The sequence below is a fragment of the Juglans regia genome, unplaced genomic scaffold (assembly GCF_001411555.2).
Source record: "Juglans regia cultivar Chandler unplaced genomic scaffold, Walnut 2.0 Scaffold_661, whole genome shotgun sequence".
NCBI lineage: Eukaryota > Viridiplantae > Streptophyta > Magnoliopsida > Fagales > Juglandaceae > Juglans > Juglans regia.
In genome coordinates, this window is record NW_023361469.1 from 83,393 (window position 1) to 155,481 (window position 72,089).

General features: G+C 37.6%; 1 pseudogene; it reads left to right on the top strand.

Annotated features, from left to right (window-relative positions):
• Window positions 1–32,542: 32,542 nt before the first annotated feature.
• On the top strand, window positions 32,543–54,963 carry LOC118346087 (annotated as a pseudogene).
• The last annotated feature ends 17,126 nt before the right edge of the window (window positions 54,964–72,089 follow it).

A 72,089-nucleotide genomic window follows, 5' to 3' on the forward strand; every position in this document is an offset into this window, starting at 1 on the left:
TAACTCTTAATACCTCAAATCAACTTAACTAGTACAACTATAAAATCCAGAAAATCCAATAAAATATTAATCAATTTAAGCAATCCAAAAATCTAAGTTCCTCCATGGGGACAATAAAGAAAATCGCAATAACATAAATTAAAAACTTTCCAAAACTTGAAATTATCCTTAACTCATCAAATCAAAATACCCGAAACATAAATTCAGTTTACTATCTACGACTCTCAAATAAGCATGTGTACCCTCAGGCACTTATTCCACTACGATCATCACACCTTGCTAAATTTTCTACTCTTGTTCTCCAGCTGAACCATCAAAATTATCTGAAAAATATATGGAGATAAGGGGTGAATTATCAACAACTCAGTAAGCAGAGGACATATATTAGTGTGTAAACATGAGCATTTATAGAGTTCAGAATGCGAAACAAAATTATTTTCTTTCAGAATGCAGAATCAGAATAATTTTTTCAAAATGCAGCGTCAGAACATGTTATCAAAAATATTAGAGCGAGAGTTCGAAAAATATTCATAATCAAAATCCCTTTGGCATAGCATAAACTGAAACATCACATCTTATCTTATCATATCAGAACAAATACCATGTTTAACCCCCGTGGTAGGGTTGTGCAAAACCCGGTAGCTAACCGAGCAGAAACAGAATGTGAATCTTTCCCTTATTCATTCTCGGAGTCCCGAGTGTGCACATAGGAAAGACCATGCAGAAAATCACTTTGTTTCCAATGTGGGTGCACCAGAAACAGAAAAGTTAGTACCAACCCGAAGAGAGGCCACAGTTTTACACCCGTGGTGAGGTCAGAATGGAACAGAAACAGAAACAGAAACATAATGTTATGCCAGAGGTTTTCAGAAATCACATAAGATCATATCGAAGTACAGAAAATCTTCAGAACAGAACAAAATCATAACACAACATAATTTATGCACAAAATTTCATATTCGCTCTATTTTTCAAAGTTTAGAAACAGAATGCCAAAATTGCTCATGTCTACACCAGTCATACCAGAAAATACTTTATTCTTAAATAAAATCTCATGAGTAATGCATAACAAATAACTGAGGTAGTTCAAATTTCTTTTCATAACAAAACTTGCATACTTTTAAAAATCAACCTCAGTCCATTTTATTTTTTTGCAAAGTCTAGTATAAGAATTCCGCTTACCTGGACTTCTTATCTCACAACCCCGCCCCAACTTGGGATGAGGCCATGACCCTTTACCTGTTCTTTCCCATTATATTTGTATATAATTGTATAACTTATTATTATTATTATCATTTTTTTTCTACGAAGGTAATATGGGATGACGGTGAGCATATCACGCATGTACTCTTAACTTCTACTTAAATAAAAGAGGAACACTTGATAGACATTCAATTCAACATTTCCATAATTGACTCTTAGAGTCTATCATTCATTCATCAAAACATAACTAGTTCTAAATAAGAGGGGACTCAGTCCCTACAATAATACAAAAATGTGTTAAGCCATTGTATGAGGGGTTACCATCACCCCACCATAGAAGTTACACCGTTACCATCGCCCCACCATAGAAATTACATTATACCCAAAAGATATATTGTCTTAAAGTTAATTCAACTACATCCCAACATGGGACCCTTCCTAAAAGATAAAACCATAAACCATCATTAGTGTGGCGCCCCCGACTCCCATGTAAGGAAACACAGGAATCGAGACGCCAGGATGATGACAACACGGTCACACATCCCAACGATAGTGCCAAGTGTGTGTACATGCAACGGTGTACAAAACAACGCAACGGATTAGTCAACTAAGTACCAGAATTTAAATACAATCTAAACATCAATAAGGTTTAAAAAGTAGTTATACAGTCATCCAAAATTAAAATACAATACAGTAAAATAAAATATCTAAGCAAGTGATCCTAGATCACTCCTCGGGCGAAGCCGTATCCTCAGGCTCACCCTCCTCTTCATCTGCATCAAAATCTGCGTTACCACAAACGGTACCGCAGGTAAGTATAACCCAAATAACCACGTAATGAAAATGCATTAATGCAACCAACATGCATGCATATGATGAAATGTGTATTTTCTTCAAAACATTATTTTTCTAGAAAAATTATTATTTTCCAACACACGCCAAAATCCCATTTGGCCCAAAATATCCGTAAAACATTTTCCCGGAAAATGATTTACACAAAATCCAACACACTATTTTCCCAGAAAATAGCCAATTAATCCATTATTACCATATGCACCATGATCTCCCCTAGGGACCATCCGCACGTCGTGGCTTCGTAGCGATGCCCAGTTCCACGCCCAGCGCGTTCATGGCCAGACATCCTCTAGTCCCCGCCAGCAGAAGGACCATGGAGTCGACACGAGACCATCTCGTTCGATCCCATTGTCGCCCAGCGACAATCCAGGGGACGTCACTCAGTATATTCCACTCCAGAGTGACCAGAGGAGCTCCACCGAGATAATACCCCATCTCGGCTTGGGGTCGTGATACACACACACCCAAAAATCATTTCAATTGAAAATCCAATTTTCAATACACATGAACATGAATGCAGTACATGAAAACCCAGTTTTCCTTACAAACATGATCATGCGTGCAATTATGCAATGTACATGTACCACACAAATCCCAACCAACAATTCAACACAGCCCAAATACACAATCAAACTTCCTCCACTAATCCATCCGACCCCCGTACTCCTCGGACTCAGTCTGGTGATACCAACCATATCACAATGAAATGAGTTAGTGCAAAAATACATTTAAATCACGAAAGTTTTTTGGAGAAATACTTACAGTGCTATTTTATAATTTCTAAAGGATCACGGAGTTGCAAGAAGCAGCATCACAACAACAGAACAATGCCAAATGCACTGTGGCCGTGGGTCTCAAAAACCCACTTTTAAACAGGAACAAACGAAGACCCGAGATTGATAGGGTAGGGCCTAGGGATGTCGGTGAAGCTAATGGTGGTGGTGGTTGGCCGTGGGTGGCGGCGCAATAGGCGGTTGAAATGCAAAAACACCCAAAACGGAAATAGAGTTGGAAGTGCTTCACTGGTGATGGATCAGAGCTGGAGTTGGGTCCAATGGGTTGCTAAGAGGTCAAGGATGAGGTGGTGAGAAGATGGTGGCCGGAGGTGGCGCGACGGCGGTGCTAGAGCAAATGGTGGCTGCGGCTTGGAGAGGCTTGTGGTGGCTAACGGCGGCGCGAGAGGAGCTGAGGTTGGTGGGGTGAGGTCGCCGGTGGCTGGGGAGGCTAATGGGCTGGGCGGTGTCGGTCACTGCCGTCTCACGGCGGCGCTGGGTGGAGAAGAAGCAAACGAACGGAAGAGAGGGAGAGAGAGTGCATCGCACAGGAGGGAACCGAAGGAGAAAAATGAGGAAAAAGAAAGAAAGAAGAAAAGAAAAGGAGAGGGAAGAAAAAATGGAGGGAAAGAAATAAGGTCCAATCCTCATATCTTGGGTCACAAAAATGATCCAACGGAAATAATTTCAAAACCATAAGTTAAATAAAATAATTTTAACGTAATGGTAAAGTGAAATTAAAATAATTAAATCCCATAGTAATTAATTTAGAAGAAAGAGATTTTAAACGTATAACAATAATTAATAATAAGAAAGCACTTCAAAATATAATTTTCACAAAATTAAAAAAATCATAAAATAAACCCACTAAAAATCCAACAATTTTAAAATAAGAGAATAAATTTTTGAATAAATAAAAATAATCCTTCAGTAAAAATATACTAAAATACGGGGTGTTACAATTAGTCGATCAACCAGCCAATACTAAGCATCCGCCTCTCCCTCCTTGGTAGTGCCTTGCTCCACAACCTCTCCATCAATACCTGGACGTTTAAAACATAAACGCAAAGTGAGTCTACTACTCAATAAGCAGTACACCATGCTGTTAACTTATTAATCACATAATCTTTTCTTTTGAAAACATGCATACATAATCATTTGCCCATTTTTTTACAATGCTTTATGCATAAACAGTTTAAGGAATAAGTCATACTTTCATGCATAAACATTTTAAGAAATAAGCAATACTTTCATGCCTAAACATTTTAAGAAATAATTATGCTTTTATGTTTCACTTTCCTTTGGCCGATACACACTATTACACCCCGTGTGTTGGGGTTAGCAGTCTTTTAGACCTGGACTTCGCCCGTGGCCACAGGTTGGAAATCCCTTTCAGTAAGGGGCAGTACTGGGTGCACTACTAGTACCACTTACCCGAAATTACAATCAACCCAATCCTTTGGTACCCTTTTCGTTCATATGGCCGTTACGTATTTTCAAACCTTAACCTACATTTCATTTCCTTCCTTCCTTTGCAGTCAAACGTTTTCATTATCTTTCCATAGTCCGATGCATATGCATTTCTTTGAAAAGAGTATTTCATCTGATGCTACGTATAGGTAAGGTGTTAGTTATTTAAAAGAGAGCATGTATGAAATTCTCATGATGCATTACCTTATACACATACACACAATTATAATCAATAGGGTGCTTAACAGGGGCTATCAAGAAAGGCTTGTACATAATATATACATTTACTCTTTCTTTAGAAGAACATTTGAAGAGAGAGAGAGAGAGAGAGAGAGAGACATTCTTGCATAAGATAACTTTTGTAAGGAGCATGATGATAGCTGCTTACATGCGAGCTTTACTAGTGGGTTCCTTTGATCTTGAAAATAAACTCATATTCAATGAAATGGAATAAACATATTAATATCCCTCTCACTTTAAGCTTTACTAACCAACACCCTTACATGTTCCTTTAATTCAAACCTAGAATTAACGTGTTTTCCTTAATCTATTTAGCTATCCACTATACATGGCACTAGGCCAAAACATTAAAATCCTCATTCCAAACATTTTAAAGAAACTCATGAAAGTATATTCTTGTTGTCCCTTTTAAAGGCCATTGATTTCTACATGAAGGATAGATGGAAATCATAGGTTAGAAATGTATAGATGGTAGGAATTTATTTAAGAAAAGAAAGGAACAAAGAATTGCTACAAGTATGAAATTTTCATCAAAGAGGGCATTTGATAACTTTGTAATATTGTATGGAAGGTAAATCCAACAAAAGGGCCAATGCTCACAAGAGGGTTGATTTTGTCACTTGTTTTTCAATGGTTTTTCATACTAAAATTTAACTTTAGTTGAACAAAATGTGAAACTGAACAAGAAGAATGTAATGGGATGGTTTAAGCCCCAAAACAGAATGCATAGTAGAAAAATTCTGCAACACCTAGTAGCCTTAGTACATTCATGCTCTTAAACGTCCCTGACTTAATCAAAATCTCAACTACATAATTAAACAATAATGCAGTTGTAGAAAACTTAAGAAAATCATCACATTTTTATGAAAACGTAGCATAAATAATGGATGCTACACTCGACAACTTAGAATTCCCAAAGCAAGCTTACTAGTTTAATTAAAATTCTTAGTGGCTTACTTAGACCATAAACCTTGAGGAAAGTATGTCTAAAATTATTAACCTCAACTCCATCAATTTAACACATAAAGACAAGATTTAATATAATTAAAAGATGGCTTAAACTTGAGAAAATACAAGGAAGGACTACAACAAAATGCCTTGCAAAAACACAAGGCTGGAAACAAAAAAACAGAGCATAACACATAAAAGCTATAATTCCTTTACTCGGTTACCACCCAATTGAAACAAAAATTGGAGGATCCAAATGAGAAACTAGTCTAGAAACTACCACACAACAATCGGCCAACACTGAAATTTGAAAACCCCAAATACATGGCACGAGTTTGCGTAGCACAATTTCAATCAGCAAGAAATCTTGAGGATAAGAGCATTACCTGTCTTGGCTTTCCCTTTCAAGATATGGAAACCAGCATCAAACGATAAATGGAATAGGAAATCTGAAGATTCACAGCTGCAAAATCGTTCTCCTTGAAGAAACTTCGGTTGGACCTTAAGCTTGGGAAAGGGAAGAAATCGGCTTGAAGAAGAAAGAGGAGTCACGCGGGCTAGAGGAAGCTGAGGGGGTAGTTTCTTGTGAATGAGGGGGGTTTCACTTAGATAGGGCTTTGAGAAGTTTTCTCTCTATGCTTGCCTTAGAAGCCGACGGTTCAAAAGGATAAAAAGGGACTTGTTCCTTGCCTTAGAAGCCGACAAATTCAAGGAGAGAAAGGGACTTATTTGCTTTTAGTCAAAACTTATCCTATAAGCTAGGGAGATGGACAGTGGGGATTTGAGTGTGGGAAGATATTTCCCTTACCTACCCATCCTATGGTGGATAAAGCTTGGGTCATTTCTTGAATAGATAAAAATTATAGGGCTTAAGGGAAAAAAAATATTGTAAGGTCTTAAAATCATGCTCTTGAGTTATTTTAACAACCCACATAAAAATAAAAGCGCACTCATCTTAAAATAAAATAATAAAAAATTTTATCTAAAAATACTTAACTTAAAAAAAATAATAAAATGACATAAGGACCTACGTAGTAGCCTAGTACGACTCAGGTATTACATCTTAACTTTCAAAAATTCTCCACAGCAATACTAAACGAAAATCAATCGTCACCTGTAAAATAGTCACGTACTCCCATTAATTTCCAATTAAATAGATACTTCGTCACTAAAACCCGAGATACTAAGAAAAATATTTATTCCCCTAAAGTCTAAAATCCTCAAACCCTAAAATATCATCACTTCCCAAATATTTTGATTTTCACATAAATTCTCCAAACAGTTACTCAATTAAAACCCTAAGATCATATTTTAATGATATCTACTAGTGGCCCGAAAACTTGTTCAGCCCATAATCCAAAACAAAGTATCATACTAATTTAAATAATTAATTAAACCCAACCCTGCCTAAGAAATCAAGTTCCTCATAAAAAATTTGGCTCATCACAAACTCCCCCCCAAAATAAAACCTAGAACACGTTAAATTCCAAACCCATCAAACCATAATACACATAAATGGCCTTAATGTAATTACACATGAGGGAGCTACTCATCTAAAAGCCAACGCACAAGAGAAAAATAATTATGCAGCAGATGCTAATTGAGCGGAAACCAGGCACCAAACAAAGGGTATCCCATGGCTAGCAGAGAAGAACTCACTACGGCATCCTCCGTGGCACGTGGTCGAGTTCCTAGAGAGAGAGAGAGAGAGAGGGAGAGAATGAAAGAGAGAGAGAAAGTGTAGCACCCAGGCCCATTAAACCCAAGGCCGGTCCATTGGATTCTCTTGTTTTTTTTTTCTTTCTCTTGTTTTCAAGCAGCTGAGTAACCTCCCCTACCGCACGATGTCATTTGCGGTGAGCTTCCTCTTGCCGCTTGCATTTTATCTTCTCGACCGTTTTTCAATTTTAGTTTCTGCACTTCCAAAGATTCCTCCACCCAATCTCTATTATCTCCATGCCTAGGCAGTTTGAAGTTTGAACTCCCTTCCCCTTTTTGAGTTCTCTCCTTTATTTTGTTTCCGTCCCTCACTTGAGTCTCTCTCTCTCTATTTATCTATCTTCTCCGCACCAAGTCGCTAGGCACCTGGAAACTCCACCATCCAACCATCACGGGTTTGCCCCCACGGCCCAGCACCTCTGTGTCCTTAACGGGAACCTGTCCCAAGCACTCGTTAGCCTTCGCTGAACCAGTCAAGATTGCGCCAAAAAGGAATCAGCGCAGTTGCACGTCTATCCCTCCTCCACAAACCAGTTGCTGCCGACATGAACCCGAGATACCAACCAACCTTCTCAATGGAAGCCACCAGTACAGCCACGAAGCCTAGCTATGTTCAAGCACCATCAACCACTCACCACTGAACCACCCCACGCTGTGACACCGTGAGCCTCCTTGACGCCTCCTCTCTCTCTTCGTTTCTTCCCCACAACCCAAGGGCCAGCAAGACCACCACAGAAGCTTTCGCTTAGCCTCGGTGCAACAAAGAACTCCTCCACGGCGCTGCCCCTACACCAAGCCATCGTTCAAGCCACTGCTGTCCGTTGTTTTTGACCCCCGAAACAAAGCAATAAAACCACTTTCCCTCGCCTCCATTCTGCAGCACCATGTTGTCTCTAAAATCTAAAGAAGTGCGATATTGAGAATCTGAAAAATTGTGCATTGATTTAGAAAGATGCTCCGACTTTTGTTTTCAGCATGTGAGAATGGTCCGATTATGTTTTGGTACTCTGTTTTATTTTGATATGGCATCTAAAAACCTTTGGCATGGTATACTGAGTTTGTATCTGACTTTGTCTCTACTCTGCTTTGTTATGCTCTGCTCTGTCTGGGTTGGTACCAACTTCTCTGTCTATGAGTGCACCCACTTTGAAAATAAAGTGGTTTAATTGTGGTCTTTCCTGTGTGGACACTCGGGACTCTGAGAGTAATAATGGAAAGATTTCACCTTTGTCTCTACCCGGTTTGGCCACCGGGGTTAGCATAACCCTATCACTGGGGTAAAACATGGTCTCTGTTTTGTGAGATGCTCTGTTTTGATGTGATGATGATGCTCAGGTTATGTTATGCCAAAGTATTTTGGGTTTTATATGTCTTAAAACCATCGCTCTGTTACGTTTTAAAACATGTTTTGTTCTACATACTGTGCTTTGTAAATGCTCATGTTTGCATGCTAGTATATGTTCTCTGCTTACTGAGTTGTTGGTAACTCACCCCTTATCTCCACAACATTTTTCAGATATTTTGGATACTTCAACGGAGGTTCAAGAATAGGAAGCATGGGTAAGGCTTGGTGAGCATAGTATAGTAAATACAAAGAGGGTACTCATTATTGGAGAATTTTTATTGAATAGTTTCATTTTGCTCTGTTGACTAGTACTTTGGGAAGTTGGCATGTATTTTGAGATTTCCTCGTATTCTTTGTTCTTTATTTTGGAGTAAATGGTTTAAAGCAATGAGCTCTATGAGTAATTGAGGAATTTGAGTTTATATTTGTACAATGAGATATGATTTTAAGTGTTAAGAGGTAACTCTTCGACCCATCCGGGACCGGGGCGTTACAGTTGGTATCAGAGACAGGTTTGAGATTCTGCATGATGACATTTAAGATTTTAGAATTTTGTAGGCACTAGGATATGATTTTGAAGATACTTGGTTTGAGCTTTTGCAGACTCATGGTGGGTGGCCTATGAAATATGTGGTTTTGAATATCTGTGGGCTAGGAAGTTGATTCAGATTGGAGCATGGAAATTTGTGGACTATAAGAGACGATTTTATTTGTATTTAAAGTTCTAGAATTTGGCAACCTTTTGGAATATATTCTAGGACGTTTGAGGTATTAGATTTTGTGGATTTTAAGAATTAATCTTCAAGACAAAAAAAAAAAAAAAAAAAAAAAAAAAAAAAAAAAAAAAAAGAAGAAGATGATTTTGAAGAGATCTAAGACTTTAGATTTTTCAGATTTTAAGAAATGGCTTTCTTTACACTTGGGGTTTTAGATCAGGTAGGCTTACTTTGTTGACTATAGGTAAGGATCTTTTGTAAGATGTAAGGTTTAGATTTTTTGAAGGTGCTCATAAGTTCAATTGTAAGACAAGTTTGAGGTTTTACAGACTATGACATATGAGGTTTGGGATATCTATTAGTTTATAAAGTAATTTCATAATTGATATATAGAAATTTGAGAACTAAGAGATGATCATGGGGATATTTCAGGTTTGAGGTTCTGCAGATTATAATATATGAGGTTTTGGGTTTTTGGGGACTTTAGGAAATAATTTTTAGACTTGATGTTTAGAATTGTGCAGACTACAAGGACTAATCTTGTTGGTATTTAAGGTTTTAGAATCTACAAGTTTTAGGCATGATGTCTTATGAAATTTTAGGTATTGGATTTTGCAAATTTTATGAGTTAATTTCTTGAGGGTTGAGGTTTTAAATTTTGTAGACTCATTTTGTAGACCTTACATAATGATTTTGATAAGGTTGAAGGTTTAGATTTTAGAGATATTTTTGTTATTAGGTTGCGTGTACAACTATTTGCATATGTTTATATGAATTCTATATTTTGAAACTTTTATTAAAAATCAAGGTCTCAGGATGCCACTTCGTCTTTGATTACGAAACATTTTTTGGATTTGAATGAGATAATAATGAAAGAGAAGCAAATTCGAGTACTACTGAAGTACTTCAAGCAGCGGCGCAACAGTTAATAGAGGATATTTTGAGATTTGCTAAAGTACTTTGAGATTCTACTGAATTTATGGATTGAGTTGAAATCTAAGGTTTTAGATATTGTATATATATATATATATATATATATATATTTTAAGGAAACAATTTTTATGATATTTGAGATTTAAGTTCCAGTAGGCCTATTTTGTGGACTGTAGGAAAATTCTGACATGATTTTTGGTTAGGAACTTGAGGCCTAGACTTGTGATATTGATGTTTTATAGGCTATAAATATGATGTTAGAATTTGTGAATTTTGACTCTGGTGAGTTAAAACTGCATGGACTGGTTAAATGTGGGGTTTAGTTATTTTTAGATTTAAGGTTATAGACTGTGCAGATGTTTGGACAATTGATTTTATCGAATTTTAGGTTACTATATTATGTGAAGATTTTCGAATTATTATTAGGCTTGTAATTTCGTTGCTGAGGTTAATATTTTAGGCTTGATCTGGATCCCGAGATGTATGAAGATTGATACAAGGTGCGTGAAAGTGTATGCCAAGCGGATTAAGAGATATTTAAGGCATTAGGCCAAATATTTGGATAAAGGGTTTAAATTATTAAGGTTTGACAAGAGTAATCAAGGATTAAAATAGACGTGCATTGGTTGTGACGGTCAAGTGTGTATGTTTCGCTTGGGAAACTAGCAAATTTAGAGGACGAAATTTTTTATAAGGAAGAGGAGGATGTAGCACCTGGGCCCATTAACCCAAGGCCGGACCATTGGATTCTCTTTTTTTTTTTCTCTCTTGTTTTCACACAGCTGAGTAACCTCCCCTACCCCACGACATCGTTTGCGGTGAGCTTCATCTTGCCGCTTGCATTTTATCTTCTTGACCGTTTTTCAATTTCAATTTCTACACTTCCAAAGATTCCTCCACCCAATCTCCATTATCTCCACGCCTAGGCAGTTTGAAGTTTGAACTCCCTTCCCCTTTTTGAGTTCTCTCCTTTATCTCGTTTCCGTCCATCACTCGAGTCTCTCTCTCTCTATTTATCTATCTTCTCCGCACCAAGTTGCTAGGCACCTGGAAACTCCACCATCCAACCAGCACGAGTCTGCCCCCATGGCCCAGTACCTCTGTGTCCTCAACGGGAACCTGTCCCAAGCACTCGTTAGCCTCCGCTGAACTAGTCAAGATCACGCCAAAAAGGAATCAGTGTTGTTGCACGTCTATCCCTCCTCCACGAACCAGTTGCTGCCAACATGAACCCAATATATCCACCAACCTTCTCGACAGAAGCCACCAGTACACCCATGAAGCCCAGCTATGTTCAAGCACCGTCAACCACTCACCACTGAATCACCCCACGCTGTGACACCGTGAGCCTCCTCCCTCTCTAGGTTTCTTCCCTACAACCCAAGGGCCAGCAAGACCACCACAGAAGCTTTCGCTCAGCCTCGGTGCAACAAAGAACTCCACCACCCCGCTGCCCCTAGACCATCAAGCTACTGTTCAAGCCACTGCTTGTCCCCTGTTTTTGAGCCCTGAAATAGAGCAATAAAATGACTTTCCCCCACCTCCGTTCTGCAGCCCCATGACACGTCGGTGAAGCTTTACGACATCGACCAACAACCCTTCCGCCACCCACGTGCCACTCCATGATCTGCTACCGCCCTAACCACCCTGTTGCAGTCTCTAGCTCCTCCGTAAGTATCTCGCACGTTATCCCTCTCACTATGTTTCCTCTCTTTGATCTCTCTCTCTCTCCCTCTTTTACTCCCTCTCTATCTCTGTGCCTTTTGTATTGCTGACCGCCGTATCTTTGTTGTCGTGCTAACACCTTACATCCACCGCGCGCATCCTTCTCGTTGGTATGAAACAACCCTACCTTCTGCACATGGGTTGGCTGGAGGTAGCGTGCGGTGTAGGAATGGGTGGTCTTGGGCATGTTCTTGTGGCTTGAGTCTTGGTCTTCACGGTGAATCTCCATTGGGTGGTGCCCAACGTGAAGCAAGGTTGCAATAGTTGACATGAATCGGGGTTGGCTGGGCTTTCGATGGAGGCTTGTAGTGGTGCGGGTCATGCAAGGGTGGTTCATGGGGTTGGTTGGGATGGGCAACAGTGGCAACAACGTGGTGAAGTCTGGCAATGGAGTTAGCTAAGGTGGTGCAGCAGCAACTTAGTCTAGGGTTGAATGCAGATGTTCACTCTATGCCCCTTCAATGTAAATCTATTAATAAAGTTTCCGTGTACCCTATTGGAAACAGACGTGTAGTGGAAAGAGATGTGCATGCAGTAGGAACAGACGTGAAACTGTGCATGTCGTGGAGTCTAGAATTGTTTTCACAGTTTTGGGCTCTTTAGCCTAAAAAAATATTTGGCCCACATCTTTTAGTGAATAAGGAATAATGAGTGGGCTTTTTCTCTGAGTTTTGGGCCTTGACCCAACCTTTAAAAATAAACCAACTTGTCCAAAGATTCTCTCAGCCCATAAAAATATTTTTAACCTCATAATCAAACCCAACGAAAAACAAAAACAAAATCCGCCTAAATAAAAAAATTTAAGCCCGCAATACATTCTAAAAATTTTATGTATAAATCCAAAAGGGCATACAAAAAAAAAATACAAGAAAATTTTAAAAAGCGGGCTGGGTGCTGGACCCTGTGTTACAAGGCTAGAGATCCTATAAGAGGGAAATAGAAGAAAAAAGCCCATGGAATTCGTCCCATAAGTGTATTGGCTTTAGAAGGTCCAAGTTGAGCTATTGGATAAGGAAGAGGTGTCACTTGGCATATGGAATGAGTTTTTGGTCTTTTTGAGAAAAGGACTAAAATGACACTTGTCAACCATGTATTGGAACCCTCGAAGAAAAAGTGGAAGATGCAAAAAAGGCGTAGGGTTTCAGATTGAAAGGTGTTAGGTGTGCTTTTGCAAGGCACAAGTTTCTAAATGAACACAGGTCAAGCTTAGGACAGAGTGACTTATTGGAGTTCTAAGATGCGTCATACTTGGGAAGACACAAAGCATGTTTCTAGAAGACCTTTTGTAAGAGGCACAGAGCCTATAGCCGTTGGCAACATCAACAACAAGGGGAGAGGAAGTGACTCAAAAAGCAACCTAGGGAATGACACAAAAGTCACCTAAAGGGACATGGTGATTTCGGAAAACCCAAGAACACACACACCTCATGCCACTTGTCCTTAGTGAGGAGTTCCAAGATATGTTTGCATGGGGAATGACACATGGGGCATACAAAAATGAGATTTTCTAAAGGAAAAGATGCATGGGAAAAAGGAAAAGAAGAATGGGAAAAAGGAAAAGATGCATGGGAAAAGAAAAGAGCATGGGGAACATACCCACCTTCTCCACGCCACTTGACAAGCATGCACAAGCCTAGGGTTAGGATTTATCGAATGACAAATTTGCCCTTGAAATACATTGAATCTGGACCATATGAAGGAACATGCTCAAGGAGTCTCTTAGGATTTTGAATTATGACAAGAAAACAATGCCACTTGTCACTCATGAAGAGGATCCTTTGGACTTTCTAAGGAGAGGCAATGATATTTCAAATTTCCAAGGACACACACCACTTGTCCCACATACACCAGCTACATCTAGGGAAGTGGTGCCTACGGCAAGCCAACGGACAAGAAGGGCTCGGCAAACACTCGAGGGATTCGGTTTCTAGAAAATGGAGGACTGCATGCCTAAGAGCTTCTAGAAGGATTTTGTGAGAGATACACTTGAAGTGGACAACAAGGGGACTTGTGCATTACTACTCACAATGACTAATCACACAATGTCCAAAACATTGGTAAAAGAAAGATCTCTTTGGGAAATAAAAAGTACTTTTTGGCCATCAACACCCCACACACATTCCATACACCACATGGCATACATGCACACTTATACAAGATTAAGGAGGATCTTGGTTGGAAGGACTCTTTTACCACTAGGTACAATGAATCAAGACACAAGATGAAGGGGTAAAAGTGGCAAATAAGGTTTCAGTTTTTGAGGAGCTACGCCACTTGTCCAACATGCAGACCTGCCATATGCCACTTGTACAACATGCAATAGTCAAAATATAAGGCCATCCATTTGGCAATAAAGCTAAAGCAAGAAGAATAAGAGTTTGGGCTATATTTAGTATAAAAACACCCCTTTATCTTTTGATTTGAGGGTTTACACGAAAATCATTCACTCTTCTCTTCTTTCCTCTCTATTCATGTACACACCCAAAGCTCTAGCTACACCACAGTCGAATCAAGAGCTTAACACACTATAATGGTGAAAACCAAGAGCTATTTGTTAGAACAGTTCAAACCGAGCCTCCTCTTCAAGATTTTCGACTTGGTGGGTAATCTTCCTCTGTATATTTTCTTAATACATGTTGGAAGGTTGTGTTAGTGTTCTAGTAGAAGCTTTCTCTAAAAACAAAGATGTCGACTTATGGTATCTTTGATTGCCATGGGTTTCGGATGAAAAAAAGGCATTTGGTGTTGTTAGACGAGTTTAAGCTTGACAAAAGGTTGGATTTTTTATCATTTCCATGGTGTATATAGATCTTGTATAAGCTTGAAATAATGTTGTTGGTTGGATGAAATTCTTGTATGAAATTTGAGATATTAGGGTTTATAATGCCATTTAAAGTTAATAATATATGTCATTGTTAGTATACTAATGATTAAATATGGATTTAAGATCGACCTACTAATGATTAGATTTTTATAGATAACGTGATACTTGAGGACTTAGAATAAGCTTGGAAATGATTTGCTTGGTTTTGATCTATGAGGAAATAGATGTAAGAATTTTAGAAGTTCAAAATTGTCAAAATGCATGTCGGTTTATGTGAAGTCGATATCCTAGGATGTGATCTTGATCATAACCATGTTTAGAAATACTTAATGCTTTGATGTCCTAAGGGTCAAAAGTGCAAAGGAAGCAAGATAACTTAAATAAAGTCTCAGTTCTTAAGGTTTGATGACCAAACATGTTTTGGATGGTGATCTCTTAGATTTGGCCTTATGTCAAGTGAATCAAAAGAATGAGCACACTTTGGAGTTTTGTCCTAGAGCTAAATCAAGTACTTAATTTTGGGTAAGGTGATTTCAACTATGACATTAGGCCTAGTGCAATGAATGATTTTAGGTTTCTTCTTGTGATGTATTTTCAATGGTAGATGATTGAGGAAATATATTTTGAGGTCGAAAACAAGTCTAGGATGGATACTAAACGAAGTTGTTAAGCTTGGAGAGATTCGGTATTTGAAGATGATGTTGAAGGTTTAGAACTTAATGTTCAATGTTTTAGAGTCAAGGGGGGGTTAAAATGAAACTTTTCCTATATAAGTTTAGAGTTTTACAAGTTTATGTATCAATTAAGGATCTATCTAATGTTTGTACGCTTCTATTTCAGCCCATGAAGATTATACTCTTTGTAAGTAAGGAAAAGTTTGTAAGTAGACCCGCAACCTACCTCGATTAGTATTTGTATATGATTGTGTAAACTTTGCATCTTGGTTACTATTGTATATATTTGTCATTCCATGTTTAAATATATTTGATGTTTTAATTTATATAATGATGATTTGCCATGATCAAGTGTGTAAAGCGTTTCGGTTTTATATGATATCTTGCTATGATCTATAGTCTATGAATGATTCGGATTTGCTCATGTCAAAAGATGATTTTTACATACTTTGTGAACCTTGTAATATGTATATGTGAATATGCTTGGATTGATCATTGTTGTTCCGTTCATGATATGTTTTGAGTATTTGCCTACGTAATACGTTATGCATATGAAAGTTTTAATGTTATCAAGTCATGTACCAAAATGTGCTATGCTAGTTCTCATGCATACACGGTGTCTCACATGTCACATGTTCTAGGAAAATGTTATCTCAAGTCCCATGTCACATGCTTTTGGATAAATGATGTTTTCAAAAGAGCAGTCAGTACATGTTTTATTACGACCCCAAATGCTAGGACAAATGCTAAGATAAGAGAATGTCCTAGTGGGACTCTCTATCCACTTTGGAGTGTTTTAAGTCGAGTGGAGACCCCTGGGTCGATATAGTACACTTGACGAGCCTCGAATGGTTCCTATGGAAGGATATCAGAGCGAGGTTGCACCTAAAACTAGTGGGAGCAATATGGTGAAGGCGAAATGAGCAAACTATCATAAAGAATATGTTTATGTGTAAGACGTAGTCACCTCGATTAAGTGAATCGTTGGTTGATGCGGTAACTAGCGGGAAACAAACGATGCTTAGGGGAGCTATTAGGTATCCAAACATGTGAATGATATTATATGAATAAGGCATTTGAGGTCCATGATATTATATGATATGACATGCCAATGATAAGATATGACATGGTACGACATGTCATTATATGACATGATATGATACGATACGATACCACATGTCATGATATGAAATGATATGATATGACATGATGTGACGAGATGATATGGCATGGTGTGATATGACAAGAACACGAACCCGAGCTCAAATGATATGAACACGTGTTAAGAGTTTAAAAGATCAAAAGTTGTTTTATGGAAATGTCAAGTTGCATAAGTCAAGTTTTATGTCAAGTACATGTCCATGCATTCATCTCATGATTTGCCATTGTATGCATATGTTAACTACTGTATGTTGTATGTCTACTTGGTAAGATTTCTCGAAATCTCATTGTGGTAGTTTCCACTACCATTCCCCACCCAGAATGGTAGAAGTTGTGACAAGACCAGGAATAGCGATTCAGGATGATGATGAAGGCTAAGGATGTGCTCAAATCGAAGAAAGAGCGGATTTAGTCATGACCTACTTGGAGATAGCGGAGATTAGAAAGATGTCTTAATGTTTTCTTTGTCAAGGCCATTTTTGACAAATTTTATTATGCTAAAGTGTAAAAATGAGTTTGATACTCCATTACTATGAAGTGCGTTTTAAAGCTATGATGAAGTTGGGATATTAGTTTTGTTCTAGTACAAATTTTTATGAGATGACATATTTCGTTGCGATTTATTGCATACTGCTAGAATATAATAGGTTCATTACATCTTAATTGTCATGTATTTGGGGTATGTAGCATAGCCTTGTGTTGCATGTCCCAACGTTTCAGTCACCATCAAATCCCAAGCGGGGGCTGGAGGCGTCGTAGAAGTGGTATCAAAGCAATTACATCTCTGGGTAAACCCACATGTCACTAGGAAGCTATACTAGAATATAGGTTTAAATTATTGGAAGGTTTAGGCTTGAATTATTAAGTTGTAGGCTTATACATGAGGTATCAAAGCTTAATGGAAATTGATGTACACAAGCTAGAAAGTATGAAAATGTCCATCATAGAATGGGGATGACATGGTTTAGTCATCCAGAATCATGGAACACATGCAAAAGTTGTAAATTGAGGAAGGTAATATTCCTAGATCACCCATTGAGGTTTAAGGGTTTTAGACTCTCAAACTTTAAGGTATGATTTCTATTCAGATTTGTGGTTTTAGGTTCAACAGACCTAGTTGGGAAGTCCCACTAAATCTAAAGCTAAGGAAATCTACCACCATGAGGACATAAGCTTGGCCGAATCTAAGTTATGAATTTGGAGACTTTAAAAGGTGAGTTATCTTTATGAGATTTAAAGGTATCAACTTGGTTTAACCCTCAATAATGATTGCATATAAGGTTATAGTATGTGTTTGATTTGGAGAACGATTTCTATCAGAACTTGAGGTTATACATTGTGCAAGTTAAAGGGCATTACTTAAGAATATAGAGACAACAAGCCTTTGGAGATGATATCTTTATTTGATGATGTAGGATACAATGAAGCTTACTTGGGAGTATGATTGACTAGCTTGGCCAAATTACGAGTTGGCTTCAGTTATGGTCTTGGTAAGTTTCGATGATTTCTGAAATTGACATGGGTTACTACAAGCTTTTATGCTAGTTGGAATTAAGGCAAAGAGCTTTTAGCAAAATGTTATGGGATGGAAGATTATAGACACTCATTGTGGGCTAATCAAGATGGTTTTGGATCTGCTAGAGAGCAGTACCTGTTTTAGATAAGATGTGTGAGCTTCTGGTTAGATAGGTACATCTAACGAAACCTAAGTAATAAGTACATAGATAGATAGATAGATAGATAGATAAATAGATAGATATATACACTATGTTTCGTCTGCTTGCTTTATTTACTTATCTTTTGAAGACTCTACCTTCTTGTTCGACTCAATGAAGTCATTTCGATGATTCTAGTAGTATCTATAATCTTAGAACTATTTCGACGAACTACTAGATTTATAACTACTTCATGACAACCTCCACTTTTTCCCGAAGAAGATTTGATTCCTTATGAGTCCTTTGGTGGAGTACGTCTGCTAAGTTGGAGTTGATCCCATTTAGTAGGTCAGTTTTCTCCTATCAATAGGAAGTATACGAATGGATCCTAGTTCTTGATGCTTTATTTCAGTCTCAAGTCTTATCCACCTCATATTGGACCACCCCTCTTAGCATTAAGCCTTAGCCATTGTTGTATTGATGTTGTTGTTTGATGTGTAGGGACGCTTGGCACTAAGTTTCAAGGAATCATGAATTTTGTCTAGTGATGTAAGAGACAATACGAGAATATGTGTGAAAGCTCCTGCTTTTGGGAGGTTGTCTATGTACTACTGAGGTGTAGTAAGAGTTGACTTGGTAAGTGTGAAGTTGGACTGAGTAGTGCTATAGATCAACCACTATTCATGACTAATCCGTAGCAAACGTTATGTGTCTACCCTTTTCTTTTCTTTTTCTCTCTCTTTTTTTTTTTCCAAAATGCATCACACAAGTTCATCTACCCCTCTCTCTCTCTCTCTCTCTCTCTCTCTCTCTCTCTCTCTCTCTCTCATCACTAGCCCGACGGAAGCCTCCACCAGATTCTCCTTCAACTCAGCTCGGCGCCGCCCCCGCCACCACTTTCCAAGCCAGCCGCCACCAATCTCCCCCATGCGCAACCCTTTCTCTCCCCTGTGGTAACCCAATAGAAATGGATTTCACTCATTTCTCTCCCCTTGCGCTGCCGTACGCAGCCACCCAGGCCACTGCACCTCCACCACCTCACACCAGCAACCACCTCTCATAGACCCAGCCACCACGAACCCCCCTCTCCCTCTTCGTTGCACACACGCAAGCTACCCATAAATGGTGGGTTTCACATGAGCTCGGGGCCACCGACGGCCCTATCGCTACCATGCGTGGGTTCTAGCCCCACCAAGCACCTCCCTTAACCACTGCAACTCCTCCCGGAGCTCCTCTGAGCCAGCCAAACCCTCCACATCTCCCCGCTCTACATCTCTCATCGATTAGCTCTCTCTCTCTCTCTCTCATCAGCTCTCTCACTCCCTCTCTCACTCCTTCATCAGCTCTCTCTCAAAGCCCACCCTCTCAAAGCCCGCCCGGTACTATTTCGAATTCGGGCAGTGGGGTTGGTGGGGAGGACGGGCAACGGGGGAGAAGAGAGAGGAATTTCAAAAATGAAATGTGTGAAATGAGAGGGAAGTGGGTTTTGTTGTGAGGGTATTTTTGTCATTTTATTATGATTTTTTTGGATGATCCTAAAGAGTGGTTGATGCCAATATTATGTCAAGTTGGACTAGAGGATGATGTTTATATGGAAACATTAGCTTTAGACATGTTAATGAGGTCGCTAGAGTACGTAGTAGAAATGCAGTACTTTGTAATATGATGATTTGGGGAGTTTGTTTTAATTGATATTGAGGAAACTATTTGTAGTTTGGAGACTCTAAAAAAAAAAAAATTACAACTACAGTTGTGACATCCCGATTTTTCATAACGAATCGTACTTATATTTTTGTATGGATGATGATGTGTCTTTGAATTTTGGTTAAGTTTTTGTACTAACATATTTATTCGATTAAAATCGAGCCTATATAAAACATTATAAAGTGGTTTTGTGTAAATAAATATAACCCAACTCGGTAACATACATGTTTACTTAATAATCATTTAACATAACCCAACTCCAATTAAAACCAAGCTCATTACATAAACAAAACCCATGTGACTTGTGAGTCCAAGCCCACCTAGAGTCCCATGTGACTTGTGAGTCCAAGCCCACCTGGAGTATTAGGGCATAAATGTAATATCTATTCAAAGCTCATCCGAACATGCTTTACAGGAGACTTGAGAAATAAGTCATTTTTAAAACAAAACCACTAGGGTAGAGAAGGGTCGTGCTACAGACTCATTGAGAGCAACGTGCAGTGGCGGGTCTGGGCGAAGATCGACGGCGGTGCGGCTGGGTTGACTATGGCAGAACTTCTGAGACAAAGATAGTTTCTGTGCCGTTAGGGAAGAAAAGTGATGGGAAAAGAAGATAATGGTTTGCAACAGAGACTCACCAGGGGAAAGTTGTATGTGGCAGATCTGAGGGCTGTTTGGGTGGTTTATGACGATATGGGGGTGGCTACCTTGAGTTCAAGTGCATGGGTTCTTTCTGTGTTTGATGGCTCAAGGTGGCTGTCATAATTTAATGGTACTTTGTCTTGTAGCAACAGCAGGATGTGGAGGCTTTGGCAGCGGCTTGTCGTGGGAAGGAAAGGAGTCACGATGGTGTAAGACGGTGTTGGGCAGAGCTAGCTTCCTCTCTAGCTTGGTGGTTGAGTGATAGCGACATGCTCTGTTCTTGGTGTCACCAAACAAAGAGGGACAGGTGCGGGCTGGGCTGCCGTGCATGGGCTGAAGGTGACTGCACTGCCATGTGTGAAGATCTCTTGGTGCTCTGATTTGTTTATGGTGGTTTGCGGAGGTATAGGGGCCATGATTGCGTTGGGTTCTCTACTGGTAGTGGGTATTAACGGTGAACTGTCTTACGGTGTTGAGGAGTACTTGCTGGGAAGATAACAATAAACTGCTGCAATTTTTTGGGAAGATTTCTGAAGGAGAGGGAGAGTTTTAAAAGTGATCAACACGCTCACTCATCGAAGAATCATCTGAGAGAAGGGGAAGAGTGACAAAAGTATAAACCATTTAACTTAATTTTTAATAATAATAATAATAATAATAATAATATTAATAATAATAATAGTAAACAATCCTGAACAACTTATTAATGATATGAAATTTGATAAAAATATAATAGTAATAATAACAATAATAGAATGTTTATAAAGGAATGCTCCTCCCTTTCAAACGAAAACCCCCCCTAACTCGTCAAAACCCCCCTAGCTCCTCCCTCCCCCATGCCCTCTTCCTTTTCTCTGTCTATTTACCTTCTGTGTAGTGTTTTTATTTTATTTTGTGTTTTTAGGCCGAATAAGGGAGGATCGCCATTCAAGTCTTTCCGGCCGCCACTTCTCTACACGCGCCCCACTGGTATGACGCCCAGCCGTCGATCTTCAAGACCTCCAAATCCGGCGTCCATTGGAGTGGTGCGTAGCCTGCACGTGCGGGACGAAATTCTGGACAGCGTTGGCGCGTGGCCTTCACGAGCCACCGAGGAGCCCTCTCCCAACACCACGCTCGGTTGCTGTGGAACCTTTGACTCCCGGGTCTTCCAAGTTTGACTGTTGGTTTTCCTCGCAGCGTGAATAGTTTCTGCACGAAACAATGCTGACCATTGTGTACTGTTCATCCGTTTTGTATTTTTGTACTTTTTTTTGTTTCGTTTCTTTGTTGTTGTCCATTTCAGTGTTTTGTAGTTGTCTTGTTTCGGATGTTGGTGTTGCTTTTGTTGACCCGAGTGAGGTTTGGGCCTTTAGATCAGACGTAATCCGGGGCAAGGCTTTCGAGAGTGTTGGGCGAGGCTACGGCCGGTGGTTATACGGCCGGGCTGTTGTGGTCTGTATGTACGCTGGGTGCTCGTTCCACCAGAGCTCGATATGAAGATGCTTGCGATGGGCGTGACGTCTGATGTCTCACCAGAGCTTGTGGTCTTGTAGTTGTTAATGTGGTTATTTGTAGTTGTTTTGTTAGTTTAGTTTTAATAAAATAGGAATAGGCTATAGGATTTGATGTCAATAGCAGTGTCTCATACTCTTCTACCCTGGGAGGATAGAGAGGACCTTTAATATCTATTTTTACAGAGCGCTTTCTCGGTTACGAGAGAGTTTGATTAGAAGTTAAGACAATGTCCGCCGCAAATGTATTTGTGTGTGGGGAAGCCCCAGAGCTGCTGCGTTAGTTGGCTTATAACTGGATTTTCTGTGTATTGGAACTTCTTGTATTGATAAGTTACATTTGTAACTTCGATTTATTAATGAAATGAGTATGTTTCATTCAAAAAAAAAAGAATGTTTATAAAGATAATAAAACATAAAATTATTCACATTCTATCCCTAATAATATTTGGGTCGGGTTGTTACAAAATATGAGACAAAGATATACATACATCAAAAATCAAAACGAGAAATACAAATATTATATATTTGTTTTGGAGAATTTAATCCAAACTCCCTATATTGTCTCTAGATTGAGATCTGCCAGTCATAACCCAATAAAAAATTCTATCAACTCTAGTTAATGAATAATATGTTAAAAAGTCATTTGTTGGTGACTATGGATTTTATGGAGTCCAATAAGCTGGTTAAATTCCATTTAGGGCATGTATGGAGTTACATTAGGAATTTTAAAAAGTGTTTAAATAGCATTAAAAACTCTTTAATAACACAATTAGATTGTTTGGGTGTTATATATTAAAGTACCTTTTAATCTCAAATAAACTAAAAAGTACGTTCGAAGAAAAAATTTTCATCAAACGTGCTTTTTCAAATAATGTAGACCGAACATAATTCTAATTTTAAAAAGATTATCAATATGAGAAAATACCTATACAACAGAATTCATAAAAGTTATTCAATAGGGTCTTACAAGTTACAACTTTAAAACTTTTAAAGATATGGTCATAATTTTTAAAAAATCAAATGATTCTCTTTTCTATATCAGAAAGTACTTTTTTTAATTTGTTTTGTTTTAAACATATAGTTACCAAACAGTAAATAATTTTTTAATAGTAGAACTTATTATTTAATTCTTAAAGTTATAAATTCTAAAGTTAAAAGTTATATTTCTCACCGTAATCCCAAATATACACTGATTTTATTGGGCAAGTTTAACCATTTTATTAGATAATGGGCTCCAGAAATAATTATAAGTTCAAAACATTTTTATTGGACGAATCGGACTTATTTTTTATTCAAGATCCAGCCTATTAGAATTTATTAAATATGTAGCCCAGGAATGAATGGGCAAGTAGAATAATTTATTTGGACCCCTTCTAAGCCCAAGAAGATCTCTAAATGCTCTTACTAGGACCCAAAGAAAAAACTAAACACCCACTGGTTTAGGCCATGAAAATGGGTCTGACCCGTTTGTATGACCCAATAACTGGTTTGTTTTTAAACTCCATGACCCGTGAGATCCAAGCCATAGACCCGACTACCACTATACTAACATTTATTTATCATTATTTTCTTAGAAAAAAGCTAAAGGTAGTCAACATGCGTAATCACCACGGTGCCCACGTAGAAAATAAAATGTTGTTGTTTTGGTCTCAGAACTCTCTCCTTCCCTTCCTTCGAACTCTGCCCCTCCCTTCGTTGATCACGAAGCTTCGAAGACCCATACCAGATTCTCCCCCTCCCTGAATCCCTTCAACTCTCGCTCCTTTCAAAGACCCAAACGAGACTCTCCCCCTTCCGTCGTCCCTTCGAAGACCACGAAGCTCAAAGTTCACAGATCTACCTCGCCAATTTTGTTGAATATTATTGTAATTGTACTGAAATGCCTGTTATGACTATTGTTACATTGGAAATTTGCTGTAATTGAACATGAAAAGCCTAAAAACTCATATTTGATATTCTTTCAAATGATCTTTTGATTTTCCAGAATATAAGGCTTGGCAAAAAAACGAATTGAGAACCTGTACAATTTCTAAAAGGTAATTTCTTTCTAGTTTGAAAACTTGTACAATGAATCTTACTATTACTGCTGTTGTCGCTATGGTTGATCGAGTCATTTCCGTTGGTTCTTAAACAAGTTCATGCAGCTTCAATGTATTAAAAGGATAAAAAAATTGCAGAAAAATTAGCAAGAATCACTACTCTACCGCTTGGTTCAATTGGCCATGGGCATCATCTTCCCCCACCGCATTCAATAAACAGTAAAGTATAAAATCACTCAATCAATAAATCATGAAACAGAAGCAAGTAAAAAAAACTGCTTTACCGTGAATGTCATAGAAATCACCCAGTAAAAATGTTACGGGTTGAGAATTATGGAAAATGGACGAGATCATAGATTAAGGACAACATGAAGAAGGATTGAAGTTTGCATGGACAAGGGCTGAAGTCTTTCAATAAGCATAAAAGAAAGATCGAGACACAGTGTTTTCGTTTAAGTCATCAAATGTTATAAGTTGTGTAGTTTTCATAACTATTTCATATAACTGATTCATTCTTCTATAAATAGTAGCCGTAAGTTGGGAAGGAGGCCAACTTCGGTATTCAAGTGTCAATCAATTCTCTCTCTATCTCTTTCTCTCTCTAATTCTTTAGAGTTCTTGGAGGGTGATGTCCTCGAACTACATCAGTTCTTTACAATCATGAAGAGGTCCATTACAATTGGTATCAATTGTCAGTGATGGTGGAAGGAACTAGATCATATGCACAGATCCTTGATTCTGTGAATCAGTTGCGGCAACAAAAACAGATCGAGGATGCTATTGCGGTCCTGGCTCAACAGTAAGAAGGTTGGAAAGGGGGACTCAGGATAGGAAGTTTGTTGAATTATTGCAGCATCTTTCGAAGCCTTCTTACAATCCTTAATTGGAAGGTAATGCTCATAATGCAAGAAATGGACAAGGTTTTCATCAATCGAGATAGGGTGAAACAGATGATGGTACGGGGGAAGTTTATTATAGAAACATGGGTGACAGATCTAATATGAGTCAAATCAGTATTTTTTGTATCATCAAGTTCCTCCTGGTCAGAGGATTTTTCTGGCTTCATTCCACATGGACGACGATGCTTTGGTGTGGTTCTGGGATGCAAGTGAGTCCGGAATCTTTCATTCTTGGGAAGCTTTCATTCAGCCAGTGTAGGTTCTATTTGGTTCATCTGCTTATGATGATCCTATGGAGGCATTGACACGCTTAAAATAGGTTCATTTTGTTATTACTTATAAGACTAAGTGTGAATTGCTTTCCAATCGTATTAATGGCATCTCCGAAAGAAACAAATTAAGCTGTTTTTTAAGTGGCTTAAAAGATGAGGTTAGATTGCCAATAAGAATGTTAAATCCCTCTTCCTTGAATGATGCCTTTGGATTAGCAAAACTTCAAGAGGAATACGTTTGGAGTACAAAGAGGTCATGGAGAGGTAGTTCTAGTGATTCTCAGTAGTTGAATGTGGGGGCTTCTATTTTGGGAAACCCTAAGGTGCCTATTGTTAAGTTGCCTTACCAAAAAATATGAGTCTCAGATGCAAGAGAGAAGAAAGAAAGGTTTATATTATTTTTGTGATGAGAAATGGCAACCAGGCCATAAGTGCAGTAGGCCAAAAGTTTATGTGTTAGATGGAATGGAGATAGGTGAAAGTAGTGTTAATACAAATGAAAAAGAATTAATTGTGTTAGAGATACATGAGAAACCTGAATCTGTAGACATAGCTTCCATTTCCTTGCAAGCTATGGTTGGATCTCCAAGTACTAAAACTAAGAGAGTAGTTGGGCATATTAATAAAAAGAAGGTAGTGATATTAATTGACTCTGGCAGCACCCACAATTTTGTGGATACTGCACTGATCAGCAGATGTGGGTTAGAGGTACAACAAGGGCAGGCTATGCAGGTTAAGGTGGCTAATGGTGAGATTTTGAATAGTAGTGGTAAAGCTACTAGGGCTGGCATTCAAATACAAGGCACCAAATTTGTTGCTGATTTATTTTCATTGACTCTCGGGGGGTGTGATGTAGTGTTGGGAGTTAGTTGGCTCTCATCACTTGGGCCAATACTTTGGGATTTCACAGATTTAAAAATGCAGTTTGATTATCATGGAAGGAAATTTGTCTTAGAGGGCTCACATCCTCTGCTAGTACCTTTGTAGATGATAAAGAAAGTTCTATGATTTCTAAAGTGGGCTACAAGTGAGTGTGGTTGCAACTTATGGTTGTGGAAGTCATGAAGAATCAGAAAGATTCTTGCCCAGAAATATAGCAGTTGTTGCAGAAGTTTGGAAAGGTTTTTGATTAGCCTACTACTTTACTTCCTCATAGAGCTCTAGATCACCAGATTAATCTTAAGAAGGATGGTGTACCTGTGAGTGTTAGGCCATACAGGTATCCTTACTTTCAAAAAACAAAAATAGAGAAGATTGTGTCTGAGTTACTCAAGTCTGGTGTGGTTAGACCAAATCAATCCCCATTTTCATCTCCTGTATTATTAGTGAGGAAATCTGATGGGTCTTGGAGAATGTGCATCGATTATAGGGTGCTAGATGAGGCTACAATTAAGGATAAGTATCCAATACCAGTTGTTGATGAGTTATTGGATGAGCTCTTTAGCTCAAAATTTTTTTCTAAATTGGGTTTAAGATCTGGTTATCACCATATTCGAATGAGGGATGAGGATGTACCAAAAACTACATTTAGGACTCATGAGGGAGAGTTCCTTGTCATGCCATTTAGCCTTACAAATGCTCCTTCAACATTTCAAGCATTGATGAATGAGGTTTTCAAGCCTTTTCTTAGGCAGTTTGTCATAGTGTTTTTTTATGACATTCTTGTCTATAGTAAGGACATGGCATCCCATCTAATTCATTTGGCTACTCTTTTTAAGACATTGGAGGCTAATTAGTTGTTTGCAAAGAGATCAAAATGTCACTTTGCTTGTCAAAAATTGAGTACCTTGGTCATTTAATCTCTAAAGATGGTGTAAGAGTTGATCCAAGGAAGTTGGATTCAATGGTGTCTTGGCCAATTCCAAAAACTCTTAAAGCATTAAGGGATTTCTTGGGATTAACAGGATATTACAGAAATTTTATTCGTGGATATGGTCAAATAGCAGCACCTTTAACTATTTTGTTGAAAAAATATGCTTTTAAATGGTCTGAGGCAACAACTAATGCCTTTGAAGAATTGAAGAAGCCAGTCACGAGTCCTCCTATTTTATGTTGACTTGATTTTAATAAGCAGTTTGTGGTGGAATGTGACGCATGTGGAGTGGGAGTAGGAGCTGTCTTGATGCAAGATCAAAGGCCATTGGCTTTTCTGAGTCAAGCTCTCAAGGGTAAGAATTTGATGCTTTCCACCTATGAGAATGAGCTGTTGGCACTTGCCATTATTGTAAAAAAATGGAGGCTTTATTTGTTAGGGGCTGCTTTTGTTGTTAGATCTGATCATCACAGTTTAAAGTACCTCCTTGAACAAAAGGTGGGAACAGATGCTCAACAGAGGTGGATTTCTAAGCTCTTAGGCTATGAATTCACAATTGAGTACAAGGGAGTTGAAAACAAAGCAGCAGATGCTTTGTCAAGGAAGGCAGTCTCAGATGACACAACATTAATGACTGTTATTTCATTTCCTACTCCAATCTGGTTGGAGGAATTAAAACAAGCTTATGCTTCAGATCATAAGGCACAAGAACACTTGGCAGCATTACAAGGAGGTTCTCCTCCTTCCTCTTCCACATTTTCTATCAAGCATGGGTTGTTATTTAGAAAAGGTAGAATTTATATACCTAATAATCCTGAGTTGAAACTGAAAATTTTGCATTTTGTCCATGCTAGTCCATCTACTGGACACTCTGGTTTCCATAAGTCATTGCATCGAGCTAGGCAAGATTTTTCTTGGCCTAGCCTTAAACATGAACTGGAACATTATATAAGGGAGTGTGATTTGTGTCAGACGAATAAGGTGGAACATGTCTACCTTGCTGGTCTTTTATAGCCTCTTCCTGTACCTGAAAATATATGGACAAATTTGTCCATGGATTTCATTAAGGGCTTGCCAATCTCTAGAGTGTTTTTTGTCATCATGGTTGTTGTTGACAGATTATCTAAATATACACATTTTATGGCCTTGAAGCACCCATTTACAGCATCTAAAGTGGCAACATTATTTTTTGATAATGTGTTTAAGTTGCATGGCATGCCTCAGAATATTGTTTGGAAGGAACTCTTTAAACTCCAAGGAGTGACTGGGGCAGTCAATAAATGCATTGAGCATTTTTTGGGGAGTCAATAAATGCATTGAGCATTTTTTGGGGAGTTTTCCTGGGGATAGGCCTAGGTTGTGGTTTGATTGGTTGACCTTGGTTGAATGGTGGTATAATTCCACTCAGACTTCAACTAAGTTGACTCCCTTTGAGGTGGTGTTTGGTAGACCTCCAACAAAGTTGCAATCTTATATACCTGGTTTAACTGGTAACCAAACAGTTGATGAGGTTTTGAAGACTCAAGATCAGATTCTTTCTACTCTTAAGAGTAACTTGGCTACTGCTCAGGAGAGGATGAAGTTTCAAGCTGACAAGAAGAGAACAGAAAGGGAGTTTGCTGTAGGGGATTGGGTTTATTTGAGATTGCAACCTTATAGGCAACAATCTTTGGTGGCTAGAAGAAATTTCAAGATTTCTCCTCATTTCTTTGGACCTTTTCAGATTGTTCAAAAAGTGGGACAACTTGCTTACAAGCTGGAATTGCCACCAACTAGCTCTATTCACCCAGTTTTTTCATATTTCTTGCCTTTGGAAAAAATTGGGTCAACATCACTCTCCATTGTCTTCTTTACCTCCTATGGATTTGCAAGGTGAATTGACTCATGAGCCTGAGGCTATTTTGCAGCGTAGAATGAGGCAGGTTCATAACAGAGCCGTAGTTGATGTCTTGGTTCAATGGAAGGGGGCTAGTGTTGATGATGCAACGTGGGAGCCATATTGGTAACTGCGTGACAGATTTCCTCACGTTGTGGGCAAGGAGCTTTGATGGGGGAGAGTATGTTACGGGTTGAGAATTATGGAAGATGGACGAGATCATAGATCGAGGACAGCATGAAGAAGGACTAAGGTTTGCATGGACAAGGGCTGAAGTCTTTCAATAAGCATAAAAGAAAGATCGAGATGCAGCGTTTTGTTTAGGTGTTGGTTGTTTTGATCATAACTGTTTGTAATTGTGTCATTTGGTTGTAAGTGAGAATAAATAGAACAGTATCGTTTCTTGGTTGTTGTTTAAGTCATCAAATGTTATAAGTTGTTTAGTTTTCATAACAGTTTCATATAACTGATTCATTCTTCTATAAATAGTAGCCGTAAGTTAGGAAGGAGGCCAACTTCGGTATTCAAGTGTCAATCAATTCTCTCTCTATCTCTTTCTATCTCTTTCTCTCTTTAATTCTTGAGAGTTCTTGGAGGGTGATGTCCTCAAACTACATCAGTTCTTTACAATTGTGAAGAGGTCCATTACAAAATGACCCACACGAAGATGACCCAGTAGACCACAAAGAAGACCACTTATTGACCCAGTAGATATGACCAAGACGACGACCCTTCCACAAAGAAGAAGACCACTTGAAGATCCAATTCAGTGGCTCCTTACAGACTTATCCACTTGAAGAGAGAGCACAGATCTACTTGAAGACCATAAAGCCGAAGACGAGCTCGAGAAGAAGACCATGAAGTCGAAGAGGAGAAGACCATTGAAGAGATAGCACCAATGCCATCGGTTGTTTTTTTTTTTTTTTAATATAACAACTGAGCATACTCCTTCGTGGTTACCATCCAACACCTCTACCCAGAAGAACTAACTTTCTTATTATTTGTTTGAGAATATCTGGAGACCGGTCGGACTGTTCTTCCTCAATAACCAGCCCTTCGATAGCAGTCTGACACGTAAGCATTTTATTTTAATTACCATGCATTTGCCTACACTAGAACATAACAGACCAACAAATCGTGCTCCACTGTCTTCGTATTCCAACCCAAACCCATCCCCACACCACTCCATCCCAACCCAAACTCATCTCCACCCCACTCATCCCTGACGGTAGAGAGCACGTAGTGGGCAACGCAACCGTGGTGGGCGACGGAAAGATCTCGAAGATGGTAATGGCAAGATCTCGAAAAGGTGACGGCATCTAGGGGGTCTTCGTTTGGTGGCATCAACTAAGCGTGTAACCGGTCCGGTCCGGTCTGGTTTTGGACAAAATCTAGGATCAAACCGGTATGTACGGGTTTTGAATTTTTCAAAACAGATTACGCCTTGGTTACCCTCCTAAACCGGTACCACCGATTTTACAGGTTTCCGGTCCGATCCGGTCCGATTTTTTGATTTTTTTTAAAATTTAAAAAACATATAATAAAGTGTTACTTCTTATGACAAAATATTATTAATAATTTATAATATATATATATATATATATATTATGTTTAAAGCATATGATCAATTAAATTTTCATCTTTAAGATTAAACTTTTATTTTATAAATTATAATAACATTATCTTCTATATAATTATTTTAATAACATATGATCAAACAAATTACAAATGTTCATATTTAAGATTAACATTTTATGTTACAATTTATAAATTATAATATGAAATTATTTCATATATGATATATAATTATATATATTATATATATAAATTTAATATATAATTATATTATTTATATAAAATTTATATACATAAATATTTTGTATAATATATAAAATTAGTTTTTATATATATATTTTTTCCAATTAGTCTGGTCTCGGAAACTACGGAACCAAAACCAGACCGTATCTAACCAGTTTTCATAATATAGGAACCGGTTTCTGACCGAACCGGTTCAAAACCGAACCAACAGGTCCGGATTGGTTTCTCGATTTAAATTTACACCCCTAGCAACAACGACAAGATTTCATTGGAGGCCGTGACAAGAAAAGAAGCGGGGATTTTTCCAAGGATTCATGCCCTGTAATTCCTTCACTTTGTGGAAATAGTATTGCATAAAGCTTCATGCCTTATGCTTATTGGAGGGTTGTTTTTCTCCTATAAACAGCAAGGTTGTCTAAAAGCGTTTCCCTATTTTTTTATAGAATAAAACTAATTTACCTCCCCCCACTTTGACCGCTGGTAAAAAAAATTTGTTTTACTTTTTTTTATAAGAAAGTGATTTTAAATGTATTGGTGCATTTTTTTTATTTTTTAAAAATATTTAAATGTACTAAAAAAAATGTGAAAAAAAAACTACTGGGCGGTACGCCCAGCAGTAAGAGTGGGGCGGCATAGTAGCCCCACTCTTTTTTTACATATTAATTAGCCCCACTCTTTTTTTACATATTAATGGATAAATTTATAAGTAAAATACAATAAATAATTTAGACCCAATGCGTTGCGTGGAACACCCATCTTCATCTAGGGTTTTGTTACCGCATGCAGCCTCCCCTTGCACACTAACAACACCATCACCTTCACCGTAAGCCTCCTGCGTTCAACTCAGCCGTGTACCAACTGAACCATACTGCCAACCCAGTAAGATCACACCCGCAAAACACCATGTTCCAGCGTGTAGAACCCATGGTAGCCTCAGCCGTCATGGTATCTCCCTCCTAGCTGCAACAACCGCTACCCCACGTTCAACCATAGCCCCTCCATCACTACCTTGGACAACCACAAGAAAATCACTGCTGCCTTGGTTTCCTCTCCACCGTGCTAGAAACTCTCTCATCTCCACTTTCTCTGTTGCAACTCAAAGCCACCACAAAGGGCACTACATGGTCATCCTCCACTGATTAGAAACTGCCCTACCACCGCCCAACGCCTCCCTGTGACCTCCATTGTAAGCCACGAAGCTGTGAACCCAATAGCCCCTGTTTTGCAATGTTGAAACCAGTGCAGTCAATAGGATTCGACTGACACCGTGATCATCCCACACTGCACCGCACGGTTGTCCCACCACTGGGTTCCTCCACCACTAGGATTGGCTTGAAACCACACTTGAAACCAAGAAGGATCCAGCAACTGAACGCTGCTTATCACCATGCCATATGGTCAATTTTATTGCACTCACTGCCGTGCCCCAAAGTGCCCAGCCACCTTGCACCGTCTCCCTCCACTAACCACCAAGCAACACACTGCCCGGCTCTCTCTCTCTCTCTCTGCCCCACGCTAGTTCTCTCTCGGTTAGTGCCTCTCTCTAGGTAATTCTCTCTCTCATAGCTCTCACTCTCTCTCGGTTAGTCCTAGAAGGTGCTGTATGCCGGAGCTTCTTGTTCCGTTTGCTAAACTAGCGCAAAGAACCGTCTCGGAAAAGGGAGTAAAATCCTAGCTAAACTCGACTCGACTCAACAGAAAGCCTCTTCCCATTGTGTCGCTTTGCATCAACCTATACAAAAATGGTTCACAACATCAAAAGCGCGATGAAAATTAAGAGAAAGAGCAAGGTTCAACTATCTTTCTTTCTCGATGCCTTAAATCAATCGTTTAGTTTTAATTGCCTTTTGGGTGACCTTTTCACACAACCATCCCTATCTCGTGCAGGGCTTGGACAAAAGAGATGGGTCTTCGTCTTCGTCATCTTCGATACCCTCAATGCAGGCAAAGGTGTGGCAACCAGGTGTGGAAAACTTGGAGGAAGGCAAGGAGCTTCAGTGTGACCCCTCGGCCTATAATTCCCTTCACGCCTTCCATATTGGCTGGCCCTGTCTTAGGTACAGCTAATTCTGTGTGTTTTTTCTTCAATTCATTGGTGGCCCAATTCGTATTAGCCATATGCCATGATTTCCTTGTATGTCTTTTTAGTTCCTAATTTGTAACTAGGTTGTAATGCTCCGTTCCTGGAGGTCCGGAGAGTTAGCTCTTATTCTGCAAGAACATCCCCAATAATCAGTAATAAATAAACAAAAACCTCCACAAAATACTTAACTTATTTGTTTGATCCAAAAAATCAGTATCCTTCCACATAAATACTAAATAAAAACCTCAATATAACAAATAACATCTCCACAAAGACCCAAAATAATCATAACTTGATGTACCAAAAATAACCACTAGGGGTAAAACTACTAAATATGATCCTCCAAAATACTCGTACCCTTAGCAGTCAATCATCTATGATTATCAGACTGTTCCAATACTTCATATTCTTGTTCTCCAGCTTGACCATAAAAATATCTAAAAAATGTTATGGAGATAAGGGGTGAGTTATCAACAACTCAGTAAGCAGATGACATATACTAGTGTGTAAACATGAGCATTTTCACAGAGTTTAGAATGTATAAAAAAAACATTTAAGTATCAATGTGCAAATCTCAAAAGTACATATTATCAAAAAATCAGAGCAACTTTTTGAACATTTCATATTCAAAAACCAGCTTTTCATATTCAAAGACTCATTTGGCATGTTTAACTCCCGTGGTAGGGTTGTGCATTCTACGGAAAACCAAGCAGAACATAAATCACCATGAATAACAAAGAGATTGCACTCAGAACAGAAATCCACTATTATATCTCGTGGTAGGGCCAGAGGTCACTATTGTATCCCGTGACAGGGCTAGAGGTCACTATTCTATCCCGTGATAGGGCCACATATAAGAGCAAAACAGAATCAAAATCACCATATCAGAATCAGAAACAAAGTTAGAACAGAATCAGAAAGTCATGCCAAAGGTTTTTCAGATACCACATCATATCAAAAACAGTATTGAAATTTAGATCATTCTCACATACTGAAAACAAAAGTCGAAGCATCTTTTTAATCAGTGCACAATTTTTCGTATTCTCAATATAGTTTATTTTTCAAATTTCAGAGACAGCATGACAAAAATTTAGCTCATGTCTACACAATGCATGTCAGAAATTATTTTTCCTTTTTCATGCAGATTTCATGAGTGATGCAAATAAACGACCAAGGTTGGTTTTTCCCAAGTTTTCATTTCATCACAAAATATACAAAGTTTTCAGAAGGTCAACCTCGGTCTTAATAATTTGTATAAAACCTAGCATAGAAATCCCGCTTACCTGGACTTAGCTTTTTAAAAATTTTTCTCAAAATGTCGAATAATAATTAATCGTCACCTATAAAAATAACCACGTAATTCTAATAAATTTCCAATCGAACACATATTTCAATATTTAAGCCTAAGATGCTAAAATAACCTATTTCAATTCTTCAAAAACCTAACTTCACGTAATCCTAAAATATTGGCACATTTTCTAAATTCATTAATATCCACTTAATTATAAACTCAGAATATTTTCAAAATTTCATAATAATATTAGTAATAGATACAATTATGTCGTAAAATACATATTTGGTTTACAGGCTCATTAAAACAAAACTGATTAAAGTAGGAGGGCAAATATTTCATTTGTGACACCCGGACTTAGAATTTGTATGATTGGACCATGGTTTTATTTATTTATTTATTTAGTTTTTAGGTTATCGGATTGAGTAGTGATTTATTTATTTTTTATTATTTAGCGTTTGGCCCATTAGTTGCGGATTAAGGCCGCGCCGGTTTGACTAAATCTTAGAAAACCTATCGGTTTTTGAGGTAGCTGTTTCCCCTCACCCGCACGACTCTCGTCCCAGCCGCATGCAAGTTCCTCATGCACGTCCCGCGTCCGTTTGGTTTTCATCTAGGGTTTTCTTTTCATGTTCAATTGTCTATTTATATACATACGAAGAAAGCTCACGCCGTTGCCTTCCCACGTGAAACCGTAAGCCAGACCGCCGTGAACCACTCCCACTACCAAGCCCTTCCACGCTGCAACCCGCACGACTGGCCCCTCACACGACGGAAAACACTAGCCCGAAGTAGAACCAACCACAACAAGCCTCCATCGGCAGCCTCACGTCGTGCAGATAAACCCTGAAAGAAGCCAAGACTGCTCTGTTTTTGCATCAAGAAAAAGAGTACTTTCATAGCCAGACCCTCCTTCCCTGGCACGCGTTCAGCCACTGTCCTCGACGAAAATAGCCATAACCTGGTCTTGCTAGCTATGCCCTGCACCACCTTGCTACACTGTCGCCGACTCAAACCACCACCCGCTCTCTCGATAACACCTCCATGCACACGCCGTGTGTCACTCTCCATTGCATGAATTAGTCCTTCTTTCTTTCCGGGTTCTCTTTTCTCTCTACCGCTCACTCTCCGTGTTTTCTTCCTCTCTCTCTCTCTCAGATTTCTTCTCTCTCTCTCTCTCTGAATCGCACGCCCCTCTCTCGCCTTGTACTGTCGAGATCATTTTTTTCCCTCACGAGTCACGGTGAGCCTCGTCGCACCCCTCTTTTGGTTTCCTTTTGTTGAGTTTTATGTTTGCCTATAAACAAGCAGAAACTTTGCACTCTTTGAAAATATTAGCATGAAGTTTCAAACTTTATGGTTTTGATACTCCTGGTAACTTCGAAATTGCCATCACACCTTTTGTCTTTGACTTTTCCGTAAAATACCTCAATCTTGTTTTTAAGTGTTTTTACATGTTGCTCTGTTTTCAGTTATATTGTTACGTGGGTTCAGTTTAATGGATTTTGCTTTAATGGTCTGTTTTTAATTGGTTGTGTTTTAATGAATGGACTTGGTTTTCATTATACATTAAAAGATATGATTATATTATTAATTTGAACTATTTAGTTTTCAATGGAACTCATTTTTTTTAGTGGGCCTTATTTTATGAGATTTTAAGTAGCTAGAGTATTCTATTAATCTATAGTATGTTATGGGTACTTTAGTATTTAAAAAAAAAACATCGGTATTCATTTTAGCATATTATTTATTCGATTACTCTCTTCGGTATGAATTCATTTAAGTGGCTATTGACGAAATTAGAAAGTGATAATATTTTAAGGGATAGGATAATTTTAGAAGTTTAAGAAAATAGTTTTTTTTAGCATTTCAGGTTTAAATATTGAGGTACATGTTTGATCGGAAATTTGTGGAAGTTACGTGATTATTTTATAGGTGACGATTAATATTTGTTCGGCATTTTTTAAGAAAATTCTGAAAAACTAAGAAGTCCAGGTAAGTGGGGTTCCTATGCTAGACTTTGCATTAAATAAAATGAATTGAGGTCTGTTTTGGAAAATATGCATGTTTTATTATGAAAAGAAATTTGAACTACCTCAGTTATTTGTTCTACATTACTCATGAGATTCTGTTTAAGAAGAAAGTATTTTCTGTCATGACTGGTGTAGACATGAGCTTATTTTTGACATTCTGTTTCTAAACTTTGAAAATGAGAGCGAATATGAAATTCGTGCATAAATTATGTTGTGATATGATTTTGTTTTGTTCCGAAGATTTTTGTTCAGTACTCTGTTTGGATAAGACGTGATTTCTGAAAACCTTTGGCATGACTCTCTGATTCTGAATTTGATTCTGTTTCTGTTTTGTTCAGTTACGGCCCTGCCACGGGTGATAATAGTGGCATACGGCCCAACCATAGGTTATAATAGTGGATACGGCCCAACCACGGGTTATAATAGTGGATACGGCCCAACCACGGGTTATAATAGTGAATATGGCCCAAAAACGGGTAATAATAGTAGATACGGCCCAACCACGGGTAATAATAGTGGATACGGCCCTGCCACAGGTTATAGTAGTGGTCTCTGTTTTGAGTGCACACCTTGGTGACAGTGTTTCATGTTCTGCTTGGCTATCCGCAGATGCACAACCCTACCACGGGGATTATACATGGCCTCCGTTCTGATATGATGTTCTGATGATGAGGATGATTTTTATGGTATGCCAAAGAATATTTTGAATGAAATTATTTCTAAATCTTCGCTCTGATATTTTGATAACATGTTATGCTTCCACACTCTGAAAATGAAAATGTTTTGTTCTGCATTCTGATTTCTGTAAATGCTCATGTTTATACACTGGTATATATTCTCTGCTTACTGAGTTGTTGATAACTCACCCCTTATCTCCATATATTTTTCAAATAATTTTGATGGTTCAGTTAGAGAACAAGAGTAGGAAGTTTTAGCAAGGTGTGATGATCAAAGTGGAATAAGTACCTGAGGGTACAAGAGTTTATCTGAGAGTCATTGTTAGTAAACTGATTTTATTTTTTGGTTATTTTTAATCTTATGAGTTAAGGATAATTTCGAGTTTTGGAGAGTTTTTAATTTATGTTATTGAGGTTTTCTTTATTGTCCCCTTGGAGGAACTTAGATATTTGGTTTAGTTAACTGGATTAATGTTTTATGAAATTTTCTGGACTTTATAGTTGTATTATTTAAGTTGATTTTAGGTATTAAGAGTTAACTCTCCGGACCTCCGGGAATGAGACGTTACATCATTTAATAAAAATAGACTAATTAGTATCTCTTTAAAGAGTTCAAAATAGAAATCCTACACCACTATGTACTTCTAAAAATATTAATACTTATAATATCTTTCAAATATTTATTCAATTTGTATTTAAAACAAAACTCATACAAAGTGAATTTAACATATAAAAACTACAACATGATCAACTTGTAAATATTTTGTTTAAAGCACCGGTACATTGGTTTAGCTTATAATCCCAAACATCTGTGCCCAAAATAGACTATAACCCATGCAAAAAGAAAACTCAAGCTTTTAGATTCAATGAGCATAATATTAACTCATGTTCCAAAGAAGGCAAATTGGTAAAACACCTAATATTATTTGAGTAACTGAGATTCACAAACATATGTATATTTCCTTCTTAAACTACCACAAGACAAGAAAATCAAGAGATGAGCAACGGCAAAGACTTACTCAACGGAAATCGAGAGGCAACAAGCAGCCGCATGGATTGAAGAAAGGGAAATGAAGTTGAAATGGAAAGGAAGTGGAGAAGCACGACGTGCAGGAGAAGAAAAGAGAAATGAAGAAGCCCTAAGGCTGGACCAAACGACGCCGTTTGGGGGGAGAGAAATCCCTGGGCTGGGTTGCCACGGGTTGGGTTGGGGACCAAAAGGGCTAGGCCCAAAAGGAAAAAAAATAAAACACACAAAAAGGCCCAGTCCGAAAATAGAAGGGTCCAACAAAAGAAAAAAGCACAATAAAAATAATTTAAGAGCCAAATAAAAACACTACAACTTAAAATTAATAAAACAAAATAATTAAAGTTCAACAATAAAATTATTCATTAAGGCAAAAAGCAAATTTAAATGCAAACAATAATTAATATCAAGCCAGCACATCAAAATAAATTTCACAACTTAAATATAAATGCAACCAAAAATCCGATAAATTTAAAACAAGAAAATTAATATTTAAATTAATTAAAAAAATCATTCTCAAAAATAAATACGCTAAAATGTGGGGTATTACAAGGTGGTTCATTTTTACAGCTTCGATATTGTATGCGATACACTGGGGTTGGTCCAAACGGAGTTCCCACAAACAATGTATTTCGTCGCGGGTACTCAGGTGATCGAGGTTTGTTTCATATTGCTTGTAATGTATGGCTATGGAACCAAAAATTCAGTATAATCTTTTTCATGTGTAACGTCGTTATTGATCTCTATACAGTGCAATTGCATCGGGATCGGGATTCAAATAGGTTTCCCTAATAGACGTAAGGATTATGTTACTCCAGTGTGCAATACAGATTTCCCAAGGATTACCATAGTATCAAATTTGGTTTCTGTATACAACTTAGGCACAACCTTTTATTTACAGAGGAAGACAAATTATAATACAGATCTATCTGAATATTAGGAAGAGAAATACTTCGGTTTTTTTTACCTCTTTTTTTATAGTCCTTTGTCATTTTCTCATCACATTTTGTACATTGTATGTAACACCCCGTATTTTAGTGTATTCTTTTTTTTTAATTGAAAGATTATTTGTTATTAATTTAAAATTTATTCTCTTGTTTTAAAATTGTTGGATTTTTAGTTGTGTTATTTTTATGATTTTAATTTTGTGAAAATTATTTTTGAAGTGCTTTCTCTAAATTAATTATTTTTATGCGTTTAAATTTCTTCTCAAATTAAATTAACTTGTTGTGGGGTTTAATTATTTATTTTCATTTTAATCATTACGTTTGAATTATTTTATTTTACTTGCTGTTTTAAAATCGTTTCCATTGGATTTTTTCTCTACATTTTCTCTTTCCTCTTTTCTTTTTCTTCTTTTCCTCTTTTCCTTTCTTTCTTTTTCTTTTTCTCCCCCTGCTTCCCGCGCGGACGTCTCTCTCTCTCTCTCACGCCGTGCAACCGTTCCTCACCCAGCCCGCCACCGTCGTGCCGCTGTGCACGACACCGCCCACCCCATCGTGCTCCCCATCGGCCGGCGACCTCCCCCTCCGATTTCCAGCCCCAGCCGCGCCGCCATTAGCCTCTACGCACCACACTAAGCCGCGGCATTCCTTGCGCCGCTGTGCCATCGTCGCGCCACCTCCGGCCACCATCTCTTCACCACATCATCCTCGACCTCCTAGCAACCCAATGGACCCAACCCCACCTCCGATCTGTCACCGGTGAAGCCCCACCATCAACATTTCCGCTTTGTGTGTTTTTACACTTCAACCGCCTTCTGCGCCACCACCCACGGCCAACCACCACCACCACTAGCCTCACCGACATCTCTAAGCCCTACCCTATCAATCTCGGGTCTTCGTTTGCACCCGTTCAAAAGTGAGTTTTTGAGACCCACGGCCACAGTGCATTTGGCACTGTTTTGTTGCTGCGTTGCCGCTTCTAGCACCTTCGTGATCTTTCAAAAATTATATTATAGCATTGTAAGTATTTTTCCCAAAGAACTTTTGAGATTTAAATGTATTTCTGCGCTAATTCTTATTTATTGTGATTTTGTTGGTTGTGCCGGACTGAGTCCGAGGAGTAAGGGGGGTCGTTTGGATTGGTGGTTGAGAAATTATTTTAGAAGAGAATTTAATTTTCTTTGTCCAGTACAGTTTAATTTTTGGAGGTATTAGTTTATATTTTCTGTTATGGAGTTGTGAATGGGAAGAAGTGTGCTTTGTATAGTATTGTTGGTTAAACTGTTAGTAATTGTTTGGGACTGCGAACTGTTGGAATAAGTGTGAGTTATTGGAATTTGAATTGGCATTGGTCTTGATGCTTGTATTGGACAATACTGAGATTGGTATAGAATATTTTGGGTCGAAGTGTGGGCTGTCCAGATTGTTATTTGGTTGTTTGAGTTGGATTAAACTTGCTGAATTATGGTCTAGAAATTGGGTCTTAACTTGTCTAAGATCAATTTTGTGTTGTTGGACTTTAATATTTAGTTTATATTATTTTTATGAATAGGTGACGAGACAGATAGAGACCGTATTCAAGTCATAGTTAATGCACTGCAGGAGTCAGGTAAGCGGGGTTCCTATGCTAGGCCTTACATGAATTATTTTTGTGGTGAAATGAGAACTTGGAAAAAACAAAACCAACCTCGGTCGTTTATTTGCATACTCATGAAATCTGTACGAAAAAGAGAAAAATATGTTTTGACATGCATTGTGTAGACATGAGCTAAATTTTGTCATGTGGTTTCTGAAATCTGGAAAAAAAGAGCGATATTGAGAATATGAAAAGTTGTGCATTTATTTAGAAAGATGTTATGGCTTTTGTATCCAGTGTGTGTAAACTGTCTGATTCTGTTTTGGTACTATGTATTATTTTGATATAACATCTGAAAACCTTTGGCATGGTGTATTGGTTTTCGTATCTGACTCTGTCTCTTCTTTGCTCTGCTCTGCTCTGCTCTGCTCTGCTCTGTTATGCTCTGCTCTGTTTGGGTTGGTACCAACTTCTCTGTCTCTGAGTGCACCCACTTTGGAAACAAAGTGGTTTTATTGTGGTCTTTCCTGTGTGCACACTCGGGGCTCCGAGAAGAATAAAGGAAAGATTTCACCTCTGTCTCTGCCTGGTTTGGCCACTGGGGTTAGCACAACCCTACCACGGGGTTGAAACATGGTCTCTGCTATGTTTGATGCTCTGTTTTGATCTGATGATGATACTCAGTTTATGTTATGCTAAAGTATTATGGGCTTTATGTGTCTTAAAACCATCGCTCTGTTACTTTTGAAAATATGTTCTGCTCAGCATGATAACTCTGGAAAATGTTTTGTTCTGCATGTAATACTTTGTAAATGCTCATGTTTGCACGCTAGCATATGATTTCTGCTTACTGAGTTGTGATAACTCACCCCCTATCATGATAATATTTTTCAGATGATGTGGAGAGTCCAAATGAGGACCTGGATTAGATTGGTGAACGTGTTTAAGCTGAGGAAATGTGGTTGGAAGAAGGACTTCTGATGTTCTTAGTTTTAATGTCTTTGAGTTTTAATTATATGTTTGGGTTTAGTAGGACCTATGGTTTTATCAGTTTGGTATGTTACAATTACCAGGAGATTTTGGATCCTTTGATTTATTATTATTGCATTAAAGTTTGTGTGGAGTTTGTAATGAGATTATTTAGAAGATATGAGATTGATTTCACTTATGAAGTCTTTGGAGATTATCCTTTGGATGTGTTGGGAGAAATGTTTATAAGTGACAGGTAATAATTCTCCAAGCCACCCGGGTTTGGGGCGTTACATTGTATCTCTACATCATGGTTCTTCTGCAGGCAGAGAGCTTCTTGGAACTCTACTTATCAAGAAAAGAAAGCTTCTTCGAACTCTCTTGGAATATTTAAAATATCCAACATCACAGGGAAAAGACGTGAGCTAGTGCCTTCCAAACCTGCAGATGGAAACTCTGATATGGAGAGTGACTGTAGTGATAGTGACAAGGATGATGAGGATGTGGAGCTTGGTGGATCTGGGAGTCCGAGTTTGCAGGCAACATCTTGTTTCTTATCACATTTTGCTAATTTCACAAAAACAGAGATCCAAATTGCTTGCTCCTTCCATTATCTATTTAAACTTTTCATTTATCTCGTTTGCTTTTCCAATTGCGTAAGGTAGCTCATGAAGGATGTATAAATCGTATACGTGCCATGGCACAAAATCCACATATATGCGCATCTTGGGCAGATAATGGTCACGTGCAGTTTATAATTCATGCCTTTCTGTCTTGTTGTCCATGTAGCATATGACGTTATGGAATGTGATAATATGTCTTCAGTTTCTGGAATTTTTCGGTGGTTTTGGGGGTAGTTTTTCGGTGGTAGCGACCGAAAAAGATCTCCTATCGAGTACTCGAATAAAAATGAGATTTAACACTTGTCTTAGAAATTATTATGACATTTTACTTATCAAAAACAATTATGGCACGATTAATCCAGGTACGTGTGAACTTGAAATTTGATTTTCCAGATACAGATTACAATAAAAATGATAATGCTCTATACGTAGGGACTTCAGCTCTCATCTGAATGCTTTAGCAGAAATATCAGAAACACAAGGTGCCCAGGGGGCTTCATCAGATTTCAATCAGGCCCCATTAGTTAAGTTTAAGCACAAAGATGAAGGCTATGCTATAGACTGGAATCCTATTGTTCCGGGAAGGCTTGTATCTGGTACTGTTAGACTGGAACCTTAATTACTAGTTGTTTAACGCATTTAGCATGGTCTAACGCTTTGATAATGTATCTGGTACCGTTCTTCATGCCTACATCTGATGCAACATGGAATGTGGATACCCAACCATTTATTGGTCATACTGCGAGTGTCGAGGACTTACAAGTATATAGTTAACCCATGAATCTATCGTTGTTTGGGTTTTCCTATATGCAGTTGAATCTTGTGCTTTGAGCAGAGCCGTTTTCCTTTATTTCTTCAAACTTGTAACCATTCTTGTTCCATCTCTTCTGTAACGCCTCAAACCCGGATGGCCTGGAGAATTACTATCTGTCACTTAAGAACATGTTTTCCAACACAACTAAAATGAAACTCCGAAAACCTTATTAGCAAAACTCAATCACATATATTCTAAATAACCACATTGAAAACTCCACAAAATCATTACCGCAGCAAAATAAACTAAAGAGTCCATAATCTCCCGGTAGTCATAACAAACCAAACTAATAATTTTATAAGTCTTCTTAAACCCAAGATATAATTAAATCTAAAAGAGATTAAAACTAAAGGATATCAGAATTCCTTCTTCTAACATCATATCCTCAGCTTAATCATGCTCACTAATCTAATCCAAGTCCTCAGTTGGACTATCCACATCATCAAAAAAATATTATAATGATAACGGATGAGTTATCAACAATTCAGTAAGCAAAAGACATATGCTAGCGTGCAAACATGAGTATTTACAAAGTATAGCATGCAGAACAAAATATTTTACAGTGTTATCATGCAAAACAGAACATATTTTCAAAAGTAACAAAGCTACGATTTTAAGACAAGTAAAAACCCACAGTATTTTGGCATAACATAAACTGAGCATCATCATCAAATGTAAACAGAGCATCTTATAGAGCAGAGACCATGTTTCACCCCGTGGTAAGGTTGTGCTATTCTCGGTGACCAAACCGGGCAGAGACAGATGTGAAATCTTTCCCTTATTCTTCTCGAAGTCCCGAGTGTACACACAGGAAATACCACAATAAAATCACTTTGTTTCCAAAGTGGGTATACTAAGAGACAGAGAAGTTGGTACCAACCCAAACAGAGCAGAGCAGAGACAGAGTCAGATACAAAATCACTACACCATGCCAAAGGTTTTCAGATGCCATATCAAAATAAAACAGAGTACCAAAACATAATCAGGTCATTCTTAGATACTGAAAACAAAATTCGGAGCATCTTTCTAAATAAATGCATAATTTTTCAAAATTCCCAAATATCGCCCTTTTTCAGATTTCAGAGACATCATAACAAAATTTAGTTCATGTCTACACAATGCATGTCAGAAAATAATTTTCCTTTTCCACACAGATTTCATGAATATGCAAATAAACGACCGAGGTTGGTTTTGTTTTTTTCCAAGTTCTCATTTCATCACAAAATATGCAAAATTTTCAGAAAATCAACTTCAGTCTCAAAAATTCATGTAAAGCCTAGCATAGGAACCCCATTTACCTGACTCGTGCAACGTATTATCTAGGTCTTGAGTTCGACCTCTAAAAATCTCGTCACCTATTGATAGAAACAAAATATATACACCGAGTATTAAACGACAAATGGCATAACTTCCATCTAATAATTAAAACCCAAAATCCCAAACCATATAATAGCAACAACAACTCACTAAGACAACCATATAGTAAATTGGACAGCCCGCATTTCAACCCAAAGTACCGTATACTATACTTAGTATTGTCCAATACAAGCATCAAAACCAATGTCAACTCAACTCATCAATAAATCACACTTATTTCAGCAGCTCATAATCCCAAGCAATCGCCAACAATTTAACCAAGACGACACTACACACTGCACGTTTCTCTCCGTTCACAACTCCACAACAGAAAAATCCTAACACTTCTAGATATTAATTGGCACCCAACAAACTCCCTTCTAATTATTTCTAAAACACCAAACCAACAAACCAAAATTTATAAAATACACAACGAAGTGAAAAACTTATGATGAAGGCTCAATGTTTATGTGAAACTGAGTAGAACTTCAAACTCACAGCACTACGACAAACACAAGGCGCACCGAATGAAAAACCACCAAAACGCAGGACCACTGAAATAGATCTCGGCAACCAGTTAAATATTTGTTTTCCACCCAACAACGTAGCACTAGAAATTAGCTAGAACATCACGCAGGTGAGTGAGTGTGAGAACTGGAAAAGAGAGAATAAACTCAGAATATGTGTGTGGCGTTTGTGAAACCAAGAGGATCTCCCTTCGCGCAACAAGGCTCGGCGTCACTCACTGAGATTGTACACTTCATAGACGGGAGAGAGAGCAAGAGAGAACCGAGCGTGAGTAAGTGACTATGAGGAACACAGTGAAAGCAAGAAAAAGAAAACCACTAAACGCATTTGCCCTACCTGCAATCTCCACGGAAAACGCAAAGAAAAGAAAAACAGAGTAAGAGAGAGGGAGAAGGAGATACTTGTAGGTAGCAAAAATATCACCGAATGTAAGAGGAAGAGCTACGTCTTGAAGATAGAAAAACTAGCTGCATAAAATAAAATAGAGGTACACGCGAGGGAGAGGGACACGTTAATCTGCAAAGATGGTGGAATGCAACTGGGTGAGAAACCGAATTGAGGGAAAAGGAAAAAATGGAGGAAATTAAGGGCATGCGATTCAGACTCACAAAACCAATCAAACGAAAGGAAAGAGATGAAATCGGGAAGTGAATGTGGGTTACGTGTGAGAGTGGCGTTTGAACGAGGGAAACCTAGGAAACAAAAGAAATCGAAAGAGAAAGAGGGGGAGAAGGAATCGAGGGGAGGAGGGGGAGGAAAAGAGAAGTTGAGGAAGAAGATACTTACCCCCAAAATGGCACCGTTCGCACATCTCCGAGGAAAAGGGCTGGTCCCTGTAGCACGATCTGGGGCTCACAAATAAAAAGAAAAATTGGGCCTTACATCCTCCTCCCCTAACAAAACATTTCGTCCTCGGAATTTGCTACAAGCTATAAGAATTCTCTTCAAACAGGTGAGGATACTTAACTCGCATCTGTTCCTCGAATTCCCAAGATGCTTCGCTGATAGCATGATTATTCCATAGTACTTTAACCAAAGGGATAGTTCGAGTCCGTAACACTTGCTCTTTCCTGTCCAAAATCCGCACTAGTTCCTCGATGTAGGTCATATCCTCTTGAATATAAAGGGGTTCATGATCTATAACGTGGGTGGGGTCATGGATGTACTTTCTCAACATAGACACATGGAACACGTTATGCACTCCCGAGAATGCCGATGGTAGAGCCACCCTGTACGCCACTGGTCCAATCTGATCAAGAATCTCAAACGGTCCAATATATCTAGGGCTCAACATACCCTTCTTTCTGAATCTCATAACTCCTTTTATCGGTGCAATCCTAAAAAATACCTTATCTCCAACCTCAAACTCTAACTGGCGGCGGCGTTTATCTGCATAACTCTCTTGTCGGCTTTGAGCTGCTTTCATTCCAGCCCGAATAGTATCTATCTTCTCAGTGGTCTGCTGAATAATCTCTGGCCCTATAACTTTCCTTTCACCTACTTCATCCCAATACAATGGAGATCTACATGTTCTGCTGTACAAAACCTCATAGGGTGCCATCCCAATGCTACCCTGGAAACTATTATTATAAGCGAACTCAACCAATGGCAAATGTCGCATCCAAGTTCCCTTAAACTCCATCACACACGCCCTCAACATGTCTTCTAAAATCTAAATAGTCCTTTCTGGTTGTCCATCTGTCTGAGGGTGAAAAACAGTACTGAAACTTAGCTTAGTACCCATTGCCTCTTGTAAGCTTCTCCAGAACCTAGAAGTAAAACAAGGATCTCTATCCGACATAATGGATACCGATACTCCATGCAACCTCACTATCACCCGCATATACAGCTCAACTAGTTTCTCTAGTTTATAAGAAACTTTAATGGGCATAAAACGGGCGGTCTTCGTTAAGCGATCTACAATCACCCATATAGCATCTTGTCCGCTTAAGGTCCTTGGTAAACCTATCACGAAGTCCATGGAGATATGCTCCCACTTCCTCTCTGGGGTGGCTGTAATAACCCTGCAGGTCTCTGATGCTCCGCCTTCACTTGTTGGCAAGTTAGGCATTGTTCTACAAATTTAGCAATTTCTCTTTTCATGTCATTCCACCAAAAAGACTCTCTCAAATCCCGATACATCTTGGTACTCCCTGTGTGAACAGTGTACAAAGAACGGTGTGCCTTTTCAAGAATTACCCTCTGTAGTTCATCATCAGTAGTTATGCATACTCTACCTCTAAACCTCAAAACTCCATCCTCAGAAATGCTAAAATCAGGTTTGTCCCCGTTCCTGACTTCTTCCACTAGTTTCACCAACCCTAAGTCCACTTTCTGAGCAGCTTTAATTCTACCTATCAAGGCAGGTTGAACTACTAAACTGGCCATGAAAGCATTTGTATCAGTAGCAATGTCTTCAATACTGGCTCTTTCTAAGTCCATTAACAACCTATGCTGAGTGGTAATGGCTGCAACTGTTAGTCCCATTGACTTCCTACTTTGAGCGTCGGCTACAACATTAGCTTTGCCTGGGTGATAATTGATGGTGCAATCATAATCCTTGATCAACTCAAGTCATCTCTTTTGCCTCATATTTAATTCTTTTTGCATAAAGAAATATTTCAAACTCTTGTGATCCGTATAAATTTCGCACTTTTTCCCATACAAATAGAGTCTCTAAAGCTTAACTGCAAAAATGATTGCCGCAAATTCCAGTTCATGTGTGGGATAATTTTGCTCATACACTTTCAGTTGGCGTGAGGCGTAAGCTATAACCTTCCCATGTTGCATCAGTACACACCCCAATCCAAGCCTAGATGCATCACTATAGACAACAAATCCACCTCTAGCTGTGGGAACTGTTAACACTGGAGCTGTCACTAATCTCTGTTTCAACTCCTGAAAGCTTTCTTCACACTTTGTTGTCCATTCAAACTTATTATTTTTCCTGGTGAGTGTAGTGAGAGGAACTGCTATCCTGGAAAACCCATCAATGAATCAACGGTAATAACCCGCCAATCCCAAGAAGCTTCTAACCTCATGAACATTCTTCGGTGCCAACCAATTAACCACTGCTTCCACTTTTCCTGGATCCACTGAAATGCCATCTTTCGAAACTACATGTCCCAGAAATGTGATTGAATCAAGCCAAAATTCACACTTCTTCAACTTAGCAAACAACTGCTTGTCTCTGAGTGTCCCAAGTACCAACTTCAAATGTTCTTCATGCTCGGTCTTGCTTTTGGAGTACATCAGTATATCATCAATAAAAACCACCACAAATTTATCTAAAAATTCATGAAACACCCGATTCATCAAATCCATGAATACTGTTGGGTGTTAGTCAGGCCAAAAGGCATGACCAAAAACTCATAATGGCCATACCGAGTCCTGAACGCTGTCTTAGCCATGTCTTCTACCTTGATCTTCAATTGATGGTAACTTGATCGAAGATCAATCTTTGAAAATGCCTGAGCTCCCTGAAGCTGATCAAACAAATCTTATATACGGGGTAGCAGGTACGTATTCTTTATAGTCACCAGATTAAGTTCCCTGTAATCGATACACATTCTCATCGATCCATCCTTCTTCTTCACAAAGAGGACTGGAGCTCCCCAAGGTGATACATTGGGCCTGATGAAACCCTTGTCCAACAAATCTTGGAATTGCTCCTTGAGTTCCACTAGTTCAGACGGCGCCATACGGTATGGTGCTTTCGAAAGGGGTCCTGTGCCTGGGACTAGTTTAATCGCAAACTCTACCTCCCGCTCGGGTGGAAGTCCAGATAAATCTTATGGAAAAACCTCTCGATATTCACTCACAACAGGTATTTGTTCCAACTTCAACTCTTCCTTTGGTGCTTCAACCACACAGGCTAAGAATCCCTGACAACCATCATGTAACAATTTTCCAACCTGAATGGCAGATATGATGGGTGGAACCAACCTTACTTTCAACCCTGTGAACCGAAATTCACTTTCTTTTGGGGGTCTGAAAACCACTTCTTTTTTTAAAACAATCAATACTAGCATGGTAAGAAGCCAGCCAATCCATACCCAAAATCACATCAAACCCAACCATGTGGAACACTATTAAATCTGCTGGCATCAGTCTTCCCTCTATAGATAGAGGGCATCCCTGTAGAAACTCACTACAGACTACTAAATTTCCCATTGGGGTCACGACCACTAACTTGTGCTTCAACCTTTTAGTTTCTAAAGTGCAAAATCTAGAGTAAGTCGTGGAAACAGAAGAATGTGTCGCTCCTGAGTCAAATAACACAATAGCATTATTAGAAAACAAAGAAAGAGTACCTGTGACCACAAACAGTCTTATGCATGAACCAAAAATATTCAAAGTCTTAACCAAAACCAACAAACAAAAAAAATGCTAAAATAAAATAAAATCCTTAAAACAAAACAAAGGAGTCATACCAATGATCACATCATTCCTATCCTTAACCTCTCTAGGTGTTAATGCAAAAACTCTTGCAAGCGCAGTAGGACGTAGGTTGCTGCCTCGTGTTGGAACTTCACTTCTTTGAGGTGGCGGTATGGTCGCCTTGTTGCTACCCAATTGCATTGGCCAGTCCTTGATGTAGTGTCCTGATTTGCCACAACGAAAACACGATCCTGCCCCTTTTCTGCACTCTCCGGAGTGCACTTGATTGCATGTCCTACACTGATAGGGTTGTTGGTTACCCTGAACCGGCCTTTTTCCCGAGCTACTACCTTCATTCCTCTTTTTCCACGGTCCCTGGTCCATGCCAGAATGGTACCCAGTAGGAGTAGTCCTTTTCCTTTGTTCATGTAATGCAGTGCTTCTTTGGAGGGTTCTTTCAAAAACTGTGGCCTTTCACCATTTCTGAGAAATTCCGAATCTAAAAACCCACCACACTCATACAGTTTCTCATTCAGTCCTTGCTCAAATTTGCGCACCTTCTTTTCCTCATCGAGAATCAGATAAGTAGCAAAATAGGATAACTCAGTAAACCTAGCTGCATACTGATGTACCGTCATTGTTCCCTGAACCAAGGTGGCAAATTCCATAGCCTTATCCTCACGGAAAGAGCTAGGGAAGAAGCGCTCAAGAAAGATCTGTTTGAAATGCAGCCAACTGACTATCTCAGTCCCCTCTGCTTCTCTGATAGTTTTTTCAGAGACCCTTCACCTCTTTGCTTCCCCAGTAAGCTTGAATGTGGCGTACGCCACCTTTTGCTCATCTGTACAGGTTAAGACCCGCAAAATCTCCTCAATGTCATGAATCCAATCCTCCGCCAGACTTGGATCGCCTCTTCCATCAAATAAAGGAGGGTGCATTCGATTGAATTGCTCTATGGTACAGCCCCCTTCATTATAGTTACGATGGCGACCCGAAGGATTCTGCACAAGGTCATCAATTAATTGATGTGTAGCTGCTCGTAGTACTTCGGAAGCACTCAGGTTTGCTTCCCTCTCATTCTCATTTGCATTTAGATCCGACATGCTTCGTTCTCTAAGACGAGGTGGCATTCTGACCAAATAACTTGAATTTTTAATAATCGTTTCAAAAATTAGAGTTTATATGAACATAAAAATTTAGTGATATTTGTAAAAACAAAACATATATATTATATTTCAAAATTATAAGGATACCCATAAAAGAGAGGAAAGAAGTACACATAACTGTAGTAATAATCAATTTCCCAAAATCTATTACTTTACCCTATCTAACTATTTAAGAAGACTCCGTAATTAAACTAAACCCTAATCAACATGAACTTAGTTCATAGACCTGTGAAATACCACATCTCAAAACCATTCCTAAAACCTGCGAATTCTAAGACTTCCAACATCTACAATATTCAACCCTATAGTTCGCTTCACTATCATAATAAATCTGAAAATGATTTCTTAAACACTATCTACACTTTGAAATCTTACATACTATAGTCTGCAGAACCTCAAACCTGGCTCTGATACCAAATGTAACGCCCCAAATACGAGTGGCCTGGAGAATTACTACCTGTCACTTAAGAACATGTTTTCCAACACAACTAAAATGAAACTCCAAAAACTTTTTTAGCAAAACTCAATCTCATGTATTCTAAATAACCACATTGAAAACTCCACAAAGTCATTACCGTAGCAAAATAAACTAAAAAGCCCACAATCTCCCGGTAGTCATAACAAACCAAACTAATAATTTCATAAGTGTTCTTAAACCCATGATATAATTAAATCTAAAAGACATTAAAACTAAAGGACATCAGAATTCCTTCTTCTAACATCATCTTCTCAACTTAATCATGCTCACCAATCTAATCCAGGTCCTCAGTTGGACTCTCCACATCATCTGAAAAATATTATAATGATAGGGGGTGAGTTATCAACAACTTAGTAAGCAGATGACATATATTAGCATGCAAATATGAGCATTTACAAAGCATAGCATGCATAACAAAATAATTTTCAGTGTTATCATGCAGAACAAAATATTCACCCCCGTGGTAGGCATGTGCTATCACCGGTGGCCAAACCGGGCAGAGACAGAGGTGAAATCTTTCCTTTATTCTTCTTGGAGCCCCGAGTGTGCACACAGAAAAGATCACAATAAAACCACTTTATTTCTAAAGTGGGTGCACTAAGAGACAGAGAAGTTGGTACCAACCCAAACAGAGCAGAGCAGAGACAGAGTCAGATACAAAATCAGTAAACCATACCAAAGGTTTTCAGATGCCATATCAAAATAAAACAGAGTACCAAAACATAATCAGGTCATTCTTACATACTGAAAACAAAAGTCGGAGCATCTTTCTAAATAAATGCACAATTTTTCAGAATTCTCAAATATCACTCTTTTTCATATTTCAGAGACATCATAACAAAATTTAGTTCATGTCTACACAATGCATGTTAGAAAATAATTTTCCCTTTCCACACAGATTTCATGAGTATGCAAATAAACGACCGAGGTTGGTTTTGTTTCTCCCAAGTTCTCATTTCATCACAAAATATGGAAAGTTTTCAGAAAATCAACCGCAGTCTCAATAATTCATGTAAAGCCTAGCATAGAAACCCCACTTACCTGACTCCTGCAATGTATTATCTATGTCTTGAATTCGACCTCTAAAAATCTCGTTACCTATTGATAGAAACAAAATATATACATCGAGTATTAAACAACGAATGGCATAACTTCCATGTAATAATTAAAACCCAAAATCCCAAACCATATAATAGCAACAACAACTCACTAAGACAACCATATAGCAAATTGGACAGCCATCATTTCAACCCAAAGTACCATATACTATTCTTAATATTGTCCAATACAACCATTAAAATCAATGTCAACTCAACTCATCAATAAATCACACTTATTTCAGCAGCTCATAATCCCAAGCAATCGCCAACAATTTATCCAAGACGACACTACACACTGCACATTTCTCTGCGTTCACAACTCCACAACAGAAAAATCCCAACACTTCTAGATGTTAATCGGCACCCAACAAACACCCTTCTAATTATTTCTAAAACACCAAACCAACAAACCAAAATTTATAAAATACACGACGAAGTGAAAAACTTACAATGAAGGCTCAATGTTTATGTGAAACCGTGTAGAACTTTGAACTCACAGCACTACGACAATTACAAGGCGCACCGAATGAAAAACCACCAAAATGCGGGACCACTGAAGTAGCTCCCGGCAACCAGTCAAATATTTGTTTTCCACCCAACAACGTAGCACTAGAAATTAGTTAGAACATCACGCAGGTGAGTGAGTGTGAGAACTGGAAAAGAGAGAATAAACTCAGAATATGTGTGTGGCGTTTGTGAAACCAAGAGGATCTCCCTTCGCGCAACAAGGCTCGGCGTCACTCACTGAGATTGTACACTTCACAGACAGGAGAGAGAGGAAGAGAGAACTGAGTGTGAGTCAGTGACTAAGAGGAACACAGTGAAAGCAAGAAAAAGAAAACCACTAAATGCATTTGCCCTACCTGCAATCTCCGAGCAAAACGCAGAGAAAAGAAAAACAGAGTAAGAGTGTGGGAGAAGGAGATACCTGTAGGTAGCAAAAATATCACCAAATGGAAGAGGAAGAGATGCGTCTTGAAGATAGAAAAACTAGTTGCAGAAAATAAAATAGAGGTAAACGCGAGGGAGAGGGACACGTTAATCTGCAAAGATGGTGGAATGCAACCGAGTGAGAAACCAAATTGAGGGAAAAGGAAAAAATGGAGGAAATTAAGGGCATACGATTCGGACTCACGAAACCAACCAAACGGAAAGAAAGAGATGAAATCGGGAAGTGAATGTGGGTTACGTGTGAGAGAGGCATTTGAACGAGGGAAACCCAGGAAACAAAAGAAACCAAAAGAGAAAGAGGGCGAGATGCAAATTGGGGGGGGGGGGAAGAGAAGTTGAGGAAGAAGATACTTACCCCCAAAACAGCGTCGTTCACACACCTCCAAGGAAAAGGGTTGGGCCCTCCAACACGATCCAGGGTTCACAAATAAAAAGAAAAACTAGGCCTTACATCTTCTCCTGTAGTGGAGCCCTACAGAACCTCATGTGTTTGCCTCTTGTTCCATGGATGGGACTATTGCAATATGGGATGCCCGTTTAGGGAAGTCAGCAGCAGCATCTTTCAAGGCTCATAATGCAGATGTGAATGTCGTATCGTGGAACAGGTTGCTAATAGTTCTAGTTGTTGCTCTATTAGAAAATCCTTACGTCCATGCATATTTATGTGGTGATCAGTCTTGGCGCTTCCTTGATTCTAATTAGGCTGGCTAGCTATATATTGGCATCTGCCAGTGATGACGAGACAATTTCTATTCGTGACCTCAGACTATATGATCTGAGGTATGGATATTCCATCATATTTTCTGAAACAATATATGATCTATAATAAATTATCAGGTTAAGGGCCATTGTTAGAATAGTATGTCTTCAATCTTATTGCTTTCACTCTTCTGCATTGATTGTATAACTTATATTGTGACTTTCATGTATTCAGATTGGTCACACACAATTACTACAATCCCTATTTAAAAAAAGTTGGTTAACTAACAAAAGAAAGGTGGAACCAGCTGCATTCTTCAATGAAAGTACTTTGCCTCTTTAACCCCAAGGGGTTGGCCCAAGTGGTGAAAGACTTGTTTTTGGGATATCACTCCCTTCAAGATCCAAGGTTCAACTCCTCATGGGTGTAAACAATCCATTGGGGCCACACCCCCTGATGTAAAACTAGCGATTTAACCAATTCCATGTAGGGAAACTTTTCAGGGTGTGCTGCATGTGATTGGGGTCTACTCTACAGGGATAGGTCTGAAGGGCCTTGCCTTAGAGAGGTTCCCCAACATCAAAAAAAAAAAAAAAAAAAAAAGAGGAAAAGAAAGTGCTTTGCCTCTTTAGTATGCATTGTATGATACTTGAGACTGCTAAAAAGGGGGGATAAGGCACTTTGTGTTTTTCCCCTTTGTGTTTTATATGTGTATTATGTTCCTACATACACATGTATACATTTTTTGCAGTCAAAGAAATGGTTGATCTCCCTCTCTCTCTCTACCTCCCTTTCTTTTTCTTATGCTAGAAAAGGATTGTAGGTTATGAAATGGGTTTCTTGATGTCGATAATGCTGATGTTAAATGTGATTTTTTTGTGAGCTTGACGGAGATTTTGTAGTGGTACATTTTGAATACCATAAACACCCTATCACGTCCATTGAGTGGAGTCCACATGAAGCCTCTACTTTGTCTATTTCATCATCCGACAATTAGCTAACGTAAGTGATACACATGATAGATTGGGTTGGTGCATAAATAAGATGTGGTCAATCAAATATATATATTTATTTTTGATCGCTTGGCTTCATTGCGTAGAATATGGGACCTTTCCTTAGAAAAGGATGACGAAGTGGAGGCAGAGTTCAGAGCTAAAACAAAAGAGCAAGTAAATGCCCCTAAAGATCTACCTCCACAACTTCTGTTTGTTCATCAGGTAACCCACTCCACTTCTCTTTTATCCGAACTTTCCTCTTAGTGAGATGATGGATTTAGAAATTTCTCTATTGATTGAACTCAGTGTGTTAACTCAGCAATGCTTTGACTTTAAACAGGGTCAAAAAGACTTGAAAGAAATACATTGGCATTCACAGATTCCAGGAATGGTCGTATCTACTGCAGCAGATGGTTTCAACATCCTGATGCCTTCTAACATACAAACTACCCTTCCCTCAGATGGTTGTTGAAACTCGCAAATGATCTGTTGTTATTCTTCCTGCACCAAATTGATATATATATATATATATATATATATTTATATATGTTTTTATAGCATCAATGGGATGGCATGCAGCAACTGTATGTTAGCATGTGGCGTTGAATCCATTCATAATTAGTTTTTTTTTCTTTTGAGTATATTACCAACCCCTTGACCCCTCCCAGTACCTTGTTAAAATTTGCAGTTGCTCCCAAAAGTTTTTGCGAAAGATGTTGCTTAAATTTTGTAAGGTCTTGCCATGCCATTCAAAAAAATTATGAAAAATGGGATAAATTTGTTTTTCATTGACCGAAACATTTACTATAATTACTCTACTAGAAATAAAATCAAGAATAGAAGCACAAAAATCAAATTTTCGGTATGAATCAAAACCCTACCCGACCGACCCAGCTCAAAATAATCTGACTGAAATGAAACAGGCTGGAAATCAGAACGGTATCGGTTTGGATCAGGTATTACTCGATTCCTGACTCACCTCCAAAATTGTCTCAATTTTTGTTAAAATGGCATCATTTAGCTCTTATTTTTAAATTTAAAAAAAAAACATTCTATGAAAAAATTATATTCAAATACATTTTTAACTTTATAATATTTTTATTTTTTTTCCAAAACCTAATCAAACATCTTAACTCAAACTATTTCACTATTATTCACAAACTATTTCACTATTATTTACATATATTTTTATATATTCTCAATATCCAAAAGGGTCCCAAGTGTTCCTCCTATAAAATCTACGGTTTCATTTTGATAAATGTTGAAATCGTAGGTGGACCACTATATACGGATTTTTGTACATCTCAATGTTCGCGATCCATAAATTAGACTTGCGATTGCTATGGATTTTTGTACTTCCCAATTCATTTTAATGCATAAATATATATATATATATATATATAATGAATGAATAAACATTATATTAAGAAGCACAGATCATTTCATAATTAATCATAAAAGCAATAAACATAACCAATCATTAATTCATAATTAATTCCAACTCTTTACTTTATTATATAACTTGCCAATAAATATTAATTTCATAAACTTTATCAATAAACGTTGATTTCAAATGAAAATATGTTTTCGATAACAATTTTATTTCTATCCCATAATTCTCTTGTACTTACATAATGTATCGAAATCTCATTACTTTCAAGCACCTATTCCTTTTCAGAAGATAACTCTTTAGGAGATTCCTCTTCAAGAGATTCTTGTTTTAGGAGAATTTGGTGTTCAGATTTTGGATAGATCAATTGATTTTGTTGCATGTTTTGTGGGTATGGCTTCTTCAGGAACACCAATTTCTTTTTCTTTTAGTCTTCTCTTTCGGAGAATCTTGTCCTTTACACCAATAGGTCTTCCATGCTGCAGGCATGTCTTTGATTCATTTGTTACTAGATTTCTTGATTGTCCTATAGGGACTTCAATCATCAGAGGGATATTAGCAGGTAGAATATAAAATTTTATTATCTTTTTACTATCAGTAAATGCATCCAGTAAACGATTTGCAATACCTTGCAAACGAATAATCCTCTGAACTTCCAAATCACATTAATTTGTATGAGGATCAAGATGGGATAATGTCGAAACATCTCATGTTATTTCTCTTTGTGCTTTAGACACATATTCTTTTCCTAATGGTAGGAAAATTGTTTCATAAAAATGAGAATTTTCAAAGCGTACCTTAAAAATATCACCAGTTAAACACTCAAGGTATCTAACAAGAGAACAAGAATCAAAACTAATATAAATTTCAAGTCTTCGTTGAGGGCCCACCTTAGTGCGCTTGGGGGCTACAATCTGAACATAGATAGCATAACAAAAAGTACGAATATGAAAAATATATTGTGATTGACCAAAAGCAACTTGTAACAGGGAGTATTTCCTATGGACAATTGGTCTAATCCGAACTAATGATGCAGAATATAAAATTACACGTCCCCAAGCAAAAATTGATAGTTTTGTTCTCATAAGCAAATGTCTAGCAATTAATTGTAGTCGTTTAATATACAATTCTGCCAAACCATTTTGAGTATGCACATTGGCAACTGAATGTTCAATATGAATTCCTATTAACATGAAATAATCAACCAAGAATTGGAATGTAAATTCTTCTGCACTATTCAATCTTGATAGATTTGACTGAATAATAAGAAAATTGAGCTCATAATTTAATTATTTGTGCAAGAAGTCTAGCAAATGCAACATTAAAAGTAAAATAGACAAACATGTGACCACCTATTTGATGCATCTATTAAGATCGTAAAATATCTAAATGGTTCACATGGTGGATTTATTGGCCCACATATGTCCTCATGAATTCTTTCTAGAAATAACAGGGATTCAATTACTACCTTAGAAGTAAGGGTGTAGAACCGGGCTAGATTTTTTCCAGTCCGGTCCGAAACCCAGAAATTCGAGTCAATCCGGGCAGGTATCCGCCATACCTACCTGGATTGAACCCGGACAGGTAGAAAAATCAAATACTCGCCCAGATCCTGTTACAAATCCAGTTTTTAAACCGAATATCCGTAACTAGATGCTTTTCTTTTAAACATAAACGGCTCTTGGATTATGATACCGAGACTCTCTCTCTCTCTCTCTCTCTCTCTCTCTCTCTCTTTCACACACCCCCGAAACCTTAGCATCCCTAAAGAAGATCTATCGCCTTCAGTGAGTAGCAGGGTCCATGGCTCGATTCTTCCTCAAATGCTCTGCAAAATCGCTGCCCTCACTCAAAGGCTTCGCTCTCTCACCATCGTCTCTGCCAAAGACTACAAAATAAGATTCACAAGGTTTCCCTCTCTCTCTCTCTCTCTCTCTCTCTCGATTTAGTTCGTTCATGTTTGGTTACTAAGAAAACTTGGGACAAATGGGTTTCAAATGCCATGGAATTTGGTTACTCACTCTCTCACAATGCAACTTCTCCCATATCTGGGTTTACATTTTTGTTTGGCTTCATATCCATGTGAGCTCTTTCACGTTTTAGATGTAGATATGGATAGATTAGATCTGGGTTTACGTTTTTATTTGAGTCCATATCCATGTGAGCATTTCTCACTTTTTAAATGTAGATATGGATAGATTATATATGGGTTTTGATTTTTATTTGACTTTATAACCTTTTGGTTTGTGAATCTTGGTTGTCATTCTAGATTTGAACATTTTATGGGGTTTTTGAAATTTCATTGTATAGATTTGGTTTGTGCGAAATGTTTCTGTCTTGGTTTTGAAGTTCTCGTAGATCTCTTGCATATCAGACTCGTTTAGATAGCTGATAGTGAATGATTTGAATCTGTTCTTGGTTGTTTGTTCTGTCCTTTCTATTTCTCTATAATCTTTTGGTTTGGATCTGTGTTTGGGGTATTTTTCTATTTTTTATTTTATCTCTAGATGTTGGGACTACGTCCATCAAACTTTTTTTCCCTTCCGTTTTGGTTTGGATCTGGGTTTTATTTATTTTTTCCTAATCTCTAGTTTATTGTCAAGAATCTGAAGTTCTCTATTTCTCCACTGCGTACATTAAACTTTTTTTTCCTTCCTTTTGGTTTGGATCTGGGTCTGGAGAAATCTGATAAGAAATCCCAACAGTTTAATAGGCCTCACTTGGTCTCTAGTCTCATTCAGGTATCTGTCTTTTCTCCTTTCCTTTCTCAAGAAGTGAACTTCATTACCTGCTGAGATGATTATTTTGTGTGAAGTTCATGAGAAAATTGTCCACATGACTCAAACTATGAACTACATTTCTTCACACCATTATTTCACTTTTTGTTTCTCTGAGATGAACTTTAGAGAAGACAATGGTGGATTATCTCATTATGCTTTCTCACTATGTCATTTTTTTTCTCTAATATTATAGGCATATCAGTTGGGATATGATTTTTTTACTAATTTCTTGATTTCCAGTTCTTTGTTTCCCACAACTCACAATGAAGAGGATGGGGGCTCGACTTCAAATGTTCTTCCACAGTTCTTTGTTGCTGCTTTTAATTTTTTCACTATTTGTTCCTTGTAAACCACAATATAATGTATTGTGTATGTTGATGTCTATTATTATTTATTTTGTTTTATAAAAATTTGAATAGGTAATAAAAAGAAAAGTTTAAAAAAATGCCTAAAAAATTCACTAGAAAAAATAATAAACATAAAGGTCTGTAAAAAAGCCTTTTAAAAAGTGTTAACAAGCTTTTAAAAAAAAAAAAGGGTTTTAAAAGTGTTAAAAACATATTTATTTAAAAAAAAAATGGTGTAAAATCCGGATATACTGGTACAAATTTGGATGAAAAAGCTTTTAAAAAGTGTTAAAGAGATTTTTTTTGAAAAAAAAAAAGCTTTTTAAAAGTGGTAAAAACATTTTTTTCTAAAAAAAAACTAAAAAAAAAAAAAGTACGAAATCCGGATTTCCAGTTTGAAACCGGATATCCTGGTCCAAACCCAGATATCTGCCCGGGTTTCAATTCGGTTTACCCGAGTGGATATCCGCCCATTTTTAAAAATCAGGATGCGAATCCGGATCGTCCCAAGTATCCGGATTCGGATCCGGATGCACAGCCCTACTTAAAAGATGATGGTCTGATAATTAGTTTACCCTGAGAACATGATGCAAATGGATAATTGATCTCATAAAAGAAAGCTGACAGTTTTTCTAACATGAGTTTCTAGCTCGAAATCATAGAAGTAATATAAAGATGTTCATTACTGCCTTCATTGATGGTTCAACATGATAACATTACGATGTATATCTTTGAAACTTCGTAAATTTCTTCTAGATTTTGAAGAATACAAAGGATTGCCAATACAAAATTTTGTACATTCTGGTGACACTATATTTGCTCTTCCAGAGCCTTTAATTATGTTCGAAAAACTGGATATGGTATTGACATTAGCTCTATTCAATGTTAAACATTGAAAATATTTTTTATCTTTAAGAATTGTTTGTGTGGTACAACTGTTTGCGAGACATATGTTTCAATCTATTTTCTTCAAATTGATTAATTCATCAGTAAAATCCATGTTTACTTGTAAAAGTAAAACATATATAAAACTTCATTAATTTAAAAGAAAATTAAAAAATATAGTTGAAGATAATAACTGAAATATAATGTGATTACAAGAAAAAAAATTAATTTTTGTAACCATAATCATCACCAATAAAAATATATATATATTTTTTTGTTCGGGTTCCCAAAGAAATGAAAGATCCAGTGGGTGACATCCATTCTATTTGAGGTATAAGTTGGATATATTGGATTATTGTAATCGGCAAAATTCATTTTGACTCCCTTTTCCCTTTCTTTGATATAGGCATGCTATAGGTCTATTAAATATTTTGGGGTACAATAGGTATGTGACCAATGCCCACTCATACCACATCTATAATATTTATCCTCATAGTTTTCATAGGCTTATTCTGTAAGCTTTTATTTTCATCATTTTTTGTCTCCATGTGATTCCACTTCCGATGGTATATTGAGTTCCTTTTTGAATAATTTTAAGTACGGTATCCTTAATTTTTATAGCTTTTCCTACCATGTTGACGTCCACAATTTCCTTTAAGATTATAAAAAGAGGTTCCATTTGCTTCAAGGAATAAAGTAGAACCGGTCGAACGAGACTGATGAATTTTCATTAAAAGCTCATTATTCTGTTCAGCCACTAATAAACAAAATAATAGTTCAAAATATTTTATGAACTTGCATTATCGATAATGTTGTTGCAGGAGCACATTTGAGGCATGAAATGTGGTATATGTATTTTCTAATATATCCTCATAAGTAATTTTCTCTCCACATAATGTCAATTGTAAGCTTATTTCACTGTTTTAAAATCATGCAACCTCAGGTGCATCCGATCATAGCAAGCTTTTGGCAGGATTATGCTCTTATAGTGCTCGTATCTCTGCCTTAGACTATTCCATATAATCAAGAGATTTTTTTTATAGTGAGGTACTCAATTTTCAATTTTTCATGTAAATGATTGCGAAGAAAAATCATTGCTTTGGCGCAATCTTACTGGAACGTATCATTCTCTTCTTGGATAGTATTTCCAAGGTTCATTGCATCAAGATGGATTTCATCATCCAAAATCCAAGATAATTAATTGTTGCTAGAAACTTCAAGAGTAACAAATTCTAATTTTGTAAGATTTGACATTATTTATAACAACTATATTAAAAATCAAATAAGTAGGTATTATGAAATTAAGAAAAGAATATATACAAAACTCATAAACTCTATGAAGTCATGTGAATTATATAATATTTTGCTTCAAAGAGCGTGGAACATATGTTATAACATAATTCACAATAGATATCTATATTTATAAGCACATGATGCTGACATAATGATTAGAGAGTGACGTTACAAAAACGAACTTAGTTTGGGGAGTGAGATGATAATTTTTTGTTTTAGATGAAAGTATAAAATATTATTTTTAAATATTATTATTCTTTTAGGATTTGAAAAAGTTGAATTGTTTATTATATTTTGTGTGGGAGTTTTGGAAAGTTGTAATGATGAGATGAGATGAGATAAGAATTTTGTGTCTCATCTCATAACCCAAACATATATAAATGTTTGGAAAAAGTTTCTATATTTCTTATCTCATCTCATTCTATCTCATTTCTTTTTCAAACATCATTTAAATACTAATACTTTCAAATTAATCATTACAACTTTCCTAAACTTTCAAATAAAAGATAAAAAATTGAAAACAAAAAATATTTCAATTTTTTCAAATCTCAATATAAAAATAATATTAAAAATAATATTCTAACAATATTTTAACTTTATAATATTTTTTATTCAACTTTTTCTCTCCCATATTTCCAAAACCTAATAAACTCAAACGATCTCATTATTATTCATAAACCATTTCACTATTATTCACAAAATTCTTATCTCATCTCATTCCCCAAACATCCCCTTACATTGATTAGAGAAAATCTCACAGATAGCTTTCAACATCAAAAATCAAAAGACATGATAATTGGCTAGACTCTCGTGCTATAAAATTAAAGATAAGTAATTAGAGAATTGAAAGGCCACAATATATGAAACTATTTTTTCAGGAACTCAATATTATTTCTCTCAACTTCGTTGGTGTGTCTACAACAAATGCTCATCAATACTCCCTTTTATAGGCATGAGAGGATACATGAAATGAAATGATAATATACCAGGTAGAGTCAGTTATGATAATATACTGGTAGCTTATGAAATGATTGATTTTTTTAAGAAGGAAAAGGAATGGTAAAGAAGGATTCATGTCTCTTAAGTTGGACATGAACAAAACCTATGATAGGCTCGAATGGCAATACTTGGAGGCAATTATGCTACATATCGGGTTTGCAAACAAATGGATTCAGTTTTTCATGCTTTGTGTTAAATCTGTTACTTTCTCCATCCTCATCAATCGTGAACTAGTTGGTCCTATTCATCCTTCTCAAGGGATAAGATAGGGAGACCCTTTATCTCCCTATTTGTTTTTTCTGGGGATTGAGGGCCTTATTTCTCTTTTGAATCAAGTTGGTACAAGGAAACAGATTAGTGGAGTAAGAGTTTGTAAAGGGGTCCCTGTGCTGAATCATCTGTTGTTTGCATATGATAGTGTCCTTTTCTGTAAAGCATTTATTCAAGAGAACATGGAGGTACAAAGAATCCTTGGAGTTTATGAGAGGGCATTAGGACAAAAAATCAATCGAGAAAAGATCTCATTGGTCTTTAGTAAGGATGTCTCTTCAGCAACGCAACACTTGCTCTCATTTTGGGGAATTCAAGTTTTTCAGAATTATGACAGGTACTTAGTCCTACCACCTATGGTTGGGAAAGATCAGAAGAGGGCCTTCTCAAACATTAAGCACAAAGTTTGATCAAAACTGCAACAATGAAAGGAAAAGTTTTTATCTCAAGGGGCAAAGAAATTTTAATCAAGGTAGTTGCATTAGCTATTCCAACATATGCTATGACTTGTTTTAAATTGCCCAATTCTCTTTGCTATGAACTTGAACAGATGATGACCAAGTTTTGGTGGGGCCAGAGAAAGGAAGAGAAGAAAATACATTAGGTGAGTTGGAAGAGGATGTGTGAGACTAAAGGTGATGGGGGCATGGGATTCAAAGATTTGAGACTTTTTAATGATGCTTTGCTTGCAAAAAAATGGTGGAGAATAATGCAGAATGAGAATAGCCTACTTCATAAAATGTTCAAGGCCAGATACTTTTCGAAAGCAAATTTTCAATCATCAAATCTTGGACATAACCCATCTTATGTGTGGAGAGGAATATGGAGAGAAAGACAAACTTCTTCAAGCCTGCAGGTGGAGGGTTGAGAATGGGAGGATTATTAGATTGTGGGAAGATCATTGGATTCCTGGTTTCAAAAATCTACAATAGATGGGAGAGGTAACCAAAGGAAATAACAAGAAGGAGGAGGATATGATAGATCAGAATACTTGTTGGTGGGATGTGCAAAAAGTAAGAAGATTATTGCCCCTGAACCTGTTGATGCAGTTTTGAAAATCATTCTCAGTGCAGAAAACCATGAAGATAAATTAATATGGGATATTGAGAGGAATGGGTGTTTTAGAGTGAGAAGTGCTTATAAAATGTTTAGAAGGTTGAATTCAAAACCAGCAGAGGGGGAGTGCTCTACTAGCAGTGCAAATAAGAAACTATGGAAGGATATCTGGAATATGATGGTTCCTCATAAAGTTAAGGTATTTGTTTGGAGGGCATGCATTGAGGCTCTTCCAGCAATAAGCAATTTGAAAAGAAGGAAAGTAGTTGAAGATGCAACATGTCAACTTTGTTCTTCAAATATAGAAAGCACAACACATGCCCTTTGTCACTATCAACTAGTTACAGAAATGTGGAGCAAGCAGTTTCCTCAACTTAGATCAGCAAGACAAAATGGAGATTTTAGGGAGATGGTTTCTCAAATACAAGGTAGTTGTTGTAAAGATGAGTTAGAGAAATTGTTTATGATTGTTTGGGCATGCTGGTATAGAAGAAATCAATGGGTTTTTGATGAGAAACATATCACATTAGAAGAGGTCATCAACTATGCTCTTTCTTTGCATAAGACCTACAAAGCAGTTAAAGTTCTTGATTAAAGCAGTATTAAGAAGATGTCTCAATGGTAGTTACCTCCAAAGGGAATGAAAAAACTCAACGTGGATGGGGCAATTTTTCATACTGAGGGCAATGCAGGGGTAGGGCTCATTTTAAGAGATTGGGAAGGAAAAGTATTAATGACAGTGAGTAAGAAAGAAGTTGTTGTGATGAAGCCTTTGGAGATTGAGCTAATAGCGATACTGAGAGGATTGCAATTCTACATTCCTCTTGGTTTTCAATCTTTATGCATTGAAACTGATTCATTGTTACAAGTCCAAGAGATAATCAGTTCTAATATTTCGAATTCTATTTATGGAAATGTAGTAACAGACATTCAGCAACTCAAGAGCAGATCTCGAAGTTGTTCAATTGTACACATCAATAGAGAAGCCAATGAATCTGCATACAAACTAGCAAGGTTTTCTAGAAATGTTATTGCAACTAATGTATGGTTGGATTTTGTTCCCAATTGTGTTCAACAAGTCTTATGGACTGATTTACACTTGTAATGTTGTTTGGCAGTTAATGAGAAGTGTTTTTTTTTTGTTTTTAAAAATGGATATATGAACTTAGACAATAGAAATACATGAATCAAGGGAATATATGAACATGAGAAATAGGAATACATGGATGTATAAGAATTATATTGGTCATCCATCAAATACATGGAATATATTTTACTACATTCATGTATTTACAACATATTATTATTATTATTATTATTATTATTAAATTCTAGATATTCTAATTAAATCTCATTCACTTTTCTTTTTGTCTAATTTTTTTTCTTAAAGCCTTTAAAAGTTTTCTGAAAGTTCTTGTCCTACGCAATTTTTATTATGATTTGAAATAGGCTTACTCCATTTTGTTTCCGTTTTTTCTTGGTCGTCACAATGATACGAGGCTTGCCTATGATCTCATGGGCCAAGTCACTTAGTAAGTCTAGGCTGATTTTAAATTTTAAACTCGTCCAATAAATATTTTTAAACTTTTAAAATAACTCATCAGGCCTAATATCGATTAAATATGGCCCATATGCTCAATAAAAATCATTTTGTTTAAATCATTAATTTTTTAATGTTTGGTGCCTTTATAATTTTCTTAAGTTTTGTTAACCCATTATTATTATTATTATTATTATTATTATTATTATTAAATTCTAGATATTCTAATTACATCTCATTCATCTTAACGCCTTTTAAAGTTTTTTGAAATTTTTTTCCTATGCAATTTTTATTATGATTTGAAATGGGCTTACCCAATTTTGTTTTTGTTTTCTCTCCGTAGTTACAATATTACGAGGGTTGCCTATAATTTTATGGGCCAAGTCACTTAACAAGTCCCATTTTAAATTTCAAAAGAATTCAACTCGTCCAATAAATATTTTTGATCTTTTAAAATAATTCATTGGGCCAAATATCAATTAAATATTGGTCCATTTGTTCAATAAAAATCATTAACCTATTATATAAATTTTGAGTTTGTAGCCTATTTAAAATTATCTGATAAATATCAATTGGGGTTTCCAAAAAATATTGGCCCACTTGTCTAAACCTCAATGAGCCTTAAAATAAAAATTTAGGTCTATAGGCCTAATTAAAAACTCATAGCCAAACTCAATAAATTATTGCTCATAGGCATATCCAAAATAGCTCATTAAACCTAATTTAGGCATAATAAAATTATCCATATTAACAGCTGTCTTGGTATCCCACCAAATTCTCCTTTCGTCTTTCATCAAATAACCTTGATAGACTCGATGAAATTGGAGTTTCACTCGACTCATTAATTAAATGAGCTATTAGCACCTAAAATTATGATTGATTATTAAATGATACAACTAAGTAAAAAACTCTACTAGACTCTTATAAGCTCGTATAAACCAAAATAAATTCATATTTATTATTTGATAAATGCTACAAATACGTATCCCACTTTCATCTCACTAGATAAAATGAGGCACTTTTACCACCTTTGGATGATCCCTTATTTTTTTAAAGAAGAAATTCAAAGATTGTTGGGCAATGTCACCTCATCATAATGGGATGAAAGTGAGATACGAGTGAAATAAGATAAAATAAAAGTTGAATACAATATTACTTTTATTTTTAAATTTAAAATAGCTGAATTATTTTTTATATTTTATTTGAAAGTTGAAAAAATTGTAATGATTAAATGAGATGAGGTTGAAATAATTTCATTTTCCAAAATGAGACTAGATAAGAGAGCTTCTCGTCCTCCCAACCTTAGTAAGAATTAGAGGTGGCAAATCGTGTCAAGTCATGAACAATCAACTATGAAAAACCTTGAAAAACCACCACGCTTGGCTTTGGTGGTGACGTTCTCATTTATAGAAATGTAAGTTGACAAAGTATAGATATGGAAGGATTTACAATTGTATATTGTACAACTAACTATGGAAACTATCACCTAGAAATACCTCTTATAATCAAGCGGGATCTCATGAATATGGTTCACAATCAGATAGCAATATTCTCGAATCCTCTACCCCACCACCCCCGAGAAGCTAAGCGTGGGATTGATCCGAACGCGAAGCTTGAAACGAAAGAAAGTAAAGAGAGGTCGAGAGAGACTCTTTGTAAACACATCAGCAACCTACAAGTGGGACAGCACATATTGAGGCTGAATGGCACCAGAAGTAGCGAGCTCACGAACAAAATGATAGTCGAGATCAATGTGCTTAGCCCGTTTGTGAGAAACAAGATTGAGGGTTAGGGAAATTGCATTTTTGTTATCACAGAGGACCAAAGGCCGATGGTTCAAAGAGACCTTGAGATCTCGAAGGAGATGAGAAAGCCAAGTAACTTTAGAAGCTGTGAAAGGCAATGCTCTATACTTGGATTCACAATTGGAACGAGAAACGGTTGGCTATTTCTTAGCACTCCACGAGACAAGATTTTCACCAAAAAAGATCGCATAGCCGAAAGTGGAGTGACGGGTGTCAAGGAAACTAGCCCAGTCGGCATCCGAATAGGCTTGGTTGCCCGTGGGCAGAGAAGGAGAGAAAGATAGCCCATAATGGAGTGTGCCCTTGACATAGCAAAGAATGTGCTTGACTGCTTGGAAATGATCAAGAATAGGAGATTGCATGTATTGACTGATAGAATTTACAGCATGGGCAAGATCAGGACGAGTAATAGTCAAGTACCACAATGCACCCACCATGGGGCGATAAAAAGTGGGATCAGAAAATGGATCACCATCACAAGAGCCGTTGAGAAACAACCATGGGGGTGGATACTGGCTTGCTATCAATGAGCTGAGCACGAGCAAGAATATCATGGCCATATTTGGCTTGGCTCAAGAAGAGTCCAGTAGCAGAGGAGGACACTTCAAGACCAAGAAAATAACTCAAGGAGCCCAGGTCTTTGGTAGCAAATTCATGATGGAGGCGCTGAATAAAATCCCAAAGTGAAGCATAATCATTGCCCATGACAACAATATCATCGACGTAGAGCAATAAATAGATAATGCTGCCTGAGCGAGTGAGAACAAAAAGGGATGTGTCAGCATGGCTACAGAGAAAACCAAGGCGAAGCAAGAAAGAACTGAAGTGGTGAAACCAAGCACGATTGCTTCAAGCCATAAAGTGCCTTCTTCAGCTTACAAACATGATTGGCAAATCTTGAATCTACATAATCTGGAGGTTGCTCCATGTAGACATCTTCGTGCAAGAAACCATTGAGAAAGGCGTTCTTGACATCTAATTGACGTAAAAGCCACCAGTTTGAGACAGCAAGAGAGAGAACAACACGCACAATGGATGCCTTAACAACAGAACTAAAGGTGTCTGTAAAGTCAAGACTAGGGAGCTGAGAATAGCCTTTAGCAACAAGGCGAGCCTTGAGGTTATCAACGATGCCATCAGCCAAGTATTTGACATGGAAGACCCACTTGGAACCAACAATGTTGGTGTTGGAAGGACAAGAGACCAAGTCGGAAGTGCGATTGGAAGAAAGTGCATGAAGTTCTTCATCCATCGTGGCAACCCATCCTGGATCCTTAGCAGAAAACTTGAAACCTTTGGGTTCCTTTGTAGCCATAAGGGAATGGAGCAAAGGAGAAGCAGGCAAGGAACAAACATAAGAATGTTGTTTAGGCTTTGAAGACACCAGCCTTAGCCTGAGTAACCATCGGTTGGTGATTAGACTCAGCTGAAGTAGGCTCGTCATGAAGAGAAGCTAAAGTAGAGACGTCAGATGAGAGCGGTGCTACAGCAGTGGGCGAGATGGAGGCTACTGAAGGAGACGTCGGTGCCAAGGAATCAGCTGGTGGATGCTGCACAAAAGCACCAGAAGGATTAGCAGTACAAGGCACACATGGCAACGATAAAGAAGGTGCAACAGAGCATAATGGAGCAGAAGATGGAGTGACAAGTGAAAGAGAATCCAAGATAGGCTCACAAAAAACAGAGATGTCCAAAGATTGTGGAGATCGTGAAGAAGAGGAGCCAACAAGAGGAAAATTCAGTTCATCAAATCTAACATGTCGTGTAATATAAATACGTTGAAGAATGGGATCAAGGCACCAGAATCCCATGTGAGACATGCTATAACCAAGAAAAAGACAAGCAGCACTCCGGGGAGCAAACTTATGAGAAGCATAATCTCGTAAATAAGGATAAACATGAATGCCAAAGGGATGAAAATTTTCATACGTGGGTGGCTTACCATACAATACCTCACAAGGAGAGAGCCCATCAAGAACAAGTGTGGGCAACCGATTGATAGCGTAGACAACGATGCTAAATGCCTCAACCCAGCAAGCTAAAGGGACATGAGACTGAAATAACATGGCAAGTCCAGTTTCAGTGACATGCTGATGTTTACGTTCAACTCGACCATTCTGAGATGGGGTATAGGGACAAGACATTTGGTGATGGATGCTAGAAGTAATGAGATGAGATTGAAATTGATGAGTTGTAAATTTAGCCCCCTATCACTCTAAAAAGTCTTGATTTTGCGTGAAAGTTGAACTTCAACAAAGGTTTGAAATTGCAAAAAAATTTTAAAGGCGTGAAATTTTAACGTCATGGGCAAAACCACGTGAAGCGGGAGTGATCATCAATAAAAATAATATAATAGCAATAATGAGAAAAGGACGTAATGGGAGTAGGGTCCCAAATATCGCAATGGATAAGATCCAAAACATGTTGAGAACACCGATCATTAGAGGTGAAAGGCAATCTGTGGCTCTTAGTAGTTTGACTAGCAACACACAAAGTAGGAGAATGCAGTAAAGATGTAACAGAAAGATGCCCTTTTTCATTCAATAGAGAAATAACAGAATAAGTAACATGACCCAAACGTGCATGCCAAAGATCATAAGAAGCATGAAGATAATTATTTTGAAAGGTAGAGAGAAGCGCTGAAGGACTGCGCCCAAGCACATAGAGACCATCTTCACAACGACCAGTTGCCACCACCTTTCCTATTGCACGGTTCTGTATGGTAAATGACATATCAGTGAAAGTAATGGAAATAGGAAAATCAGAGGTTAATTTGTTGATGGATAACAAGTTTTTGGTGAGTTGAGGAACAACTAAAACATCTAACAAAGTTATATTTTTAGATGGAGAATGAGTACCAGTGTGGGTCATCGGTAAAGAAGCTCCATTACCAACTATTACACAATCCTTGTAAGCACAACCTTATCCAACTAAGATGAATCAGGAGTCATATGTGCAATGACTGTAGTATACGTATACAAGGCAGCATCGGGACCCCCTAGAGAGCACTGGGAGAAAGCTTCAGCAAGTTGAGCATGAGAATCAGCTAGTGCATACTGGTCATGACAGCGTTCTGTAGTGTGCCCCTCACTGCAGCAAATCTAGAAGCGAGGAGTATAATTCCCACAACCCTTGCCACAACCAGCATTGGAGAAGCCGCCTTTGCCACGTGATTTGCAATTCCCACCACCACGAGACACACCAAAGGAGCCTTCAGTAGCAATGAAAGCAGCCAATGGAGCATCAGGTTCTTCAAGAGACTTTTGAAATATTTTAGAGCTTTCGGCATTGGGAACAAGATCATGAAAGAGTGGCAACGGAGAAATAGAGAGCTGGGCAGTTGAAAAATTGACAAACTCAGGACCAAGACCATGAAGGTACCAGTGGACCTTGTCAGTGTCGTCAACAAGACGGCCCATGGCAGCCAACTGATCGCACATCACCTTAAAAGAGCAAGAGTACTCAGTAACACTGCGAGTACCCCAATTTAGAAGTTGAAGATCGTCCTTGAGATGAATCTCACGGGTTTTCGATTGGTGACTAAAAAAGGACTCGAATGCAGTCCAAACAGCCTAAGAGGTGGAGAGACCAATAATCTCAGCCATGGCTTCCTCTGTGAGAGAGGAACGGAGGAGAATCAGGAGACGCTGGTCCTCAGGTTTCCAAGCAGCATGCTAAGGATTTGGAACAGAAGAGGAACCAGACGTATTGGTTTCCAGAGGCTCAGGAAGAGAGCCATCAATGTAGCCAAGAAGTTTTTTAGAGTTAAGAAGTGGAAGAACTTGGTTGCGCCAGAGAAGGTAGTTGGCAGAGGAAAGTTTGATGGTGATCATATGAACCATCGTTTGAAGAGGAAGAAAAGAGTCAAAAGCCATTGGATCGATGGAGTTTAATCCATAAAGGTATATGATACCATGAAAAGGTTTGAAAAACCAGCATGCTTGGCTCTAGTGGTGACGTTCTCACTTATAGAAATGTAAGTTGTCAATGTACAGATATGGAATGATTTACAATCGTATATTGCACAACTAACTATGGAAACTATCACCTAGAAATATCTCCTATAATCAATGAGGATCTCATGAATATGGTTCATAATCAGAGGGCAATATTCTTGAACCCTCTACAAACTATATAGGTCAACCCGAACCTGGCTTGTTAAGCTAAACATGTTAAACATTCAAATCCTGATCCAACACATAGATAATGGGTAGTGTCGTGCACCCTTTTTGACACTCTTAAAAACACCTTAATTAGCATGTGCTTTTTAGTGGTATAATCTGTCTGGTTCAATTCGGTTTTGGGTAAGCTTTAGAACTGAACCGATATATATATTAGTTTTAAAAATTTAAGAATTGATATAGATCGATTCATCATTGAAATTGAAACTTTCACTTTTTTTAGTTTTGGTTCGGTCCAATTTTTCGCTTATTCTTTTATTTAATGTTTAAATAAGTATTTTGAATGAGTTTGTAATTTTTTTAGAAAATATTTAAAAAGATTTAAAAAATACTTTAAAAAAAAAAAGAGAGTGGAAAATGCACTTTCGCTCGGTGGACGTAACAGGTCCTTCACTTTTACCTTCCTACGTCCATTGCTTATTTTACTGTGATGATCCAAAAAAGTTCCAACTTCTTCAGAGAAACGGCTCTTTGAACATAATGCAAAGAAAAATAATAGCATTTTTTTAAGGAAAAATTTATACAACCTCCTACAATTTATACAACCTCCACACATCACACTTTTTTTTAATTTTTATTATTTTTTCTTTTATCAAATATTTAATATATGAATAATGAATAGAATAATTGAATTAGTTTAAAAAGAATAAACTCAAAAAAAATTAAAAATTTAAAAATTTAAAAAAAATGGGGTGTGCGGAGGTTGAGGAGGTTGTGTACAACCTCCTTTTTTTTTTTAAATCAAACAGATGAATGCAATTAAAAGAGACTACATAATTGGTGAGTTAGGTGGGTTTGGGTAGTGAGGTATTTTTAGGTATTTAGTAAATCGTATTGAAAAAGTAATGATAATATAGTAAATAGTAGTGAAAAGTAAGTGAAAGCTAATAACAAAATAATAAATAGTAGTGAGATATTTTGAGAATATCTGCAATATTCTGAATACCTAAACTAGACCTTATAAATAAACATATTATAGAAATAGAACTATGTTTGGTGAAAACTAACCAAAGTGGGGTAAAAAAATATCAATCTTCCATTATATTTGGTCA